Source organism: Nothobranchius furzeri, chromosome 2, assembly GCF_043380555.1.
Source record: "Nothobranchius furzeri strain GRZ-AD chromosome 2, NfurGRZ-RIMD1, whole genome shotgun sequence".
In the NCBI taxonomy this organism is placed as follows: domain Eukaryota; kingdom Metazoa; phylum Chordata; class Actinopteri; order Cyprinodontiformes; family Nothobranchiidae; genus Nothobranchius; species Nothobranchius furzeri.
The window spans coordinates 75,461,760-75,533,646 of record NC_091742.1 but is presented as its reverse complement, the minus strand read 5'-3'; the positions used below and the strand labels follow the sequence as shown (position 1 = coordinate 75,533,646).

Genomic DNA, 71,887 nt, shown 5'->3' with positions numbered 1-71,887 from the left:
GCCACATTGAAGACAGGAACAAGCACTTTTCAGCCAGTTTCATAATCAGGGAACATTTCTAAGTGACAAGTCTCTCTGAGAGACAGGGTTTGGAAAACACTCGCTTCAGTGGGAGGAATCTTCCCACATGCGCTCTGGTTCTGCGACGTGCTCCAAGCCAATCTCCACAACTTCAGCTCGCTGTGCACATATGCACTGACAGCGAGCTGCGCTGAGCAGTGTCCAGCTCAGATGTTCAGATGGGAATCTTTTCTTGGGTGATTTAGCTACATCTGCGATGTGCGTAGAATAAAATGTCAGTTCGTCTGCATGCGTCGAGGTAATTCTTTCTATTCTTTCTCCGTCAAAATAAACGGTCAAATACGGGAACTATCCGGTCAACACAACACAAGCCCTGCTTTTGACTGTTTTGGTTTTTTTGTGAAAATTATTGGAAAGAGATAAAATTTAACTTGATTACCACCAGAGCCAGTGCGCCGTCATCTCCGTGACGGTAAATGAGGGGAAAACAAATTGATCGGATTCTGCACGTCTTTTAACACATTGGTCAGGATTGACGCACTTTGTTTTCATTTAATTGGTTAAAAAAAAGTCGGGCTCGGGCTCGGGTTGGGCCAGAGAATCCTGAAAACCTTTTCGGACCGGGTCGGGCTGGGGCTTCACCTCCTCGGGCCGGGCTGGACACTGGCTCAGATTTTAGGCCCGTGCAGGGCTCTAGTCCAAAGCGACTTACAAGTGATAATCAGCATGTTGCCCTTGAGGCTAACAACAACAATAACAACAACAACTTGACATCATGGAGAGGAGGGAACAAGGAGTGGACAGCAGAGAGGGGGGACGGGTGATAGTTTAGAAGATGCTCTCTGAAGAGCAGGGTCTTCAGGAGTTTCTTGAAAATTGAAAAGGAAGCCCCTGTTCTGGTAGTGCTTGGTAGGTCATTCCACATTTGTGGAATGACAGAGGAGAGAGACGAATGTCAAAGTAAAACAGGAAACAAAGAGCTGAGCTCCTGGCAGGGTGTGACAGAACCCCCCTTTCAACGTCCGGCCCCAGACGGACCAGGGAGAGCAGCACGGCAGGCGTAGAAGTCCCGAATAAGAGAGGAATGCAAGACATCACGGGCCGCCACCCACTGGCGCTCCTCAGGGCCATAACCCTCCCAGTCCACCAAAAACTGGCGCCCATGGCCGCGCCGCCGGACATCCAACAGGCGATGCATGGTGTAGACAGGCTGTCCACCAATGAACCGGGGGGAGGGGGAGGCGGGCCAGCAGGAACCAAGGGACTCACAGGAGCAGGCTTGAGCTACTGACATGAAAAGTAGGGTGACAACGCATGGACCTGGGGAGTCGGAGCCTCACACATGATTAATAACCTTGGACACAGGAAAAGGGCCAACAAACCTAGGGGCAAGCTTACGTGAGTCTAGACGCAGGGGAAGGTCCCGCGTCGACAGCCAGACCCTCTGACCCTCCCTGTAGACCAGCGCAGGAGAACGTCGAGAGTCCGCCGCGTCCTTATATTGTCTCGACTTCACAAGCAGGGTGCAACGAGCTGTGGCCCAGGTGGTGCGGCATCGGTGAATAAGAGCCAGGGCTGAGGGCACTCAGATGTCCCGCTCCTGAGAAGTAAGTAAGTAAGTAAAGTTTATTTATATAGCGCCTTTCACAGATATAAATCACAAAGCGCTGTACAACATGAGTAAGATCAGGGCAAATTCCTCAAACCAATAAAAACATCATAACAACAATAGCAGTGACAACAATAGTAACCAAAATCAGGAGTAAAAAACAAAGTCAAGGTGTGAACAAGAGCAAAGCCATCTTTTAGAATATTTAGCGGGGGAAAGCCTGGATGAAAAGGTGAGTTTTAAGATGTTAGAAGGGAACAGGGGAGGCTGGTAGCCGTGGACACAGCGAAAAGGGGAAAATCCTATGAAGGAACTGGGAAGTGTTTTGTGAGCGTACTCCACCCAGATCAGTTGGGAGCTCCAAGTGGCAGGCCGACCTGCAGTCAGGATGCATAAGCCCGCCTCCAATACCTGGTTAATCCGCTCCGACTGCCCACTGGACTGGGGGTGGTATCCGGATGACAAGCTCACGGTGGCACCCAGCAGGGAGCAGAAAGCCTTCCAGAAAAGTGAGACAAATTGCGGACCTCGGTCGGACACTAGGGGTTGTACGAACTAGTCGACTAGTCGACTTCACGGCTCTGTAGTGACTTTTTATGCCTGTCATCAACTAGTCGCTGTCACGTGATAATGACTGACAAGATGTTCCTGATTCAGTCATTCCCCCTCATGTGCAACTTCAAAGCTTTCAGCCCATCTCTCTGCCCTATCTAGAAAAAACTGTTGCTGCCATGAAACCGTCTGGCTCCCCAGAAGATGTTATCCCACCTCGTCTCCTGAAAGAGGTTTTTCCTTTCATTAGCCATAATGTGCTAGACATCTTAAATAGTAGCTTGACATTGGCTGAAGTTCCTTCTGCCTTTAAACACGCCGTTCTTCAGCCAATCTTGAAAAAACCTGGTCTCGACCCCACTGATTACTCTAATCTCCGACCAATTTCCAAATTACCGTTTTTATCTAAGGTCCTTGAGAAAATAGTGTATGAACAGATGCTGACACATCTAAATGACAATCAGGTAATGGACATTTTTCAGTCTGGTTTCAGAAAACAGCACAGCACTGAAACTGCTCATGTTCGGGTGTTTAATGACATTTTTCTCGCTTTAGATTCAGGTTTCCATGTGGTTCTGCTACTTTTGGATCTATCAGCAGCATTTGACACGATCGATCATAACATCTTGATCACCAGACTTCAGACTTGGGCTGGCATTTCTGGTTCAGCCCTAGATTGGTTCAGGTCATACTTTTATAACAGGTCAGCTAGAGTCATGTTGGATGGCTGTTCATCCGAGTCACAACCACTCCGTTGGGGTGTCCCACAAGGTTCAATACTCGGCCCGTTACTATTTAACCTCTATATACTGCCCTTAGGAGCCATTTTCAGAAGGCACGCTGTCTCATACCATCTTTACGCTGATGACTGTCAGATCTACTTTTCATTCAAGCCAACTCAATCAATGCAAGTTCCGTCTGATTGTATCGATAATGTTAAGCTTTGGCTTGCTGATAACTTCCTCCATCTGAATGACTCCAAAACAGAAGTAATCGTTTTTAATCCTCACAGCATCCCGGCTACTCATCAACCTGACCTCAACTATCTCTCACCTAATGTCTCCACTGTAATTTCCAACCTTGGAGTTAAAATAGACCAGGCTCTGAAGATGGATGCTCAGGTCAATAACACAGTTAAATCATGTTTTTACCACCTCAGGCGTATCTCTAAACTTAAGCACATCCTGAGTGTCCGTCTTCTCAAATCAGTAGTCCACACTTTCATCACTTCACGGCTGGATTACTCCAACTCCTGCTTATACGGCATCAGTAAAGCAGCTCAATCTAGACTTCAGCTAGTCCAGAATTCAGCAGCTAGGTTCCTGACTGGAGTTGACAGAAGACAGCACATTACACCAATTCTAAAATCTCTCCACTGGTTGCCCGTTCATCTCAGGATCAATTTCAAAATCATGCTGCTCACTTATAAATCCCTGAACAGTCAAGCTCCTCCATATCTGTGTCAACTCGTCCATTACTACAATCCGCCTCGTGCTCTCAGGTCTGAGGATAAGCTCCTCCTAGCTCTTCCAAACGCACGTCTGAAAAGCCGTGGAGAAAGGGCTTTCTCTGTCTGTGCTCCCAAGCTGTGGAATGCATTACCACTACTAGTGAGGCAAGCACCAACAATTAGCATTTTTAAATCTCGCATGAAAACTCACTACTTCAACCTTGCATATAATACATAATCATGGACCACTTTCGACATCTGCATTCTTTCTACAATAGAATGCACTATAATTAACATCTGTATTACTGTGGTTCTTTCATATGTTTTTATCTGTTGTTTCACATTCCTTTGTGTTTTTAATGTTTTACGACTGTTAGTTCTAGTATTTTCTTGTTTTCATTTTTTCTTATAAACTATGCTTTAAATGTCATTCTGAACGTGTTAATTAACTGTAATCTTTTAATGTACAGCGCCTTGTCTGGTTGTAATGCCATGTTGAATGCGCTTTATAAATAAAATGGTATGGTATGGGTATGGTAAGATGCAGTCCTCGGAAAAGACAGCAGGTGATGAGCCCCTGCGCGTCTGGATCGAGGCGGAGGCGACGCGCTGTGCGGTACTGACACCGGCGGTAAAACGGACATTTAACCAAACTGTGACCTTTTCCCTTTTGCAATTTAACCTGAAGGGTGAGACAAAGAACGGTTCGAAGGATCTTTCATGGCGGTTAAAATGAAGAGTCGGAGTACCCGGCCCGGAGGGTTACCGGGGTCCCACCCTGGAGCCAGGCCTGGGGTTGGGGCCCGTGAGCGAGCGCCTGGTGGCCGGGCTTTCGCCCATGGGGCCCGGCCGGGCCCAGCCCGAACCGGATACATGGGCTCGTCCAACTGTGGACCCACCACCCGCAGGAGGAACATGAAGGGTCCGGTGCAATGCGAATCGGGTGGCAGACCAAGGCGGGAGCCTTGGTGGTCCAATCCCCGGACAAGAAAACTAGTTTTTGGGACATGGAACGTCACCTCGCTGGCGGGGAAGGAGCCGGAGCTTGTGGCAGAGGTTGAGCGGTACCGGCTAGATATAGTCGGACTCACCTCGACACATTGCATTGGCTCTGGAACCCGAGACCTGGAGAGGGGTTGGACACTCTACTTTGCTGGAGTTGCTCCGGGTGAGAGGCGGAGGGCTGGGGTTGGCTTTTTGTTAGCTCCGAGACTCTCTGCCTGTGTGTTGGGGTTTACCCCGGGGGACAAGAGGGTAGCTTCCTTGCGCCTTCGGGTCGGGGAACGGGTCCTGACTGTTGTTTGTGCTTATGGGCCAAATATCAGTTCAGAGTACCCACCCTTTTTGGAGTCCCTGGGACGAGTGCTAGATAGTGCTCCATCAGGGGACTCCATTGTCCTGCTGGGGGACTTCAATGCTCACGTGGGCAATGACAGCTTGACCTGGAGGGGTGTGATTGGGAGGAACGGCCCACCTAATCTGAACTCGAGCGGTGTTTTGTTATTGGACTTCTGTGCAAGCCGCAGTTTGGCCATAACGAACACCATGTTCGAACATAAGGATGCCCACCGGTACACTTGGTACCAGGGCAGCCTAGGTCACAGGTCGATGATAGATTTTGTAGTCGTATCATCTGACCTGCGGCCGTATGTTTTGGACACCCGAGTGAAGAGAGGGGCGGAGCTGTCAACTGATCACCACCTGGTGGTGAGTTGGATCAGATGGCAAGGGAACATGCCGCGTAGACCTGGCAGACCCAAACGCATAGTGAGGGTCTGCTGGGAACGCCTGGCAGAAGAACCTGTCAAGACGGTCTTCAACTCCCACCTCCGGCAGAGCTTTGACCACGTCCCGAGAGCAGTGGGGGACATTGAGTCCGAGTGGGCCTTGTTCCACTCTGCGATTGTCGAGGCGGCTGTTGCTAGCTGTGGCCGTAAGGTGGCCGGTGCCAGTCGTGGTGGCAACCCCCGTACCCGCTGGTGGACACCAGAGGTTCGGGGAGCCGTCAGGCTGAAGAAGGAGGCCTACAGGGCGTGGCTGGTCTGTGGGTCTCCGGAGGTAGCAGACAGGTACCGGATAGCCAAGCGGGGTGCAGCAGTGGCAGTTGCCGAGGCAAAATCTCGGGCGTGGGAGGAGTTTGGTGAGGCCATGGAGAAAGACTATCGATCGGCTCCAAAGAGGTTCTGGCAAACTGTCCGGCGCCTCAGGAGAGGAAGGCAGCAACTCGCTCACACTGTTTACAGTGGGGATGGGGAGCTGCTGACGTCAACTGAGGCTATAGTCGGACGGTGGAAGGAATACTTTGAGGAGCTCCTCAATCCCACCAATGCGCATTCTGAGGAGGAACCAGAGCTGGGAGGCCTGGGGATGGACTGTCCGATCTCGGGGGCAGAAGTTGCTGAGGTAGTCAAACAACTACACAGCGGCGGAGCCCCGGGGGCGGATGAGGTTCGTCCTGGGTATCTCAAGGCTATGGATGTTGTAGGGCTGTCATGGTTGACACGTCTCTACAACATTGCGTGGTCATCGGGGGCAGTTCCTAGGGAGTGGCAGACCGGGGTGGTGGTCCCCATCTTTAAGAAGGGTGACCTGAGGGTGTGTTCCAACTATAGGGGGATCACACTCCTCAGCCTCCCTGGAAAGGTCTACGCCAAGGTACTGGAGAGGAGGGTCCGATCGATAGTTGAATCTCAGATAGAGGAGGAGCAATGTGGTTTTCGTCCTGGCCGTGGAACTGTGGACCAGCTCTATACCCTTGCAAGGGTGATGGAGGGGGCATGGGAGTTTGCCCAACCAATCCACATGTGTTTTGTGGATTTGGAGAAGGCTTATGACCGTGTCCCCAGGGGCACCCTGTGGGGGACGCTCCAGGAGTATGGGGTGGGTGGCTTTCTGTTAAGGGCCATTCAGTCCCTTTACCAGAGGAGCGTGAGTTTGGTCCGCATAGCCGGTAGTAAGTCGGACCTGTTCCCAGTGAGGGTTGGACTCCGCCAGGGCTGCCCTTTGTCACCGGTTCTGTTCATCACTTTTATGGACAGAATTTCTAGACGCAGCCGTGGTGTGGAGTGTGTCGAGTTTGGTGGCAGGAGAATCTCGTCTCTGCTTTTTGCGGATGATGTGGTCCTCCTAGCTTCATCCAGCTCTGACCTTCAGCTCTTGCTGGGTAGGTTCGCGGCCGAATGTGAAGCGGCTGGGATGAGGATCAGCACCTCCAAATCTGAGACCATGGTTCTCGACCGGAAAAGGGTGGCTTGCCACCTCCGGGTCGGGGGAGAGGTCCTACCTCAAGTGGAGGAGTTTAAGTATCTCGGGGTCTTGTTCACGAGTGAGGGTAGGAGGGATCGGGAGATCGACAGGCGGATTGGTTCGGCGTCTGCAGTGATGCGGACGCTGAGCCGATCTGTCGTGGGGAAGAGGGAGCTGAGCCAGAAAGCCAGGCTCTCGATTTACCGGTCGATCTACGTCCCAATCCTCACCTATGGTCATGAGCTTTGGGTAATGACCGAAAGAACGAGATCGCGGATACAAGCGGCCGAAATGAGTTTCCTCCGTAGGGTGGCCGGGCTCAGCCTTAGAGATAGGGTGAGGAGCTCGGACATTCGGGAGGGACTCGGAGTAGAACCGCTGCTCCTCCAGATCGAAAGGAGCCAGTTGAGGTGGTTTGGGCATCTGGTCAGGATGCCTCCTGGACGCCTCCCCGGGGAGGTGTTTCGGGCATGTCCTGCCGGCAGAAGGCCCCCGGGTCGACCCAGGACACGCTGGAGAGGTTACATCTCCAATCTGGTCCGGGAACGCCTTGGGGTCCTGCCGGAGGAGCTGGTGGACAAGGCCGGGGAGAGGACGGCCTGGAGCTCCCTAGTTGGGATGCTGCCCCCGCGACCCGGACCCGGATAAGCGGAGGAAGACGAGACGAGACGAGACAATTTAACCTTCCCCTCACCCCATCCTAATCTTAACCAGTTTGCGCATGCAAAGCTCTGATCGTTGACGCGCTCCAGACATTGCGTCCTGAGCAGCGCCAAATCAGGTGTCACCACCTCAAAAACAAATTAAACACGCGATCATTCATGTCGGCTCATTTCCTTTCATGTTTTCTGTCTGTTATTTGTGCCTGATGCATTTCGCTGCTGCGGAGCGAGGCTTTTCACCTGTTGTCCTCCGGTGACGCACCCCCAAGATTCCACTATCTCCACTCCGCTCCGCTCCGGCATGAACTCCGCAGCAAAAACGGTCCCGTTGTAGTCGGCCGGCGAGCAGCGGCACTCCGCTGTTTTTGCGGTCGGTAGATCTTTTAGAACTGCAGTTCAAAGGTAACTCATGAGGTGAATATATATGAACACAGGTAACAGTTTCTCTTTAGGATTGAGAGGAGATGCAGGAAGATAATAAACAGACAGGACAGAAAAATAGTCAAATAAAAACAAGTTAGTTTTTGTACCTGCTGGTTGCAACAAACAGACACCACTGAAGGTAATCAGAAGTGAGGAACAGAAAATGAAATAATTATTTTAATGTTTAGAGCAGCAGGAACTCCGAGAGGCTGCAGGCGCATCAGTGAGTTTGCGGCTGCTGCGCAGGGGGAGGGGGGAGAGGACAGAAGTAGGATGCAGAAACTACCGTTGTTAAAAGAGATGTGTTTACTTAGAAAATGTGGGCGCAATTTTAATTGTCAAAAACTCCAGCGAACCTACCGACCGACACCACCCCCCCCGCCGCCGCGTCCGGCGTACGACGTCATCAACGACTAGTCGAAGTCGACTCGACTTTCATTACTTGACTGTCGACTTTAAAAAAAATAAAGTCGTGCAGGCCCTATCGGACACTATGTCGGTGGGGAACCCATGTATCCTGAACACCGGCAAGAGCATGACCTTGGCTGTCTCCTTGGCAGAGGGCAGTTTGGGTAATGGGATGAAGTGAGCCACCTTGGAGAATCTGTCCACCACTATGAGTACTACAGTGTTACCTCTGGACACTGGTAACCCGGTAACGAAGTCCAATGAGATGTGGGACCAGGGACAATGCGGGACAGGGAGTGGATGAAGCAGACCGGCAGCAGACTTGGAAGACGACTTGTATCTGGAGCAAACTGAGCAAGCAGCCACGTATTCACTGACCTTCTTCTCCATAGCAGGCCACCAGAAATGTTGCTTAACCAGGAAGAGAGTTCATCGTACCCTGGGATGGCAAGCAAAACCAGAGACATGAGCCCAGTGGATAACGTCTGAGCGGTGGTCAGGGGGAACAAAAAGCAGCCCTGAAGGACAACTGGCTGGGATTTGGGTCCCGGTGATGGCCTGTCTCACCCTCTTCTCTACTCCCCAGGTTATGGCCCCAACGAAAAGGAGGGAGGGAGGACACTAGCAGAGGGTTCCAGAGCCGATGAGGCAGGTTCCTCCAAGCGGGAGAGGGCGCCTGGCTTCTGCTTCTTGGTCCCTGGGCGATAGGAAACAGTAAAGTTAAAAAGTGCAAAGAACAAAGCCCATCTGGCTTGGCGTGGGTTGAGCCTCTTGGCACTCCTAAGGTATGCGAGGTTCTTGGGGTCTGTCCAAACCAAAAAAAGGCTGCTGGGAGCCCTAAAGCCAATGTCGCCACTCCTCCATTGCCATCTTGATGGCGAGTAGCTCTCGATCTCCCACGTCGTAATTCCTCTCTGCAGGTGACAGCTTGTGGGACAGGTAGGCACAGGGATGGATGCGGCCTTCCTTGGCTGACTGCCGCAAGACAACTGCGCCAACCCCTGTGGCCGAAGCATCCACCTCCACCACGAACTGAAGAGTGGGATCTGGCAAGGTGAGGATAGGTGCAGAAACAAAGCAGTCTTTCAACCTACGAAAGGCTGCATCTGCTCGAGGAGACCAGACAAACCTGGAAGCTGGTGAGGTCAGGGAATACAGAGGGGCTGCAATGGTGCTGAAGCCACGGATGAACTTCCTGTAAAAGTTGGCGAAGCCAAGGAACCGCTGAACCTCCCTCCTGGAGGTGGGTACTGACCAATCTTTAACAGCTGCCACCTTAGTGGGGTCCATCTGGGTTCTGCCCTGCCCCACCACAAGACCAAGGAAAGAAACAGAAGAGACATGAAACTCACACTTTTCAGCCTTAAGAGCTGGTTGTGGAGGAGACGGTGGAGTACATGGCAAACATGCACTCTATGAGTCTGCTCATCAAGAGAAAACACAAGGATGTCATCCAAGTAAACAAATACAAACACATTCAGCATGCCACAAAGCACATCATTAATTAGGGCCTGAAACACAGAAAGTGCATTAGCAAGACCAAAAGGCATGACTAAATATTCATAATGTCCAGTAGGTGTATTGAAAACAGTCTTCCACTCATCCCTCTCCCGTATCCTTACCAGAAGGTAAGCATTTCTCAGATCAAGTTTAGTGAAAATCTTGGCACCCTGTGTAACATCTCAAATGCAGTAGACATCAACGGGAGGGGGTACCTGTTCTTGACGGTGACGTCGTTGAGTCCTCGATAGTCTATGCAAGGGCGCAGGGTCTTGTCTTTCTTTGTAACAAAGAACCCCGAGAGGTTGATGGACGGATGAGGCCAGCCTTAAGGGCAGAGTCCACATAGTCTTTCATGACCTGGTGTTCGGGGCTGGAGAGAGAATAGAGATGACCCCTGGGTGGTGTCGACCCTGGTAGCAGGCCCATGGAACAATCATAAGATCGATGTGGAAGCAATGAAGTGGCCCTGGACTTGCTAAAAACTTCCTTGAGGTCGTGGTAACAGGCTGGGACAGAAGACAAGCAAGGATAATCCATGTCCAAAATAGCAGCCGTGGCTGACTGACCTGATGTGTTCTCCAAACAGTGACAAGTCCAGGAGCTAATGGAGCCTGTAGCCCAGTCGATGACCGGACCATGTTTCTCCAGCCATGGGAACCCCAATATCACCGGGTGTAGAGGGAAGGAGGAGACCAGGAAAACGATGGTCTCAGTGTGCTGGTCTGGGAAGGTAAGCAGCATCGGAGGAGTCTGTAACGATACCGAGCACAAGAGGCGACCATCCACAGCAGTAGACTGAAGGGGCTTCAAGAGTCTGTAACTGAAGTTTCAGTCGTGCTGCAAGGGATGTATCCATCAAGTTGGCATCAGCACCAGAATCGACTAAAACTGTTTGTCTGAACTGGTAATGGTAACCACAGGATTCACTCGTTTTACTGACGAAAAAGTGGTTCGTCTCACCATGGTCTTCTGGGTCTGGAGTGTTCTCCTGTTGACAGGACAGTTCCCCACAAGGTGACCAGCCTGGCCACAGTACATGCACAGGCCCAGCCTCCACCGTCGCTGTCGTTCCTCTGGCGAGAGACGGGTTCGGCCGAATTCCATGGGTTCGTCTGTGTTGGGGGATGACGTGGGACAGTGTGTTGGCATGAAGGTCGAGACAGGCAGCTGATGGCCAAAACCGACAATCCCAGGTTCAGTACTCCAACCCACCGGCCGATTGATGGAGCCGCCCCACTCTCTCCTCCTGTCATAGAGTCTCTTGCCTAACTTAATGACAAGAGCATTGAGGTCATCTAGATCTGTAGGGAGATCAAGTGGAGCCAAACAGTCCTTGAAATCATTATTTAGTCCTTCCAAAAAGGCGTCACATAGGGCTGGCTGGTTCCAGTCACTACCCGCCGAAAGAGTCTGGATCTCGAAGGCATAATCAGTGGCCCTTCTCCTTCCCTGCTGCAATCTGTGAAGAGCCCGGGCGGTCTCACGACCGGGTCGAGCATGATGAAATATCTGCTTTAAGCTGTGTGTGAAAAGGACCAAAGAGTCACATGCACGGGTCTGGCATCCCCACTCACTCGTTGCCCAAGCCTCCGCTCTCCCCGACAAGTGTGAGATGATAAAAGTAATCTTCGCTTTGTCAGTGCGGTTGGAATTAGGTAAGAGTTCAAAGTGAATCGAGTACCGAGTCAAAAAAGCCAAGCAGTCACCAGAATCTCCAGAGAAGTTATCTGGTCGAGCGAGCTGCACCTGTGGAGCCAATGAAGACGAAGGAAGTGGCTGAGCAGGCGTGCCCCCAAGATTCAGCTGGGCAGCAGACATGTCAGCAGCAGGGGCAGAGTCCGCTTTAACAGGATGGTCATCTCTGGGCGGAGGCTCCGAGTTGCGCCGCAGATCCTGTATCTGGCTGACGAGAATTCCCAGTTGTTCACCTACGGATGTCATCAACTGTTCCTGTCCAGCTGACATCTGTTGGATCCGCTGGTCGAGGTCAGCAAGATGCTCCTCCTGCTGGTGCAGCCTCCTGCCTTGAGCACCCAAAGCGCTAAGTACTGGTTCCGAGCCTGCTGGGTCCGTGTTGGCTAGTTCGTACTGTCAGGTATCGGGAACTGGACCCAAAAGCAAGGCTGGAGAATGAGGAGGTAATAGGCAAATGTCCTTTATTAAGGCAGAGGTCAAAAAGGCAGGTAAATATTCCAACAAGCAAATCCAAGTTAGCTGGCAAAAATAGCAGAAACGGATGCACCAAAACTAAGTCAAAAATACTGAGAGCAAACAATAATCACGGCTGGAACGAAGAGGTATGAGGAAAACAACGAACTGGCAACTGAAAAGGAGAACAGAGAGAGGTTAAATACACGTGAACACAGCTGGGATGAATCTGGTTAATGAAGGACAGGAAGTGACACAAAGGAGAGAGAAGAATGTCAAAGTAAAACAGGAAACAAAGAGCTGGGCTCCTGGCAGGGTGTGACAGAAAATATGAATTAGAACCAGAAAGATTGGTGCTAAGACTGAGGAAACCAGGGCAGAGCATTTGCTAGATGGACCAGTTTGTACAACTAAGGCTGGGCAAACCATCAAGCTGAAGGAAGAGATCTTTAGCTTCAGCTTAGCCGCCTGCTCCTGGTGCAGTTGGTGTTCCAGGCAGAACTTGTTGGAGGAATAAGATATCTACTGGTATTCTGAATTGGGAATACCTTGGACCCACTCAGTGTTGGAGAAAGATGAACTGGATCAACCTCAGGGGACTTTAACTAAATGAAACTGGATGAATGGAGCGCTTTATAGGACTGCCAGCTCTCACAAATTGAGTGTGAGACACACACATATGAGCCTTTTCACGCAACACCTCCATTATCTCATGCTGAGGAACAGCCACCCTCCCACTTTCACGCATGGAAAGTTCAAATTTATTTCTTCTATTCTTATTTTTTACACAGTGTAGTAAAAGTTGTTATCAACTGATTTGTTTGCTGATGGTTTTGGCTCCACTGTGGCCTTCATTAGAGCATCCACAGGTGTGTTGATCCAAATGTTATATCAGTGTCCCTGCATCCAAACCACACGCCCAAAATGTTGACACAAAAGCACTGAAGTGGATATAAACTCTGTGTTTTCTTTGGATTTTAGAATGAAAATGCAGACATCACCCTTCTGTATGAATGTTTCAGGTAAATACCTGGGTGTTGTAACAAACTGGCCTTTAAGGTGATGCAACAAACACAACCAGCGTTCATTTCTATCACATCGTTTTCTATTTTAAGATGGACAAAAATCTCGTGTGTGTGTGTGTGTGTGTGTGTGTGTGTGTGTGTGTGTGTGTGTGTGTGTGTGTGTGTGTGTGTGTGTGTGAGTGTGTGTGTGTGTGTGTGTGTGTGTAAACTTGTTTTCTACATCTTATTCTATTTTTATTGCAGGTCAGACTTTAACCTGTTTATGTCTTAAACTCGAATTACAATCATTCTTTGTGTGTGTGTGTGCTGCCTTAACATGAGGATCACCCCACTGTGGGATTAATAATCTGTTCATAAATGTCCCTTATATAAAACTTTAAAGCCTAATTAATAACACACCTTAAGTGGATTTATTCAATGAGAATCGAACAATAAGTAATGACATTTAACAAACATCTTATTGTAGTGTTCAAATTCAAGTCTTTACAGTATTTCAGTATTTTTATAATTAGCCTAGTTAAAATGTAACTAATTGAGGACCCAAACGATGCTTGAGAACAGAGGATGGCAGTTCTGGTCCTAGAGGATTGCTATCCAGCATGTTTTAGTTATTTCCCTGCTTTAACACACCTGATTTTGGTCAGCAGGTTATTGACAGGCTTTTACACAGCTTGATGACATACTGAACAAGTTATACAACCATTGAATAAGGTGAGATGGAACAGGCAAGCAACTAAAACATGCAGGATAGCAGCTCTTGAAGATGAGTGTTGCCCACCCCTGATGTAAAAGTTGTAGAACATGATGGTTATGTTTTCTACAGAACACAATGGGGTTCTCAGTAGAGCAGAGTGTTAAATAAAAGTCTTTTTTGGGTCTGCTGTAGCACAGAAAGGTTCAGGAGATCCTTCCAGCCAGTAGCCATCACCGTCTGGGACATGATTTCCTGTGCATCAATTATTAGTTCATTTTAGAAAATAACCCCTGCTACAACTCTTGTATCTAGTGGGATTAAACATCTATTCATGACACCATCATACTAGCAACATTAGGAACTTGACAAGAGTTACTTTTGCAAAAAACTATTTGCATCACTAAAGCCTTTAAAGTAGAAATAAGAACAATGATGATGATGATGATGATGATGAAAGACTTGAAAACAGATGCCTCTGGTTTCATGACCTCAGCTTGCAGCCTCATCACTCCTTCATCCTCCAGGATGATCATCATCATCTGAAAAACAGAGAAAAGACCCGATCAGACCTCATGGTGCTCTAAAGATTGCACTGGTTTGTTTTCTATGATCCAAATAATAAAGTTTTGATCACAATCACCTAATAAGTTTATCCTACTTTCAAACCAGACAGCTCTATTTCCACATGAGAGGTAATTTAGAATATTGTCTCTGGTGGCCCCTCATAACCTTACCTCTGGGAGCGTTGCATGGAGTCCAGAGGTCCCCTCTCCTCTTTCCTCATCCTTACGGCTCAGACAACGGTCACTTCTTTATTTGCCCCAGTGGCTCTCAGATGTGATCAAATAGGTAAAAATAACTCAATAAAACCATTTTTATAGTGTGTGTGTGTGTGTGTGTGTGTGTGTGTGTGTGTGTGTGTGTGTGTGTGTGTGTGTGTGTGTGTGTGTGTGTGTGATGACTGATGAAGTTTATAACATTAAAACATTGCAGAGGTACTTGTTGCAGAAAATATAAACAAATTAATAATATAGAGCGGCAATAATTAGAGTAATCAGCTAACATATACAAGTCAGCGTAGGAACTGATCACAGCAGGTCAGTTCAGGTGCAAACACAACACAAGGTCATGTGACTGAAACAAAGCGACTGGAGTGGGCAGTCCTAGGATTGTCCTTCATGAGTCCAACAGCAAAAGGAAAAAAACTTTTCGTGGTGAGAGATTGTGGTCTGAATGGACCGGAGCCTCCTGCCAGATGGGAGCAAGTCGAAAAGACTGGGAAAACAAATAGGTTGGAAATGCCCTTTAGTATTTGAAAACCTGAAATTAAAGCCTTTTATTTTAGCTTTGTCTGAATTTCCACAACAGGATCACACTAACAGTGCTAGTAATATGTTTAGATCAATTTATACTTGTTTTCACCTAACTTTCCACTAATATCAACATCCCATTGAAAGAAAATCCAGATTTTTTGATAATTTCTCTTTTTTTCTTCTTAATTTTAAAAACTAACAAAAACAAAATGGTGGTTTTGCAAAACTGACAACCAATCAATTACAGTGCATCTTTAGGGGGGAGGAAAACAAAAAGAACTGACTTTAATCTCTGTCAAATGTTAGATTTAAACTTAATGTTCTGACTTCTTTTCTCAGAAGTCAGAATAAATAATCAAGGCTTTAATTAAAGCCTTTCAGCTGTTCTTTAATGTTGTTCTTCAAAAAGGTTTGATTTGTACAAAACAAGACAAACACCTTGTCTGTGTTCGAATCTTACTTGGGTTCCTTTAGCACCAACCTGTCTGATTATGAGGAACCTGCAAGCTTTGTGACAAAAAGAAATGGCTGAACCATCAGAGTCACTCTGAACAGCTTTAGCCCTTCAGTCTTTATTGTAACAGCATTTCTCCAACGTGTCTCCAATTAGTCCTGGATCACTCTGTCGTTTCCTTTTGTTTTGGAGGTTCGTGAGCAGCGCTGTCTGTTGACCTCTGACATTGCTGTGGACAAATAACCTTGTTAGACTTTCCCAATGCTTCACAAGTTAAATCCTACTCTTTAAGTTTGTTCCCTGTTGCTGCAGGGAAGAAACTTATTATTATTAGTAGTAGTATCACCCTCTGTGGGCCTGCAGCAGAGTGCTTGTATTGACGGATGATGGTGTTGTGTCTGTCTCTCAAACTCAGTCAACTCCTTCTGCACTCAGCTTTCAGCTCTAAACCGTTTAACTCCAGCGTTTAATCATCACACAAACAACAAATAGAATAATCCATTATTCAAACGACAGTCTGGTTCTAAACAAACAATGGCAACTTTATTAACAACCAGATACAATTACTTGTGAATGGTTTATTAATTGAAGTAGATAGTTAAAAGTTACAATGCCACTGAAGAGTTTCCAGTACTTACACTGTGTTACGTCCCCGACATGTGATGTTAAAAGTGTGAAGGATGGGGAGAACATAAGAACTGGCGGCGGAGTTTAAAATGGGTTTATTTGTACAAAAAAGGTATTAAAACACCAGCAAAACTGATTTCTCTATAAGGTTAACAGTACAAAGCAAATTATCAACTATAAAACACCTGGTAAAAACTTATGTTAAAAGTTTTACCGCAACGAAGGTGTTTTAAAATCCTGAAGTTGATAAAAGTCTAAAAACATTCTGACTAAAAACACCTGGTAAAAACTTATCTTAAAAGTTTTACCAACACGAAAGGTGTTAAAACTGAAGTCAGGAAAATAGCCACAAATGAAGTTAACCTTAAAAACCAAACATACAAAAGATCCCACTGGATCATCCTCAGTTTCTCATTAAGAATTAAAAACAACCAAAGTTCAAAAACTCAAACAAATCCAAACGAACAGGGGTTAAAACTACACTAAACCAGGAGGACAGCAGAACCCCTGCACTGCTGCCTCCCAGACTGCTGAAGGCACAGCCCTTTTATGCAGGTGTTTGCTCATTAGGTTGATTCCTCTCAGCTGTGCTCCTCAGCAGCCTGGGAGAGAGGAGGAAGAGGAGCGGTGTCAGGCTGATTCACTACAGATGTGTGAATTTGGTTGCTTCTCTCCACTGGTCAGGCTGGCATCCGTAACACACTGAGCCCTATCATGTATGGTATAAACAAGACAAACACTGATCGTACATCTGGTCTTCCTCATTCATAAGATTATCTATGTGCTAAACAGTAAGACCAGATGAGAATATTACACTACTGGACCTCGTTGGTTACTAAAATATTTCAAATTTAGTATGGATGTTATGCTTACTATAGTTGTCATTGACTTTATAATTTCTGTACATACACACTCTGACTCATGCCTTTATCTTGGCTTCCATCAGTCCTAGTCTCCCTCTTGGTGGTGCTGTGCCTTCAGATTTTTGGGCATTTGCAACATGGTGTACACCGTGTCAGCTTGTGTTAGAGACTGGTCCTGATTCTGGGTGGCAGACTCAGAAGTTGTTTGTTCATCCTTGTTTACTGATGTGTCCTTGCTCCTTTCAAATTTAACACGAGAGACGGGCGCTTGTGGGATGCTGTAGATGGTATCAGCCCTCTGACCCTCTCTGAAGTCCTGCCCCTCTCCTGGGACGATGCTTCCACCAAGCCCAGGGGTATCCACGTTCTCGTATGAGGGGTCTGCTTCACTCCCTGAAGAAGACGTAGAGGTTCTGGGCCCGGATCGTGGTTGCCTCTCTAGTTGTCCATTCTCTATCAACAAAGCCGATGATGTTCCCTAGAAACGGTGTTACACTGTTATATTAGGAAATGTGAAACGATTGTTCATCCTGATATGAAAACATTATTATTTGAATTACCTGATTGGAGTTGCATGATTTTGAGCAGAGGATGTAGGTAAATGCGATACAAAAACCAAAGAATATCACACACAAGATGATGATGATGATATTAGTATTACTGAGTGTTGAAACTTCGTTAGCTTCACTGTCAGAAATCCTGAAACCTGAAACATAAAACAGTTTTACTAGAAAGTAGTTTTATTCGTTCTTTAATAGATATAGAAGTCATCTGCTTCATTCTGATACTCACACTTTGTTGCGATGCTCACTGAGTGGCTTTTAGTGCTGACATGGTTGTTGCCAATGCAGACAGCAGTTGAGTTATCAGAAAAGAGGGTGATGTTGAGCTTGCTGAAGGACATCTGAGAGGTCTCACAGCCGTTTTCATCACAGAGAGACCACAGCCAGTGGTCCTGGATGGAGCAGTTTGCTCTGATTCGGCAGGAAGCTGCAGACAGGTTGGAGCGATGCTCTGGTGTCAGAGTGATCACTGGTTTAGGAACCATCTCTACAACACCAAACAGGCAAACCAGTTAAATACCAAATCCTGCAAGTGTGACTTTGTGAATGAAGTTTAGACAAAAGCTTAAAAAGAGGATGGAAACGAAAGTCTGACATACCTTCAACAATGACTTGGTGAACCACTGCTATTTTTTTGAAATTAGACACAATTGAGCTCCTATAAATGCCGCTGTCAGCGTTAGTCAGATTTTTTATACACAAGGTCAAGTTGGCAGGGTTAAAATCCATTTTCCTTTCATGAACGGGATCAAGGTCTTTTCCAACTGTTAGAATGTTACCAGCAAATGTCCACTCAGCATTTTGATATGGAGGGGTGTTGTTGACATGTAGGCACACTGAACTGTGTTTCAGTTGATAATATTGCACTGTGGGTTCCTCGGCCAGGACTCCTAAAAGACAGGAGTCACTTTTAAGACTTGATCTACAGTCCTATAAACATGGAGTCAGTGTGCATACGAAATGAAGAGTTAAAACAGCATTTTTGAAGATATAAAAATGGATCTGTTTCTTTCATCTTTGAAACAGGAACAAAATTCCAGAGGAAATTTTTTTTTATCCTACAAAAGGGTAAATGCACAGTTTTACTTACTTAAGAAAAGCTTCTAAATCAATCTACTTCCTGTTTTGTGTGGTCTAAGTCTCCGGTCTTGGATTGAGTAACAGTATTTGTCCGAAATCCAAGCAGACCTCATAGTCATTCTCATGCAAGAGAGTTTTGCTCTTACCTGTAAATATCCAGATACTCAGGACAAAAAGCATTTTTAGGGCTCCAGCGGTTATTATCTGAGTGAATGTAGAGCAGGAAACACACTGCATGTGAGAACGTGCACTCATCCGTTAACGCAGCAAACCAAAGATAGATCTTTTAAGAAGCCAGGAAGTCACACGACACCCCCAAAAAGACAAAAAAAAAGAGGCTCTAATTGATTTATCCTCCAAACATCCCTTTAAAACCTGTTTCTGTCGAACCTGTTGACGCAGGGCTGAGAGAATCGGTTGGTTCATTTAAAAATGATTTGGAACAATTTAAATTCTCAAAACCAAAAAACATCAAATGAGATTTTTTCATTTGAGAACAACAAAGAAAATGTCAAAATCACTGGAACATGGTTAACCTCCAGTTTACCAGAGAGCCTATAGTTTGGCCTCTGCTCTAAACCTTTCAGTCACACACACACACACACACACACACACACACACACACACACACACACACACACACACACACACACACACATATACAAACACACACACACACACACACACACATATATACAAACACACATTTTAACAGCAGCATTTAATCATAACACAGTCATTAGGTAAAACCATGCTGATGTCAAAATCTGGTTTTGTTTTTAAATATTTTTTGAGTTCTGCTTTTGTGATAACAAGCTCATCCAACTGTACCGTTTCATTAACAGTATTTTTGCCCTGTGAACGTGTGTTTCCAGTGCTCAGGCTAATGCACGACAATCTGCTCTCAAAAAGGGAAGTGGAGGTATTTCTACATCAAACTCGAGAAGAAACCATCACATCCTGGCAGGCTGATTGTCTTGCTGTTGCTAACTCAAAACAACTCTAATTTAATCTATTTAGAGGTTTGGCCAAGAGCAAAAGACCAAGATATTTTAAACGTCTTAGTTTAGCAAGTCTTAAATCAAGCATCAAATGTGAACATCATGTTAAGTCAAACAATCTGTAAGTCGACAGTTAGTCTACATTTGAAAACAAAATCATGATTACATAACAGACACGGTGACATGATTAAAAATCAGAGACATGAACTTGTAAATATAGCTTTTATTAAAATAGGCACTTTAAGTCACATTGCTGGTTAAGAGGTGAGATTTCAGCGTTTAGAGACTGAGCTGGAAATAGTACGGTAGCAACTGAAATATGTTTCACCGTTTGTTTGTAACCATCTGCAGGGTTTACCAGAGTAAAGATGCTTTACCTCAAATGATTCTCAAGGGAACATAACCTAAATTTGAATTGTTGCATCCATGTGGACTCAAAGCTGTCGAGGAACAACGTACGAGCTTCAAACTACGGTTTTTATTTTTGTGTCTTAGAAACCGAAACAGCTATGTAGTTGTTTTTACTGTTACTGCATCTGTTTTCTCTGTACTGGTCCTGTTTTTGATCAGGAGCTAAAATGCTTCTAGACATTTATACTTTTCCAGTGAAAGTGGATAACAACCAGTCACATAACTTATTAGGAGGGTGGTTGTGAGACTTTTGAGCTGCTAAAATCGCACAATACAAGAGTTTGCAGTGTACCTTCACTGAGAAACTGTACCATACTTGATCTTCTTGAAACACGATTGATCACTTTGGATTCAATATGCATGCTGCACACGAACATTTTCTTCAACCCTTATTGCCTGCATCAGCCGCAAACAAGAGAAAAGACAGGAAAAATTAGTATTCATGACCCCGCCCACCTTGGCCTGTAACCACAGAAGGCTGTAGTGTTGTCATGGCCAGGAGAGAGCAGGACATGCCTCAGCTAGTTGAAGTTGACCGTTAGCAACGCCACAACATGGCGGATCAGTTTCAGGCATGTGTTATTTGTGGAGATAACACATCAACGCTGCTTTTCTTACAACGGTGAACAAAGAACACCTGAATAAGAAGTGGTCGGAATTTGTCTGTGGAAGTGGAAGAGTCGTGTTGCCGTTAGCCAATCAGAGGCAAGATGTTTGCTTAACATGAATAATAATCAGTATTCTCCTCAACAGACTTCTACATCCTGAAACAAGAGCACACAAGCTTTTGTCTACAAAAAAAGACCAACAAGGTTTATTAATACTGGAGACCACAGCTGTGTTATTAAAAAAAAGTCAATAAGACCTTGAAATAAAAATGGATAAAGTCAATATGTCTAGAAGAAGAAGACAGTATCTGTTCTGTCTCAAGAGGACCACTTCCCGGGACATTTCAGTGACCAACCAAGTATTTGCCTCATGGTGTTTACAGTCCGGTAGTGGCTAGGCAGGACTTATGGTGACGCATGCTGATTTGTTGTAACTCAGTAGGAAATTAGACATGGCCAAACAACCAGCATTGGTAAAAGAAGGAAAATGAAATAAGCAGCTTCGACTCTATTTTAGATCAGCCTCCCCACTCCAAAATATCTAGCAGAAATTCCTCCACAACGCTGCACTGTACCCTGTTTTGTTGTCTCCACCAGAGCATCGGGAAAACATCTGGTCATTGAATGTTGCTTTTTACATCTCACAGCCACTTTCCTCATCCTTGGAATAGATTAACTTGTGCTCATGACTTAGCAAAGTCCTGAAAGGGCTTACGTGCACCCACCCCCCTTTGGATCTGTTCTTGAAACTCTTTTTCAATTCATTTTGTTTAAAAACTGTTTAATCACATCTGTGTGTTTTTGAGTTAAATCAATAGTTAGTCCCGCCTCACACATCCGTTGGATGCATGATGAGTATTTGTACTGTTTTATGCGACTGTTACACGCTGTTAAATGATACATTCTGCTCAACATAACAGCAGTTAAAAGGCAGAAGTGCTTTACAGAAATAACATTGTGCACCGACAGCAGTACACCTCAAATTAAAAAATAAACTAAAGATATTTACAGACACTGTACATGTTAAACTGTACATGAAACTGGGAGCAGACCTCCAAACATCGGCTGGTGTAAACACAATCAACAAATCTGTCCCATCATCACACAACTGAGTCAGCTAATACAGCGTACTGAACTTGGAGGTTAGTTCTGTTTTTCTTTTACAGTAAATGTCACTGTTCCTTCAAGTTAAAGTGCTTTTAGTAACATTACTGACCACATCTAGTCCCACAGATATTTACATCTGATGTAATATGTTCAGGTCACCCTTGTTAAAAATGACTAAAATTTAATACATTCCTTTGAAACTGTACAACAAAAATATAACACGTTCCAGTGTTTCCACCACCTGTTCCAGGTATCTTATTAAATGTCCAGTGTGTAGCACGCAGAGGCTCTATGAAAACACTTTATGGAGAAGTGGTTAGTGCTGTTGCGTCAGAGCAGGAAAGCCCTGGATTCAAATCTAACTGGAGCCTTTATGAAGACTTTGTATATTGTCCATGAGCAAGAGTGGGTCACATGTGCATTTTCTACATTAGTAAAAAATACCTTGTTACAAAAGATTTCATGTGGTTCACTAGCCTGGCCTGCCAGACTCCTCATCTGTTTAATTCTGCACAGAGAAAGAGTCTGGGAACTCTCCTATTCAAATTAACCCACCCCCTGAGAATTCTTACCGAGCCAATCAGCACTGAGTAGCGTACGTCACACACCACAACACCGAGTTTGTCATAAACATGGCGACTGAAGCGGAGTTCGCTGCGGCTCTTTCCTCTGGTCTAAATGACTTGAATGTCTTTAAACCCACAACAAGTCGAAGCGCTAAAAGCCTTTCTTCTAAAATAAAAGATGTTTGTGCCGTTGCCAGACGCCATTTTTGACTACAGCTAAAAAAAACTACAGCGTCGCGCTGTACAGTCGGCATTTCCCTCTTTTTTCTGATTAATTATTTTTGAGCTGCCTAGTCCCGCCCCTCAAGTGCCTCTCTGTCTGTGAGTAACCAGACTCTTTCTCTGCGCAGAATTAAACAGAGGACGAGTCTGGGAGGCCAGGCTAGTGGTTCCCTCCTGGTCCTGTATGCTTCTGCGGGAGCACAGAAAAGGCAAGGAAAAAGTTTTGTGCAAATTCTCATTACACAGGGATCAGAGAGGGTGGCAGACTGCTTTGTCCACCACAATCATGGGCGTAGTTTTGGGAGGGGACAGGGGGACCCCCCCCCCCACACACACACACACACACACACACACACACACACACACACACTTTTTGCAAAGTTAATTTTTGAACCCCTGCATTTTTTCCTATCCGAAAACAATATTACGCTATATTAAAGAAACACTAGCACTAGGACCATTCAGAAAAGAACTGCTTGTGTTGAAGCCTGTTTCCCATTAGAGCCGTCCATCAGCTCATCTATTGGCTCTGCTGACGCTTGCTAACGTGTGATTGGCCGTTCCTGCGATCCGTGTACTTGACAGTTCTGTATTCCTGACATTACATAAAAAAGACTTAGAGCAGTAAAGTCCTGGGTTCAAATCTACCCCACCACCCCCTTTACGGTTGTGTTTCCCCCTTTTCTAGTCAAAACTACATCCATGACCCATAAGCCACCAGGCTTATCTTCTAGGGAAATGTCATCAAAGACAAGATTGCAGACAGAAATTAACTGATAAGACATGCTGTTGTTGTTGTTGTTGTTGTTAGTTTTACAGTGTATTTTAGTAAGTAACGGCATCCCCATAAAAACGATACACTTGGTATAAGATGTTAGGGAATTTTGGTTGTATTATTCCTCTGTTGTCACAATGCTTCTTGGCTATGAACCTTAAGTTCCTTGTTTGTGCTTTTGCTTGTGGCCCCAAGAGACCCTTTCAGTGCCATTGTTGTGAAATACTAACCAACAACACCAAACTGCTTCACCTTCAGCATCTCCCCTTTAAGGAAAAGGACCCTAACCCTAACCATCCTACAGTAAAATGTCGCCATATTGGTGAATAACATGAGGAGGAGCCTAGCTGTTGTGGCTGCTTATGCATCAACCACTGAGGTTACTGAGGCCCCAAACATTTTAAATGAATGGCTTAAAATATGCCTGTTGGTTTGTTTGTTTGCTGTTTTTCAGGGGTGCTACCCACACACCTGCCGTGGATGAAGAATCTTTCTATGTTGAACATCGATGTAAAGGTGAACCTATCAGGATTTCCAGCTGCAAAGATATATGCTATGAGGAAATGTTGCATCACAGAAATATTCAACCACCTGTTTCAGAGCCTTGAAGTCTTGCTGTAGATGAGTTTACATCCTGCTCTGTTTGAAGCTGGCGGCAGGCATATGTAGTACATTTTGATACATTTGTAGTTCTCTTTCATGGTGTGCCGCTAGTGTAGCCGGATGTTAAAGGTCATCGGTTTTGCTCCACATTGAATCTTTGTGAGTAGGAGAAACGTTTCATCCGTTTTTAGCAGCTTTTGTTTTCCTCTTCCTGTTTCTCTGCTGTGATCCAGTTTCACATCATCACCTAAAACCTTTTGGTGTCAGGGCCATCACACATTACTAATTCGTACACTCAGTGGGCTGTTATCTCTTATGCGTCCCCTTTCTCTCCCCCTCTTGTCCCCCCTGTAGATCTCTTCCAGTCGCAGCTTCTCCTGGTTCTTCTCATTCTCTTTGCCGCTGCGGTATTGAACCTGTGATTTGTCGTTTGGGGAGAGGTCCTGCATCATGAGGGGGGGAGACTTGGTTTTTGCCACTTTGTCAAAAAAGGCAAAATCAGCCACATATTTTCCTGAGGGGGACAGGGAGACGACAGGGGGGAACTCGTATCCCCAGAGGATCTCATCGGGAAGGTAGGATGTTCGAACCTGGCATGTTGCAGAAGTTGGTTCAACCGTGGCGCTCATGATCACCAACAGCTCAAAATCTGCCAGTTCAGGGTCTGTCCAGCCGCCACCTGGAGGACAAGCAATGTAGTTAACTTTTTATGACACAATCAGGTCTAAATAGCTTTTTGAAACACCTCATGTTTGCACACAGAGCACCCCATTAACTGACCAACTTACACAACACGGCACAAACCAGTAACACATCATCACTCACCAGAACCACTTTATTCAAACAATTAAAAACTTTATTTTCATTGAAAATGGGAACTGTATTTGTCTGGCGTTACCCACACAGTCAGTCCCCAAAGGGAACATCATGCAGCAGACATGTGCACTGAAGCAAGCCCACACCTGCATCAACAGAGCTCACTCAGAATGCTCCGACTCTGTCATCTGTCCAAACAACACTTACCCTCACTCAGACCAAATATCACTCCTACCAAAGGAAAAACATCAGCTTTCACAACCCTATTGTAGACACGGTGGCACCAGCATGTTTAAGGGATTCTTGTACCTGGGTTTGTTGTGGGTGGTGTGTCTCAAAAGCATGTCATTACTAGAGTGTGACCTCCGTGTTAGTCCAATGACTAGATTATGATTCAGGTCAGTTTATGATTGTCTTTCGACAGCAGCAATTGGAGAATGAATGGCGTTAGGCAGACAAGCCGATACAAATAACCAAATCAGCTCTGAGGGTGAATAGTTCATGGGCTGAGTGAACTTCTGGCATGTGATAAACAACTTTGATGTCTTCTTGCTGTGTTGAAATTCTAATTTCATTTTTTAGTTCTTTTTAAAACACAGAAAGAATCAGAGGATCTTTCATGGATGAACTATCAAGGAGTCGGTGTACCCGGAGTACCTGGCCCGGAGGGTTACCGGGGTCCCACCCTGGAGCCAGGCCTGGGGTTGGGGCCCGTGAGCGAGCCCCTGGTGGCCGGGCTTTCGTCCATGGGGCTCGGCCACGCCCAGCCCAAACCGGATACATGGGCTCATCCAACTGTGGACCCACCACCCGCAGGAGGAACATGAAGGGTCCGGTGCAGTGTGGATCAGGTGGCAGACCGAAGCGGGAGCCTTGGCGGTCCGATCCCCGGACAAGGAAACTGGTTTTTGGGACATGGAATGTCACCTCACTGGCGGGGAAGGAGCAGGAGCTTGTGGCAGAGGTTGAGCTTTACCGGCTAGATATAGTCGGACTCACCTCAACACATAGCATTGGCTCTGGAACCCAAGTCCTTGAGAGGGGTTGGACACTCTCCTTTGCTGGAGTTGATCCGGGTGAGAGGCGGAGGGCTGGGGTTGGCTTTTTGTTAGCCCCAAGACTCTCTGCCTGTGTGTTGGGGTTTACCCCGGGGAATGAGAGGGTAGCTTCCCTGCGCCTTCGGGTCGGGGAACGGGTCCTGACTGTTGTTTGTGCTTATGGGCCAAATATCAGTTCAGAGTACCCACCCTTTTTGGAGTCCCTGGGACGAGTGCTAGATAGTGCTCCATCATGGGACTCCATTGTCCTGCTGGGGGACTTCAATGCTCACGTGGGCAATGACAGCATGACCTGGAGGGGTGGGATTGGGAGAAACGGCCCGCCTGATCTGAACTCGAGTGGTATTTTGTTATTGGACTTCTGTGCAAGCTGCAGTTTGGCCATAACGAACACCATGTTCGAACATAAGGATGCCCATCGGTACACTTGGTACCAGGGCAGCCTAGGTCGCAGGTCGATGATAGACTTTGTAGTTGTATCATCTGACCTACGGCCGTATGTTTTGGACACCCGAGTGAAGAGAGGAGCGGAGCTGTGAACTGATCACCACCTGGTGGTGAGTTGGATCAGATGTCAGGGGAAGATGACGCCTAGACCTGGCTGACCCAAACGCTTAGTGAGGGTCTGCTGGGAATGCCTGGCAGAAGAACCTGTCAAGACAGTCTTCAACTCCCACCTCCGGCAGAGCTTTGACCGCGTCCTGAGAGCAGTGGGGGACATTGACTCCGAGTGGGCCTTGTTCTACTCTGCGATTGTTGAGGCAGCTGTTGCTAGCTGTGTTCGCAAGGTGGCCGGTGCCAGTCGTGTTGGCAACCCCCGTACCCGCTGGTGGACACCAGAGGTTCAGGGAGCTGTCAGGCTGAAGAAGGAGGCCTACAAGGCGTGGCTGGTCTGTGGGTCTCCGGAGGCATCAGACAGGTACCGGATAGCCGAGCGGGGTGCAGCAGTGGCAGTTGCCGAGGCAAAATCTCGGGCGTGGGAGGAGTTTGGTGGGGCCATAGAGAAAGACTATCGATCGGCTCCAAAGAGGTTCTGGCAAACTGTCCGGCGCCTCAGGAGAGGGAGGCAGCAACTCGCTCACACTGTGTACATTGGGGATGGGGAGCTACTGACGTCAACTGGGGCCATAGTCGGACGGTGGAAGGAATACTTTGAGGAGCTCCTCAATCCCACCCCTGCGCATTCCGAGGAGGAACCAGAGCCGGGAGACCTGGGGATGGACTGTCCAATCTCGGGGGCAGAAGTTGCTGAGGTAGTCAAACAACTACACAGCGGCGGAGCCCCGGGGGCGGATGAGGTTCGTCCTGGGTATCTCAAGGCTATGGATGTTGTAGGGCTGTCGTGGTTGACACGTCTCTGCAACATTGAGTAGTCATCGGGGGCAGTTCCTGTGGAGTGGCAGACCGGGGTGGTGGTCCCCATCTTTAAGAAGGGTGACCTGAGGGTGTGTTCCAACTATAGGGGGATCACACTCCTCAGCCTCCCTGGAAAGGTCTACTCCAAAGTACTGGAGAGGAGGGTCCGATCGATAGTTGAATCTCAGATTGAGGAGGAGCAATGTGGTTTTTGTCCTTGTCGTGGAACTGTGGACCAGCTCTATACCCTTGCAAGGGTGATGGAGGGGAAATGGGAGTTTGCCCAACCAATCCACACGTGTTTTGTGGATTTGGAGAAGGCTTATGACCGTGTCCCCAGGGGCACCCTGTGGGGGACGCTCCAGGAGTATGGGGTGGGTGGCTTTCTGGTAAGGGCCATCCAGTCCCTTAGAGGAGCGTGAGTTTGGTCCGCATAGCCGGTAGTAAGTCGGACCTGTTCCCGGTGAGGGTTGAACTCCGCCAGGGCTGCCCTTTGTCACCGGTTCTGTTCATTACCTTTATGGACAGAATTTCTAGGCGCAGCCGTGGTGTGGAGTGTGTCGAGTTTGGTGGCAGGAAAATCTCGTCTCTGCTTTTTGTGGATGATGTGGTCCTTCTAGCTTCATCCAGGTCTGACCTTCAGCTCTTGCTGGGTAGGTTCGCAGCCGAGTGTGAAGCGGCTGGGATGAGGATCAGCACCTCCAAATCTGAGACCATGGTTCTCGACCGGAAAAGGGTGGCTTGCCAACTCCGTGTCGGGGGAGAAGTCCTACCTCAAGTGGAGGAGTTTAAGTATCTCGGGGTCTTGTTCACGAGTGAGGGTAGGAGGGATCGGGAGATCGACAGGCGGATTGGTTTGGCGTCTGCAGTGATGCGGACGCTGAGCCGATCTGTCGTGGAGAAGAGGGAGCTGAGCCAGAAAGCCAGGCTCTCGATTTACCGGTCGATCTACGTCCCAATCCTCATCTATGGTCATGAGCTTTGGGTAATGACCAAAAGAACGAAATCGCAGATACAAGCGGCCGAAATGAGTTTCCTCCGTAGGGTGGCCAGGCTCAGCCTTAGAGATAGGGTGAGGAGCTCGGACATTCGGGAGGGACTTGGAGTAGAACCGCTGCTCCTCCGGATCGAAAGGAGTCAGTTGAGGTGGTTTGGGCATCTGGTCAGGATGCCTCCTGGACGCCTCCCTGGGGAGGTGTTTTGGGCATATCCTGCCAGCAGGAGACCCCCGGGTCGACCCAGGACACGTTGGAGAGGTTACATCTCCAATCTGGTCCTTGGGGTCCTGCCGGAGGAGCTGGTGGAGGTGGCCGGGGAGAGAAAGGTCTGGAGCTCCCTAGTTGGGATGCTGCCCCCGCGACCCGGACCCGGATAAGCAGAGGAAGACGACGACGACAAGAAAGAATCTCTTCAGCCTGACGAAATTTGCAGCCACAAACGAAACATTGCAGGTAAATAAAACCTCTCTGCGTTTAAAAAAAAACTAAAAGATGGAATGTGATAAACAATCTGTCATAAAGGTTTTTCCAGCTTTTCAAAGTCTTCAACTGCAGCTCTACATGTCAAAATTGAAGCCATTGATTATAGGGGGGGGCACATTTTTCAGGACAAGTGTATAAATCGTCAAGTTACCAGTCCTCACAGGACACAATATTGGAATTTATTTCATTTAAAGAATGCCCCAAAACGTTATGATTTTTTTTTGTGCTTATTAAACTAGGTCCAAAACATGCACATACTTTTGGCAGCAGTAGCTCAGGAGGTACAGCGGGTTGTCCAGCAATCAGAGGGTTGTAGGTTTGATCTCGGCTGATAAGAGAATGCTGCTGTTGTGTCCTTGGGCAAGACACTTAACCCACCTTGCCTGCTGGTGGTGGTCAGAGGGACCGGTGGCACCCCAGGGCAGCTGTGGCTACAGAGTAGCTCATCACCATCAGTGTGTGAATGGATTAATGATACACTGTAGTGTAAAGAGCTTAGGAGTCCTGACTGTGAAAGGTGCTACACAAGTGCGGGTCATTAATCATTTATCAAACTCTGAGCATAAAATAGTTTTTCATCTAAATTAAATACCTACTGGAGAGCAAGGTTACTCTGGCACAGAAGCAAAAAAAAAACTGCTGTCTGGTGCTAACAAAGAAGCGTGCAGCCATTTTCCTGTCAGACTGCGAGGGGGTTCAGCAAATGAGTTAATGCGTGATCTCTAGCTGAGCAGTCATGCAGGAGAGGACTCATCAGAGATGGCCAACCGTGCCGTCGAATGACAGTCTTTCACTGTCTCACTACTGTTTACTGTTTTTGACTTTATTCAAATTTAATCAGCTCCACGGGGGCCCCTGGTGGCCCTAAGCAACTGTCTCCCCTGCCTATTAGCAATGACCACAACCCTGGGGACAAGTTCGCCTCAGACTATATTAAGATGGCCGACATGTTTCCATCTAGTTCAGCAGTTTAAAAGCAAGCCTCCTCTGCCATCTTGTATTATGGAGATAAAATCTGCTTGTGAGTCTGGAAGTGCCTCCCTCCCACTGACTCACCTCACACAACCCCAACACCAACTCTTTTTTTGTTTTTCCTTTTGCTAACCACACTAACCTGTCACTTTGAACTAACAGGTGCAGGTTTACAGCTATGACTATAAGTTTCACTACTGCTGAGCCCATCTCTCAGTTGAAAAAAAAATATATATATACATACATATATATATATATATATATATATATATATATATATCACACAGTGGCTTTATACTCCGCTAATCTGGGTTGTGCGTTAAGGCTGCAGACTTTCTGCTTCACTTTGCATTCCTGCAACACCACATCAGTGCAGCTTAAATGTTGCTTGCTTTTATTTAACTCCTTCAACCCATCGTCCACCTAGGCTCAGTGTGTAAATGCATTTGTTGCTCCTTGGCATCCACCACAGACATATATATATATATATATATATATATATATATATATATATATATATATATATATATATATATATATGTATATGTATATGTATAATTTTTGTACCAGTTTGTACTTGTGCGTAGAAATGTTCCTAAACATATGAACAGCTGTGACCTTGCATACAAACAGACAAAAGAACCAATCAGCAAATGGAACAGGTGGGGCTAGATGAGAAAAGAAATCAGAGTTTGGAGCTAGCTGTGGTTTGAACAAGCAGCTGGTAAAGCAAAAGTTAAACAATATCTAATAGAAGAAAATCTTTCAATCTGACAATCTGAAAAGTGTTTGGCGAGTTTCCCCTGCTGTTAAAAATGTTACGATGGTAGCAGCGAGCGCTGGCTGCAGCGGGTGAAGGCACTGGGATGGTTGATGAAGCCAAACTGAGCTCATAAACCTGTGAATATGGTTGTTTTTCTTTTCAGGGTGCTGCTACGGCCAAAATTATTTAAAATATGTGGACTTGAAAGCGCTACTTCTTGTTTTTTTGAATCCGTCTGATTTTTTTCTGACAGCACAAACCCTTGCTGAGTTACGGTGATTCCAAGTAAATGCTTAAAATTTGTCAGCAATCAGTGTTAGAGCAGTGTTTTAGTGACAAGACAGCATCCAGGCAGCCTGCCTTAGTAAAGTGTTGCAGGGAAAACTAACAAACACATTCAAAACAATTAATACCTTTAGTTTTCATCATTGCATTATTAGTAGTAGTTAGTAACTTTGAAGTTTTGATGGTATGATGTAATTTGCTGTCATGTTTGCAAATGTAACTGTACATAGTGAATGCTGTTCTGAAGCTTGACTTGAAGAGAATTGTGAATCAATCAATCAAGGCTTTATTTATAAAGTGCCTCCCACAACCCTCTACGGGAGCCCAAGGCGCATGAAAAACTAGAACGCAGCACAATGAATAGAAATAATCCAGAAACATGATGAAATAATTAAAACATGGATTAGGAATGATGACTGGCCCAGCCCAGCAAAAACATGATAAACCACAGAATTAAAACAAGAATAAAAACAGAAAAGGCAACACAACTGAGGGCCAATCTCAAATATGATCAGGAAACGCTAAACCAAAAAAAAAACTGTTTTATCATTTATCAATCAAATTGGAATTGCAGTTTCTGCCAGAAATACCAAAATTCTATCTTTTCCTAAAATAGTTTCCCCCGATGGAAATACTAGGGGAAAATAGCTGGGTGGACATGTTTGTGCATTTGCCGGGTTAGCAGTTGTGGTGGTCATGGCAATGCTTCAACAGTGCGATACCCTCAAAAGGGACGAGCAGAATTTCAAATATTTTTGTATTAAAGCACAATCGCCTATCTGGAGGTGGTCGTGAGATGTTAATCGCTTCTTGTTCAATTTCAAATAAAACTCATCTTGCTGTGAATATGAGTAAATTTGGTTATTTTTGACCATGGAGGTCTGAGTTGGTGCAAGGGGACCTAAGCAGGCTTGGTGTCAGCACCTCAGACTGTACAGTATTGTGCTCTAATGAGGGGTGTCTCTCACACACATTCCAGATAGACTAGTGCCAGTGACAAACAAGACCGACTGTTGACAACTAGACACAGCCAAGAACAAAGCACATGACTGTAAATACCAACACACCTACACGCACATGCATGGTGTACCTACACACTTTAGTACAAACACTAAAACAGTTACTTCAATAAAAGTACGCTGTAAATCTCAATTTTAAAGAAAACTTCAACGGTTGAATTTAGCCACTTGGTTTTTCCAAGCTGTGACCTACCTTTTGCTGTCCAGGCACTGAGGGGGCTGTTCTCATCTATGATGTGGTAGTAGGTCAGAGGGATGATGAGGAAGGGGCTGTCGCTGGATGTGTCCACCTGGAAAGGTACGTTTCGCTGGTCCAATCGCACCGTTTCTCCCTCCTTTGTCAGGGACGTCTGAAGCAACTTCCCCGTCACCTGGGAGCCAAGATGTAGTCAGTAAATGAAGCCAAGAGGTTGGAGAAGGCACCCTGTAACCAGAGGGCCCCAGGTTTAATACCTGCAAAGGCCAACATCTTCATGAAAGCTGGTGTGCCCTTGAACAAGGCGCTGATATTCTGTTTGATGGTCTTTCACAAAGCACCAGAGGAGCACCAGAATACTTTCTGATAGTAGGTGTTGCTACTTAAACTAATATAACTACTACAGAAACTACTCATGTTGACAAAGAGCTTTACCTGGCATCCTAATAGCAAACTTTTGCGCATGTTGGCAACTCGGATCATGAGGCAGGGCTTGCCCTCATGGTTTGAAACGACAGCATGTTGACTGAACTTGACTGTCTCACCTCTCTTCTTGGGACGAGCAACCTGTTAAAGCATAGCAAAAATGTGAGTAAAAGACTGTTCCCAGTGCCACAACCAACTGAGTGTAAGAGTCGTGAATGTATGAAGCTAGGCAATAAAACCTGAGATTGGAATTATTTTAGGAGTATAAAAACACTCCAAAAACCTTTATATGAAGTCCCGTTAGTCATCATCACACACTGGTGACATTACATCTCTGCCATGTTCTGTGTCCTGTTGTCCCCTTCCAGGTTTAAGGTCCCCTCCCCTGGCCGTGTTATTTAGATTCCCCTGGTCGTTTGGTTCCTGTCTCTGCAGTTTCCCCAGTTGTCATTTATTTAGATTAGGCATTTCTTTGCTCCCCAGCCCTCCAGTGTCTTCAGTTCAGCTGTTTTCAGGTTATTTAGTTCACTCATTTCAGTTCTCTTAGACCAATCCCCCCGAGCTCTCCAGTTTGTCACTCTGTGGTTTTTGTTCAGTTTTATTTAGTTTAGCTATCTTCCAGTTATGCTTTGAATTGTTTATTGTCATTAAGCCTTCTAGTTTAATCTGTTAGGTTTTTCATTTAGATTCAGTTTAGTTAGTGGTCTCTTGTTTTCTATTTTGCCCATTTAGCTTATTAGTCTCACCTGCTGCTCACTAGCAATGACTCCCTACACACCTGCTCCCTGTTTCCCTATCACTCCTCTATGTATGCGTAGAAAATCCCTGGGGTGTTTCTCAATGTCAAAGCACCTGTCATCGCAAGGCGATGTCTTGCGAGGCCAGGCGCCCTGCTTACGAAAACACTGTCTTTCCTTGGTCAAAGAAAGTGGTTAAATGGAACAGACTTGCATCACGTGACCGCGGCTTCCACGGCGGTCACGTAACATCATGTGACACGGGAGATAACATTAAATTTTATACATATAAGTTTCAATATAAATATAAAACGAGCCTTTTACTTTTTAAAATGTTTATATGTTTGGTAAATTAAATATGTAGGCGAGTTATTACCTGCTAGCCACCGAAGCTGCAACTACTAAGCAACTAACCAACCATAGATAACTTCTCTGGATCTTAAACAACCTTTTAAATTAGTTGAGTTACTTTTAAACTTGAAATTTGTCCCCAAAGGAGCTGCAGGCTTCTGATCACCATCCTTTTGAAAATGCTGTGGTGTGTTCTGGGACATTTTTGACCAAGGCTAGGCTACAAAACACCTCCTGTGTATCCTTGCTCAGCTAGCTAAACAGCTAACAAACGGAGAACACACTCCTTGGCAGAACGTGAACATTGGAACACGCCTTGGCGGTTCTTCTCTCCAAGGCAACCGAGGCAGGGCCAAGACATCAAGGCGAGGTTCCTTGGCTTTGAGAAACACCCCTGGTCTTGTCTGTCTGTTGGTTCATTGTTCTTCTCAGCATTATTTGTTGCCTCCTGTGCCTCCTGTTTTTAGTTTTTATTATTGCCTCTCGTGAGATCTCAAACCTGATTTGGCTCCTATGTTTTCCCTGAGCCTTTTGGACTTCCCTCATCGCTCCTAAATAAAAGGATCTGGGTAAACTGCATTTGGGTACTAATCTCTATCCAACATGACAATCTCTGCATTTGACCCATCCCCGTGGGGAGCTGTGAGCTGCAGCCGTGGCTGTGCTCGAGAACTATTTGATGGTTTAACCACCCAGTCCAACTTCTCACAGCTGAGTGTCAAGCAGGGAGGTACTGGGTCCCATTTTTTAAGTCTTTGGTATGACCCAACCAGTTTGAACTCCGATCTCCCAGTCCCAGTAGAATTTTCAAAAGTTGCTACAACCACACAAAATTGTTTAGAAAAGTTACCTTTGCAAGAAAAGTGCCAGTGATGAAGATCTCCATCACCATGGTGAGGACCAGTTGGACGATAAGGAGGACTATAGCTACAGGACACTCCTCCGTGATGCACCGGAAACCATAACCAATTGTGGTTTGGGACTCCAACGAGTAGAGGAAGGCTCCTGTGAGGGTCTTCACCTCCATCACACAAGGTGTGTGATTAGAGGGAGGGTCAAACTCTGGACAATGGATCAGAAATTCAGGAAATCTTTTAAGGAACTCTTAAGAAAATCTTCTGTGGGGTTTACTCATTCAGTCAAATCACATCATAGCTGGGCTTTTTTCTACTTTATAGATCGAAACATTATAAATACCATTTTATGACGACTGATTGGTGTGAAATGGATATCATTCATTACAAGTTTCACAAGATCTATGATTTATTATGTAGGACGTGTTTGTAGGAAAGCCTTCTAAATGAAGAAAGACATGTTGTATACAAATAGGACATTTAAAGCTGTGGTTCTCATGGACGTAATGTTCACTTTAGAAGTGGGGGGGGGGCACTGGGAGGGGGAGGGGGGTATCTTTACAGTATGCTCTAATGGGAAACAGGCTTCAACACAAACGGTTGTTTTCCGCTTGGTCCTAGAGCTCAACCAGTGTCAATTTAATATAGCGTAATATTGTTTTTGGATGGTAAAAAGAGCAGGGGTCAAAACTTGACTTTGGAAAAAAAAGGGGGGGGGACATGCCCTCCCTGACCCCCCCCCCCCCCCCCCCCCCCCCCCCAAATTATGTCCATGGTGGTTCTTCTCAAAATTATTTAATCATGTAATGATCAAGTGAGTGCAAACACTGAAATCCTTAAACTAATCTCCAGATTGTTTTTACAAAATGGATTTTGGATAACCAAAAAATGGTTTTAATCAAAATTGAAGTGCAAGAACAATCACAAAGTATAACCAAAGAATGTGTCTGTAGAGGAAAAAAGCATCTTTAAGTAAATCAAACCTTACTCACCTCTAGAGCATGGTGGGGTGAGTGTCATGGTTTGGTACTGTGTTCCATAGTGCTATTACACTAGAAGTACTTTACTGCTGACACATGTCATGTGGTTCTAAATTATTAGTCTGTTTTTCACTGTCTAGAATGGACCAATGAGCAAAACATTAGGAACCCTGATTTTCACCACCCTCCTTTCTTACCAATCAGGTCCCCGTGCGCCAGGGCCACAAGGTACCAAAGTACTCCAAACAGGAACCAGGTCCCAGCAAAGGTTGCAGAGAAGAGGAAGAACTTGTAGCGCCACTGCATGTCCAGGAAGGTTGTCCAAAGATCACGTAGGTACAATGCTCCTCTGCCGCTGACGTGCTGGATTCTGACATTGCTCCGTCCATCTTTAGAGAGGACTCTTCGTCTTTTACGCAAAGCATTAGTTCCTCCAGCCCCTGGTCCTCCTTCACCAACACCAGATCCTCCAGTACCACCTACAGAGCCCAGCAGGGGCTTGGCGATGTCTGTCTGTGTCTGGGAATGGCAAACCTTCTGAGGGGAGGAGCCTTCAGGAGAAGCGGGAGTGGCTGAAGTCATGGCTGGCGCTGCATGAGGTCGGAACCAAACAAAGAAACAGGAGAACGTTAAGAAAGGTGTAGAAAATGGGCTTAACAGGGAGAAGGGTTAAGGAATGATGAGCAGGGAAGAAAAGACCATGAATAGCAGGTTTTGTGATGAACAACAAAAGGCACATGAACGAGAACAATGTCTGAGTGGAACATGAGGGACAGAAAGGAACAATCAGTGGATTAAAGTAACATTTTATGTGTAACACTGGTGTGACTATCCACGCTGGTTCCTTTGGATCTCTACCAGAGACACACAGTTCAGCCAATATAAAAGCTACGGTTCTACAGACTTAAGGCACTGTAGCACTGGATCATTGACTTATTTATGAAAACAATGTGGGCTGAATCAAGATTTGTAAGTACTTCAGATAAAGACGACCCCAACCATGGATGGGAAACCAAACATTTGTTTTGTGTCTTTTTATTTTAGTAACAGAAATAATTACAGCTTTTAAATTCATTCTGAGTAATTCATTTTGGTAAATAAAATGTTAATGAACATTATTGCTTCAATTAAATTAGCATTTTAGCACTTTTGATGTAAAAGTTTCATCAAAAGATCAACATCGGGTTGGAGAAACCGAGAATAGTTCTGACAGCACTAATAAGCTAACGGCTAACCTGAGTGGGTCCAGGATCAAAGTGGACTGCTGCTATTGGACAAAAACAATGTAGATCATGACATTTTAATTTTTACAACTTTTTTGAAATTAATCTAATTATTGCAAAAAAAAAAAGAAAAAAGAAGGCTGGAGCACTCAAAGTGACAAAAGATTTGTTAGGTGCAAGCACAAAAAGAGACTAACGTTTCGACGTGTTACTCTGACAGAGACACCTGCGGGTGTCTTTTTTTGTGCTTGCACCTATTAAATCTTTTGTCACTTTGAGTGCTCCAGCCTTCTTTTTGCCGTTTTGAAAATTGTTCTTTGCTGTGGAGCACCAACTGTTGACTGGATTAAGCGCAGACGATCATGGAAGTGAATCATCTAATTATTGCTTCAATTTTTTGTTGTTGTTTTGTTTTGTTTTTGTAATTACATCACAGCGCTCTATCGGCTTTGTGGGCCAATCATAGTGCTCTATTGGTCTGGTGGGCAGGGTGATGCGACAGAGCGGAACAAGATGGTGACAGCTCGTTTAAACATTTTTACATCAAATTTGGACTATTAGGACTTGGGCTTTATTAGAATCAGGAGCAGATAGATGTATTTAAATCCTTGATTTAGAAAAAAAAAGATGTATTTCGCTCTCTTCAACAGCGGACTGCCTCGTTTACAGACATCTGTTACGTTAAGTATGTCACGTTGTTTGTAGTCTAGTAGCAACCGTAGAATCCGCCCCAGAGCCGTCAATGGAGCATTGCCAGACTGAATAATGTATTTATTTAGTCTGGCTTGCCAGGCTAGGTTTCCTTTATTTTTCATAATGATTTTCATGTGACAAAAAACACAACCCTTTGATCTAAGAGCAGGTTAAATAAATCAGGTGTATTCAGCTGCTGTTACACTTTCTTCATCTTGCTCTTCTTTTCTTTTTCTCTCCTCTCCCAAATAGCTCTTTGGTCTTCATTCTCTCTGCTTTCCAGAGCAAATAAAACAATCCCTAAAACAGCACAACCCAAACAAAAGGCCTAAACTGGGACGATCTGATACACTCTGTCCCTTCCTGTCCTTCCTGACCCTTGTCTCGCCTCCCTCCACGCTACAGCTCACACCGACTGGATGAATAGAGAGCTGTGTTGAGCTCTGTGCTGTGAATACTAAGATGTGAGAGGTGTGGTCAGGATCAGGAGCATGTGATTGGACTCGGCCCTCTCCAGCTGACCTCTGAACCCGACAGTGCTCCTACCCACACTTACAGAAAACATACACTTGTGTATGAACATATACAGCAGTCGAACGGTCGTACAATAGTGTTTATTGTTCAGAGGAATGTTTGGTTTTCAAAGACAAAACCTTTTAACACAAAATGTGTTAGAAACAGAAACACTTCTTTGTACGCTTCATGATTCCGGATAAAACTAGTGAAAATATAAAATTCTCTTATTCCGCTTTTTACAATGTCTTATATTTTTGTCTCAAATGATGACTCCCAAAGATTCTAGTAACTGACTCAGAAATGTGATGAATCAACAACTCAAGATGTCTTTCATTGTTTATTTTATCATGTGATAAAATAATACTTGGTCCAGAACTCTGCAGCGAGGCTCCTAACTGGAGAAAACAGAGGAGCACACATCACTCCTATCCTAATGTCAGGCACTGGTTACCCATTTAATTTAGAATGTCTTTCTTTGTTTATTTTATCATGTTTTAATTTCTCTCCTAAAGCACGCTAATTACAATCACTTCCCAATGCTCTCTGGGTTAAAGATGGTTCAATGGTGCAACATTTAAAAAAACAAGAGGCTGAACAACTATGTGGGTTATTACAACATATAGTCTATAATCTTCATCTTTTTTCTTATTTAACACAGCGAAGTAATTAGATGTTTTTTTTTTATCTTCAGCTGACAGAACTTCCGCCTTTGTCAGAGCCGCCGGCTCTGGGGAGGCTCTGACGAAGACATTAAAAATGTGTCATATACAGTATGTTGATGCTCATCTGTGAAGCAGACGGGTTCTGACTGTGGTCTGTGCCTATGCACCAAACTACAGTTCAGACTACCCAGAGGGGGTGCTGGAGAGCGTTCCTTCCAGTGACTCCCTAATTCTCCTGGGGGACTTTTAACGCTCACGTGGGCAGTGACAGTGAGACCCGGAGAGGTGTGGTTGGGAGGAACGGCCCCCCGATCTGAATTTGAGTGGTGTTTTGTTATTGGACTTATGTGCCAGTCATGGATTGTCCATAATGAACACCATGTTCAGACATGAAGGTGTCCATATGTGCTCTTGGCACCAGGATCGACTTTGTTGTTGTTTCATCTGAACTGCGGCCGCATGTCTTGGACACTCGGGTGAAGAGAGGGACCGAGCTGTCTACTGACCACTACCTGGTGGTGAGTTGGCTCAGATGGTGGGGGAGGATGTCGGTCAGATCAGGCAGGCCCAAACGTATCGCGAGGGTCTCTGGGAACATCTGGCAGAGTCTCCTGTCAGAAGGAGCTTCAATTCCCACCTCTGACAGAACTTCCAAAATGTTCCGGGGGAGGCGGGGAACACTGAGTCTGAATGGACCCTGTTCCATGCCTCTATTGTTGAGGTGGCTGACCATCGCTATGGTCGCAGGATCGTCGGTGCCTGTCGTGGTGGTAACCCCCGAACCCGCTGGTGGACACCAGCAGTTAGGGATGCTGTCAAGCTGAAGAAAGAGTCCTATCAGATCTTTTTGGCCTGTGGGACTCCAGAGGCAGCTGACGGGTCCCGGCAGTCCAAGCGGAACGCGGCTCGGGTGGTCGCCAAGGCAAAAACCCGGGCATGGGAGGAGTTTGGTGAGACCATGGAGCAAGACTTCCGTACGGCTTCGAGGAGATTCTGGTCCACTATCCAGCGCCTCAGGGGGGAAAGCAGTGCGCTACTAACACTATCTATAGTGGGGACGGTGTGCTGCTGACCTCTACTCAGGACGTTGTGGATCGGTGGGCAGAATACTTCGAAGACCTCCTCAATCCCACTGACACGTCTTCCAGTGAGGAAGCAGAGTCTGGGGACTTTGAGTTTAATCTCTGGTGCTGAGGTCACTGAGGTGGTTAAAAAGCTCCTCTGTGGCAAGGCTCCAGGGGTAGATGAGATCCGCCCAGAGTTCCTTAAGGCTCTGGATGTTGTGGGGCTGTGTTGCAATATCGCATGGACATCATGGGCAGTCCCACTGGACTGACAGACCGGGGTGGTGGTTCCCTTATTTAAAAAGGGCGACCACAGGATGTGCTCCAACTACAGGGGGATCACACTCCTGAGCCTTCCTGGTAAGGTCTATTCAGGGGTTCTGGAGAGGAGGGTCCGTTGGATTGCTGAACCTCAGATTCAGGAGGAGCAATGTGGTTTTCGTCCTGGCCGTGGAACTAATTAAAAATGAAATACTGGAATCATATATGTGCAAATCAGTTATATAAAAAATAAATAGATAAATAAAGCTATAGAAGATGTGTGTAGGTGTATTCATGTGTGTATGTATAAATATGTTTGTATGTTTGTTTATGTGTCTATGTAGTGGATACGTGTGTATATCTATATGAATTTGTATATATGAAGTATGTGCGACCATATGGGCATGTGATGCACTTTAATGTATATATATGTATGAATAGGTATATGTGCAAAAATCCTTTTGCTTTTAGAATTATTATTACTATTAATTTTTTTCTTTTTTCTTTACAAATTGAACTCCAGTCAAGCAATTACTTTGTATAGGCTAATTATTTATAATTATTGTTATTTCAGTGTAAAAATGTCATTTTAGTTAAAAAGGGGCAGATAACAACTTAACTTTTCTTCTTTCTGTTCCCTTTTCATTTTCTTGGCTTGAGATACCTCATTTTATTGTTAGTATTGTTTTTTTTTCTATTTCAATAATAAATGAAATAAAAGATTTAAAAAAAAACACTGGACCAGGTCTATACCCTTAGGAAGATCCTGGAGGGTGCGTGGGAATTTGCCCAACCAGTCTACATGTGTTTTGTGGATTTGGAGAAGGCGTTTGACCGTGTCCCTCGGGGGGCCCTGTGGGGGGTACTCCGGGAGTATGGGGTACCAGGCACTCTGATATGGGCTGTTAGGTCCCTGTATGACCGGTGTCAGAGCTTGGTCCGCATTGCCAGCAGTAAGTCGGGCTCGTTCCCAGTGAGAGTTGGACTCCGCCAAGGCTGCCCTTTGTCACTGATTCTGTTCATAACCTTCATGGACAGGATTTCTAGGTGCAGCCAAGGTGTGGAGGGCATCCGTTTTGGTGGCCTGAGGATCAGGTCTCTGCTTTTTGCAGATGATGTGGTCCTGTTGGAGATTGGTGCTGCATCTGCAGTGATGCGGGGGTTGTACCGGTCTGTTGTGGTGAAGAGAGAGCTGAGTCGGAAGGCGAAGCTCTGAATTTACCGGTTGTTCTACGTTCCTACCCTCACCTATGGTCATGAGCTTTGGGTAGTGACCGAAAGAACGAGATTGCGGATACAAGCGGCCGAAATGAGTTTTCTCTGAAGAGTGGCTGGGCTCTCCCTTAGAGATAGGGTGAGAAGCTCGGCCATCCGGGAGGGGCTCGGAGTAGACCCGCTGCTCCTCCACATCGAAAGGAGCCAGTTGAGGTGGCTCGGGCATCTGGTCAGGATGCCTCCTGGACGCCTCCTTGGCAAGGCCGGATTAACCATATGGGCAACTGAGCAATTGCCCAGGGGCCGACGAACTCTAAAGGGCCCAGGGCAGCAAGGGCACGAGCAAAATACTGTATCTGTAATCTCCCACTTTATATTAAACTAGGGTGATCATACGTCCTCTTTTCCCCGGACATGTCCACTTTTCACTCTCTGTCCGGCATCCGGGGGGTTCTTGTATTGATGATAATGTCCGGTTTTTCATCCAGGAGCAGGGATCAAATTATGGAGGAGCTGGAAATCCTATGCATCCAGGGGATCCGGAAAAAACGTTTTCTACCTATTTTACATCATTCATGGACTATTTTGAGCAGAAAGCGGCAGAGCGATGATCGTTGGTGTTCAGCGCTCCCGGCTGCTGCGCCCAGCTCATGGTCCATTCTCAAAGTGGCACAACCAAAAAACTATAATTTACACACGATTGTTCATGTCCGCACATGTTCTCTACTTTCTGTCTTATTTGTGCCAGAAGCGCTCTGCTACTGCGGAGCTCATCACGCGCTGGGAGTGAGAATGTGTTGCATCAGCTGTGCTGCGGTGATTTCACCTCACTGACGCAGCATTGAAACGCACTCTCCGCTTTGCGGTCAGGAGATCCCTTTGATCTGCTCAAAAGGAACTGATGAGGTGAAAAAGTAAGAATCCAGGCAGCAGTTTTTCTGGAGAGTTTAGAGGAGATGCAGGAAGATGAGAGACAGACAGGACAGTAAATAGTTAAATAAAAACAAGAAAACAAAACAAAGTGTTGAAAAGTAAAATGTAGGTAGATTTATCTCCACTACACGTTTTTACCTGTATAAAACAATAATTTATACACATGTCATATTTATACATCTGATACAATTCAGATCACCTTCAAAACTCAGTCACACACCCAGGGCCGTTTCAAGGCATTTTGGGGGCCAAGGCAAAACAGTCCTCCTGTCACAGTGTCCCGATGGATCATGCGCCCTGGCTACTTGGCCAAGGGGATGTCCCTTTGGCTGACTGGTTAGTGCGCGTGACTCTCCCCCGGGAGTCTGGGGATCGAATCCTCCCCGGGCCCTCGTTTCTCCACCTTGCCACACTCATTATAAGAAGGGCTAAAGCCACCTCCACCTTCTGAGGAGACTGAGGTCCTTCTGAGTCAATTTCCATCTGCTAAAATCCTTTTATCACTCTGTTGTTGGTTCTGTTATTCACTCTGCTGTGGTCTGTTGGGGTGCAGGCAGCTCTGACCAAGACAGGAAGAGACTGAACAAGCTAGTAACCAAAGCTAGCTTGGTTCTGGGTTGCCAACTAATTTCAGTTGAGGAGATGCGTGAAAGGAAGATCCTGGGGAAGATGACTTCCATCTTCTCCCACCCACTGCATTATACCTTGAAGGTTATAGACAGAACACTATTGTAGGTCATTCATCCCCTCTGCAGTAACAGTTTATAATGTTTGTGTACCTTATGCTGGATAGTTCTGGAAACCCAAGTTTTCTTTTTAGTCATTGTTTATAGTGGTTGAAGGTTACAATAACAGCGTATTGCCTTTGTGTATTTACCTGTAATGTTGTTGTTGGGTTGTTTATTTTCTTCCTTTTCTCTAAGTGTATGTGCTGCTGTGAATTTCTTCACTGTGGGATCAATAAAGGCTATTCTATTATATTGTAACATAGAAACGTACACTTTAAGCAAGAAAATGTTGAATTAACCTAACCAACTTATGTCAACTGGTTAGACTAAACATAGTTGCTTAAATAAACAGAGTAATATACATTTAACATAAAGTCATATAACAATGTATATTACTATGTACATTTAAGTAAGTGGGTTTGGTAGAACCAGCTGACATAAGTTGGTTAGCTTAATTCAAGTGTTTAATTTCTTTATATTGTATTTGTCAGTCAGTCTTAGGGGCGACGGTGCCACAGGAGTTAAGTGCTCGCCCCGTAATCGGAAGGTTGCTGGTTCGAGTCCCGCTCAGTCTGTCGCTGTCGTTGTGTCCTTGGGCAAGACACTTAACCCACGTTGCCTGCTGGTGGTGGTCGGAGCGACTGGTGGCGCCAGTGCTCGGCAGCCTCGCCTCTGTCAGTGCGCCCCAGGGCAGCTGTGGCTACATTGTAGCTCATCCCCACCAGTGTGTGAATGGGTGAATGACTGATTGTGTTGTAAAGCGCCTTGGGGGGTCATAGGACTCTAGAAGGCGCTATATCAAATACAGGCCATTTACCATTTATAGCACAAGAGGAGGTGATCAATGAAAAGAAACAAAGATGCTGCCAAATCCAATTAGTAAAATGTATTTATAACTACAATGTGTGCTATGAATCAGGAGCTTGTTTATAATCTCTATGGAGGAGTAGAAAAAGTCAACAATGAGACTCAACGTAACATTTTTGATACCTTTTTCCTCCTGATGGTTTCACTGTCGGTGCCCGGCTGACTGACATGAGGTTTTAACCTAAGAGGATGACTGAACTCAAGGTTGTGATGTCTTCCTCCCTGCCTGTCGCTGCAGCCCTCATCTTCCCTCGGTCCCGTGTGCACAAGAATCCTTTGTTTTCAACCAGATGAAAGGGACAAAAGCCACCATTGAAAAATACGACTGGCTGGGCGAGTAAGTGAAAGAGAGCAAGTCAGACGGAGACAAGAGACCAGAACTGAGCGTTGTGTGTGTGTGTGTGTGTGTGTGTGTGTGTGTGTGTGTGTGTGTGTGTGTGTGTGTGTGTGTGTGTGTGTGTGTGTGTGTGTGTGTGTGTGTGTGTGTGTGTGTGTGTGTGTGTGAGAACAGAGCATCAGGTGACAAAAACAGAGACAGAGGAAGAAGAGGTGAGATGGATGGTGAAGATTTTAAAGGGGGAAGTATGTTGAGTGAAGGTGAGTTGACAAAAGCTTACTATTAGTATTCCAAAGGAGAAAGTAATCCCTTCCTCTCTGACTCCCTGTCTGCTGCTGGTGGAGCCCAAACTGAACGTGGGGTGACTGCTGCACCACAGCAGCCTCTGTAGCCGGGCTGAAAGGACAGTCTAAACACGAACACAGGCTGTGCCAACTTGGCATCTGCTCCACCAGCTCAAGACAACAGGAACACAAACTTACTGCTGCCAAACGCAGACGCACAAATGAGCTCTGTTGGATCTACGTTTCTTCATTAAGCAAAGGATTAAAGAATCTTCTTATTGGTGGAAAATGTCTTCTTTAGCAGCGCTTTGGGTGTCAAAACACCACCATTGCACCAATGCTCACACATCTGCAGACTGGAGAAAGGACTCAAAAGGATTCCACAGATGCTGGTTGTAAAAAGAACTGTTTATCAGTGACAGCATCTGGGTTTCCTGCTTCATGTTTTATAGACGGCAAATACGGTTTGGGATGCTTTCAAAGCTGGTTTCCACAAAAATCCTGATTCACGAATAATATAGTCAGATTTTATTTTCTTTCATTATTATTACTACTACTACTACTACTATTATAATTAGAATGGGAAAGTAGCAGTGATTTATAGGCTAAACAACCGGTAATAACTATTAAATGTTTAATAGTTGTTTTCAGCTTCCAGCTTTCTTGGTCCAGGTCAAGAGGGCAGCAAGTAGTTCCAGACCCTCATCTTCCGTTCAGCTCCTTTGGTGAGATCCAGAGGAATTCCTGGGCCAGCCAAGAGATCCCTTCAGAGTGTCCTGGGGTCTCCTCCCAGAAGGACACGCTGCACATGATGGGGCATCAGGTTCCAGCAGGATGGCAATGCTGGACCTCCTCACTGAAGTATACGACAATCCCCCGTTATGTATTTGTAAGCAACAAAACCTCTACAAAAATACAATTTATTTGTTTATTTATTTATTTATTTATTTATTTATTTATTTATTTATTTATTTAATATATTTATTATAAGAAAATGAAGACCCCACAAGTCAAAGTACGTCAGGTTGCTCCTTTTGATGAGGAGGAGCAGCAGCTCTGCTCCGAGTACCTCCTCCTTCTCCAAGATCTTTCCCTGAAGCTCGGCCAGCCAAGTAGGTGAAATTGTTTTGGTTGCCACTGATCCTAATGTTGTCCTTTGGTCCACACACAAAGCCAATTAAAATATGGATGAGCTGGTAAAATGAGATCCTGAGATATTTACTTCCCTTTAAGTATACAACCCCTCGGCTGACCCAGACAACTGACCCTTTTTGACCTCTGGTTTTGAGGGGCTGACTCTCATCCTATACTGTATGTATATATTACTTGATTGCGTGTCCGTGCACATGCACTATACGAAGTGGCGTGGCATTGTAAAAGGTGTGATCAGTTGCCTAAGTCCCTTTTCATCAGGGCTGTGCTGCCTTTAATTTTCTTGTTACACACACACACACGCACACACACACACACACATGCACACACAGCCTAGCCTAAGCAGAGTGTGGCTCGGGTGGTCGCGGAAGCAAAAACCCAGGCGTGGGAGGAGTTTGGTGAGACCACGGAGCTGGACGTTCGTTCAGCTTTGAGGATTATCTGGTCCACCATCCGGCGCCTCAGGAGGGGAAAGCAGTGCAATACCAACACTGTGTAGTGAGGGCAGTGTGCTGCTGACCTCCTCTCAGGATGTTGTGGATCAGTGGGCGGAGTACTTCAAATACCTCCTCATTCCCATCGGCACATCTTCCAGTGAGGAAGCAGAGTCTGGGGACTTTGGGTTGGACGCACCAATCTCTGGGGCTGAGGTCACTGAGTTTGTCAAAAAAAAACTCAGTGGAAAAGCTCTGGAGATCCACCCAGAGTTCCTTAAGGTTCTGGATGTCGTAGGGCTGTGTTGGCTGATGCCGCTCTACAATATCGGGGGCAGTTCCACTGGATTTGTACACTGGGGTGGTGGTCCCTCTATTTAAAAAGGGGGACCACAGAGTGTGTTCTAAAGGGATCACACTTCTGATCTATTAAGGCGCTCTGGAGAGAAGGGTCCCTCAGATTGTCGAACCTCAAATTCAGAAGGAACAATGCGTTTTTCGTCCAAGCTGTGAAACACCGGACCAGCTCTGTACCCTTAGGGGGATCCTGGCGTTAGATCGATAGGTGGATCGGTGCTGCATCTGTAGTGAAACGGGCGTTGTACCGATCTGTCGTGGTGAAGAGAGAGCTGAGCCGGATGACAAAGCTCTCGATTTACCAGGTCAATCTACGTTCCTACCCTCACCTATGGTCAACAGCTTTGGGTAGTGACCGAAAGAACGAGATCACGGATACAAGTGGCTAAAATTAGTTTTCTCCACAGGGTGTCTGAGCTCTCTCTTAAGATACGGTGAGAAGCTCGGTCATCTGTGAGGGGCTCGGAGTAGACCCGCTGCTCCTCCATTTCGAGAGGAGCCAGTTGAGGTGGCTCGGGCATCTGATTAGGATGCCTTCCTGGTGAGGTTTTCCAGGCACGGCCAACTGGAAAGATACCCAAGGGAAGACCCAGGACACACTGGAGGGACTATGTCTTCTCCCTGGCCAGGGAACACCTTGGGATTCCCACACAGGAGCTCGTCCAAGTAGCTGGGGGGAGAGATGTCCGGACCTCTCGACCTAGGCTGCTGACCCCGTGACCTAACTCTGGATGAGCGGCTGAAAATGGATGGATGAACAATAGCAAGCAAGGAGAAAGACAGCTGCATGTTTCCAAAAAGGTCTGTTTATCTTTTGTTCTGTTTACATCAGCTACAGGGTTTTAACAGGGAATGACGAACATTTACCAGCATGTGACTTTTATTTTGAAAGTTTTCGGATTGTCTGGTTTAATCTGAACTGCAAAGTTTGACGTGTTCTTGAAGCGCAGCGTGTAAAAAAAATAGACTCAAAACGTGACGTTGGGGGCGTGTCCACACCGTCACATTTTGCTGCCGGTGGAAAGGAACTCTTCCACTACAACGGCGGCTAACTGCCGCGTCGTTCGTTTTGCTGCTGTTTCGTGACACAAGAAGGGGTAAGTAATACAAACCTCATGTCAGTCATACAAAAGGCAAAAAATGAGAATTTTTTTTTCCTAGTGTGAAAGTTAAAGGGTTCAAATGAATTTCAAAACTGAGAACTCAAAATTCTTGTTTTTTTGTAACTAACTTTCTTTTATTATTGTTTTAAAATATTAGTGCTAGCTTGTAATAAAGCCTCCTAATTGGGGGCCTTTAAAGTTTCGTGTCCCAAGTATCAATTGTTTACATTCCCCAAACACAGCTACAGCTACAATCAAAACAGTTTAGATTGTAAACAAAGATATTTTTACATTTGAATACATTAAGATAAAATGCAGAAGAGCAGCCCTGTGTGAAAGTGCTGGCAGGGTGGAGGTTGTGAGTTCAAATTCCATTTAGGAAATTTAGTCTATAGCTTTATTTATTCCAGGGGTCCTCAACTACATTTGTTCAAGGGTTTTGTTCCAGCAGACACCAGTGAAGGCCAGACGCTCTTCTAAAACAAAGTTCAAATATCATGGTATCTTAATTTACAATGAATTGTATGCATGAAAGGTTCATTAACAAAACATTTACTGTCAAAAACTCTAATATTGTAATAGTGTAAGGTGGGGTAGGTCCACATAAGCTTCTTTGCTTCAGCCTACTCCATTTGAGGATTGTTGTTGAAATGTAGTGAAATTTGAAAGAATACAACAAATGTAACTGCTCAATGAATGTGCTAAATAAATAAAAAATAAAAACATTTGTTACAATTTAAAATGGCCTTGATTCCCATTTAAACTGTTTGATTGTGGTTCTGGTTGTGTTTGGAGAATGTAAACAGTTGTAGATGTTTGGGGCATTAAACTGTAAAGGCCCCCACTCGGGGGTGTTAGGGTTAAACAGGTGAAGAGCATCAGTGAGGTCGCTCTGGTTCTCCTCGTTGATGTTCCAAGAGACAAATGAGAACGTAAAGGTTCCAGATCTGTTATTAGTGCCATTTAAGAACAAGAAAGCTAATTAGTTTTAAATTGTTTTTTTATGTTTTTTCTTCTGATGTTTTTTGTTATGTTTTATCCAAAGAAATAAATGTGACATTAACTTGAACTCAGCGACCAAAAGGACCTCTCAGGCGCTAAACTCAAACCAGCCCAGGGTTTCATCAGTCAGATGTCCTTATTATGTCATAAAGTCATAAAAGTCCTCCTAAAATTAGTTCAAGAACATCTGTGAAGTGTTTTCTCAAATCAAATGTATGTAGATCTTGTACTTTTGTACATTTTTCTCTGACAAATAAATTTATTTTAATTTAAGAAACAAGAAGTGAATGTAGACAGCAGACATTTATCGCAACGTGCCTGCAGACTGCTCCCGTCTCTAAATATAAATCCACTTCTAACACTTCCTTAAACCAGTCCACTTCATGCCTAACAAGTCTGCAGAGTTACAAACACTGGGCTGAACCTATGAAACTCAATCACCCACGAGAGCCCAGAGCCATCCAGTGTGCAGGAGCCAAAGCTTTCCCCCCCCCAAACTGTAAATCAGACTTGCTCTACTGCCGCAGAAACTGAATGTTTCCGGTAGGAGTGAAAAGAGCGTCACACCTGCTTCGTTTGTCTTTAATTGGTTTTAAATCGTAGTTGTAATTCTGGCCTGAGAGCCATTCCACCTCTTGTGTAATCCACCTCTTTGTTTTGAGTAGAAACTGTAGTCAGAGAGCTAAGAGAAATGTTAAAAGCTGCTTCCACTGGGTCATGAGGGTCACCGTGGTAACCATACATCTGTGTCACACACTCTACAACAGGATTGTTTGTGCGACCAGCAAATAAAAAATGCAGAAAGGAAATCCTGAATCATATGTAGAAAAGTTTAATCTACAGTGCTTTTCTTTCTTTCTTTCTTTCTTTCTTTCTTTCTTCCTTCCTTCCTTCCTTTTGTTTCTAGTTTCAATTCTACAGGTTTTCTTTCACAACAACTATTTTGACTTTTAGAGCTTGAGAAAGCACAAGTTAGTTAGTGAGGGCTGCATTCCATTTAGCACAAACTCTTCTTGTCTGCAGTTTTGCAGAACAACCAGCACGAACAGCTGCATGTTTGGAACGCAGCCCTCCTTAAAACAACTGTGATTTGTCTTTTTCTAATTAAGCTTCCTCCTCAGCCCTCACACAGTACTGCCTCAGCGGCATTTACCACCATCATGGTATAGCTACTAATTCTAACTGAGCTGCACGTTTCAAATCAAAACATCACAACAGAAATGGAAGAGTAATGCACTTTACTTTCCTACAGCTCAGTGGCCTAGTGGTAGAGAGTCCGTCCTGAGACTGGGAGATCAGGATTCGATTCCTGGTCGGGTCAGACCAAAGACTTTGAAAAAATGGGACCCAATACCTCCCTGCTTGACACTCAGCATTAAGGGGTTGGATTGGGGGGGTTAAACCACCAAATAGTTCCCGAGCGCGGCTGTGTCTGCAGCTCACCGCTCCCCCAGCGGATGGGTCAAATGCGGAGAACAAATTTCGCACACACATCAGTGTGTGTGACAACTAATGGGACTTTAACTTTATTGACACTGCAAGAAATAAAATATTGAATTTACTTAAACTAGCTATGTTTACCAAAATACATTGTTATGTGTTTACATTTAAATAACTGATGGAACTGGTTGGCATAAAATCAACCTTTCTGTTTTTACAGTGTAGGCAGGTAAACTAGATGCTTTTCAGGATTCTAATCATTTTGCAATCCCAACACAACAGGTGCACTTCAAGTGTTTGCAGAATCTTCCTTCTTTTATCAGACTAAAACTAACAAAATAAGTTATTACATCACCTTGTTTATATTTACCAGATTCCCAGATAATGACTAATTTGGATTAAAGCAAGACAAATTATACATGATTAATATGTGCACATTAACAGGTTTGGTTGTCTTTCTTACCTTCTCTATTGACTTGTTACGGATGTTTACTTTGCCCACAGCTTGGACACCTTAAAGACCGTCTCAGTCCAGCAGACGGGTGTTCAGACGGACTAAAGCGTGGTGAGAAGAAGGACACAGAGCAAAACTTCAGGCTCTTGAACGAGTGGCGCTTGTTGACGGCTCACACATGTTTAGCATCGCCTTTCATCAAGTCATGGTCAGCGAAACCTGTCCGAGGGGAGACCTGGAAGTGGAGGATTACCCAGCGGTGGGTCAGTCAGTGCCTCCCAGCACGCTGGCACAGGCAGCACTGGTTCCGGCTCACTCTTACTGGATCATTATGTAATCGGATGAGCACAGTTTGCACTTTTTTCTCCTCCTTGTGCAACTGAAGCGGAGTGAAAGAGCGCCCTGTGCGTCCACTCGCAGGGACGTTTAAAAAAGCCCACTCCTCTGAGGCCTCCTCCCGCCTCACCCCCTCCTGCATCAACCCAAAAGTATTCAGATGGCCGCTGTTTCTCAACATTTTTAATTCATTAATGCAACTCTCCTCCCATGTTTCTCCTCCCACCCCCCCATCAGTGTGTGTTCTCTGACTGTACAGTATAAAAGGCCCTTTGTTGCAACAGAAAAAACTCCTCCGCTGTTTCAGCCTTTGTCAACTTTCTCATGTAAATGTTTGATGGCTAGATGACACCAGCCTGGAAGTTGGGGTGCTGGAATGAGGAGATTTACAAATCAAAGAATAAAACAGAAAGACTGGGCTCTATTCTTGTGCATCCGGCCATTTGTAGTTTCGTGTTTGCCGGGAGGCGAGTGGTGAATGGATAATCGGTGCATCTCTGTGAGGTGCTGCCACGTCCGCCTTCCTGCACAGAGGCGGCAACTTGGTGGAGTAAGGGCGAGGACAAATGATCCTGCTGTCCGTGAAACAGGATGAATTCATTCACCAAAGCCATCGCTCTGACACGGCGCCTGTGATCAAGTCATGTCGACGGTGTTGCATTTGTTTCACAACTTTTCCTAAAGGTGTTGCCATGTTGTGTTCCTGGAACCAGAGTGTGTTCACTCGTTTTAGCCTCCTCAGACCCTTGGTCCACACATGAGGACACTGGATCCCTGCACTGATATTTTATTCTCTTCAGCTTTAATGTTCTCTTTTTATTTCTTTTTTTTTATTTTTATTTTTTTAGGAAATTTTTCAGTATATGTATTTAATTTTATTTCACATCACAGCGAATGCAAATCCGGTTCTCAGGAGGTTAAGGGTTTACTGGAACCCACCACTAGGGGGAGCACTCCTACCGCTCTGGCTTCAGTAGCATTTTGATATTAACTTTTGCATTTCTGTGTGTGCATGCATCTAAAAGTGCATATTCACACATGGTGATATACACACGTTAGGGTTTATTACACGTCTTACATGTTCATCTTGTTTAGATTCTGTCTTCCCATCTCAGTATGTTTACTTCTGAAAACTATAGTATTTTATTCTGTTCAACTTAGACAATTGTTGATTGAAATAAATATTATTTTCCTATTATTAATTATTTAATGTAATAAAACCAATGTACATTTTTCAGTAAGTGTTAATAAATGCTGTTTTTCTATGCTTCCCAGACTAATATTATCCCAAACACCTCTAGAGCAAACTTTAATAGAACATCAAACAAAAGTCTCGGGGCGATTAGCGCTTCAATTTCATTTGTTAAGAAATTGCAAAAATAGTAACATCCATCCATTCGTTTTCATCCGCTTATCCGGAGTCGGGTCGCGGGGGCAGTAGCCTAAGGCGAGAGGCCCAGACTTCCCTCTCCCCAGCCACTTGGGCCAGCTCCTCCAGGGGAATCCCAAGGTGTTCCCTGGCCAGGTGAGAGACATAGTCCCTCCACCATGTCCTGGGTCTACCTTAAGATCTCCTCCCGGTTGGAAGTGCTCGGAAAAGATTGCAGGGAGGCGTCCAGGAGGCATCCTGACCAGATGCCCGAGCCACCTCAACTGGCTCATCTCGATGTGGAGGAGCAGCGGGTCTACTCCGAGTCCCTCCCGGATGACCGAGCTTCTCACCCTATCTCTACCCTGCGGAGAAAACTCATTTCGGCCGCTTGTATCCGCGATCTCGTTCTTTCGGTCACTACCCAAAGCTCATGACCATAGGTGAGGATAGGAACGTAGATCGGCCGGTAAATCGAGAGCTTCGCCTTCCGGCTCAGCTCTCTCTTCACCACGACAGACCGGTCTCACTACAGACGCAGCACCAGTCCACCTATCAATCTCATCTTTCCTGCACTTGTGAACAAGACCCCGAGACGTTAAACTCCTCCACATGAGGCAGGGGAATCATATTAGGTATAACTATTTTTCAGGCCATTATGATCATCCCTGTGACTCTAGTTGGTTGTTTTCAAGCAAGAAAGAGCCTGAAAGTCAAATTCATATTTCATGTCTTCAAAATAAAAAGATTCAAAAAAATTAAATGAAATTTATAGTTCCAGCTGTAACTTATATTTTATTCTTTTATATTAATAACTTACATTAACCTTTGGGTAAATTCTGAGCAACAAAACAGAGGAAACTTGTAGGTAGATTAGCTTTCTTTGCATTATTTCTTGTGAAAAATCACATAAAATGTCATTTAGATCTGGTTTCTTTTTGTAATAAAAGAGACATTTTTGACTTGTCATGCAGGTAAATCATTAAAATTAGAAATCAATAGAAATTTGTACAATGTAAGTTCTTGAGAACATTTAAATAAAACAGTTAACAGCAAGTAAAACATGAAGTAAACATCAGAAGTAGAAATGACATGGTGTTCATGTGGAATAACCGCTGTTACTGCATATGTGAATACAAAATAACGTCAAACGTCCAGGTTGTCAGTCACATTGGAATGATATTCATAAATATAAATGAAGGAGCTGCGTTGTGTTTACCAGGAACAGTGTTAGGATGAAAGAATGTCGCCTTCCTCTGCCTCTCTGGTTTCAGAGCTGAGTTTAGGAGAACTCTGTCTCACAGGAAGGAGGAGCAGGAGGGAGAAGACAAAGAAAAGGAGGGAAGGAAGACAGGAGAAGCTAAAGACAAAGGTGGTAAAGGAACAGGAGTGATGATGAAAGAGGAGGCTGGGAGGAAGGAGGGAGAAAAGTGTTCACATGGAGGAATCAGAAGGCTTCCTTCTTTCTTGCCTCGTGCATCCACCCCTTTCTTTGTAGTCTTGCATCAGAGTTTCCCCCGCAGGATGCTCAGGTTGCCTTCTGCTTCGTTTGAGCCTGAGAAGACCTCTTAGACTAACCAGGTCTTACAATGTGCAAGCACAGACCCAGAAAGCATGAAGCAGAAACAGCTAATTAAAGCTCACAGGCAGATGTTTTACTGCTCCTTTATTTGTTCTTGAGAATCAGTCAACAGCTGTCTCCTATGGAACATTAAAGCTCCCGGTCACTCTTGCATCTAGAAGCGTCTACCTGCTGCTGTCTGTCTCCCTTTCATTTCTGCGTGTTTGTTTCGTTTCCTGTTGGACCTCTGAAGGTCTGCCCTGGGCACACTGACAGAGGCGAGGCTGCCACACAGGCGCCACCGGTCCCTCCGATCACCACCAGAGGGCAATGGGGGTGAAGAACCTGCAACCTTCTGATTACTGGACAACCTGCTCTGCCTCCTGAGCTACTGCTGTCCCTCTGTGATTGTAATCAATATTTGTTTGCAACTGCTAAACTAGCAATCTGGAAAACTAGGAAGAACCAGACGTTGGGATGGAGCTGGACTGATGTGGAGCAGAGTCTGAAGGATCTGGTTGGCGCTCACCTGAAACAGGAACATGCTTCTTATATACTCACCTGTAACCTTGACATGTTCAAAGCTCTGTGGGGGATCAGGCAGGGTCTTTGTTTGGTAGATGAACATGGTTCCGTCAGGATCAACTTTTAAATGTGTGTGGTTTCAACAGGTTTTGTTGTTGTTTCTTGCTGCAGTCTTAATGTAAGAATTAGTATCCATGAGTCAGAAGGGTTGATGTCTGACCCGAGTTTCTGACTTGGGAAAGAAAAAATAATTTAAAAAGTCAATCTCTCTTTGTGTGTGTGTGTGTGTGTGTGTGTGTGTGTGTGTGTGTGTGTGTGTGTGTGTGTGTGTGTGTGTGTGTGTGTGTGTGTGTGTGTGTGTGTGTGTGTGTGTGTGTGTGTGTGTGTGTATTAGTGATGCACCGATGTGAAATTTTTGGGCTGATGCTAATATCCGATATTAAGATCACTGTTATGGCCGATAACCGATATGCTGACATTAATGCTTCTAAAATCAGCAGATTTTGTATAGAATGAAAGTTATTAAAGCTGAATTTACGTTATTATGTACCAGAGATGTGACTTGGGGCATCATCAAGTCATCTCCATGTCATGTTTTTGTTCTGCTCAGCAATTTAACCAGGTGATTTCAATCAGCACAGTGAATTAACCTGGTTCAGTTGATGAGCAGAACAAAAACATGACTTGTTGTTGCCACAATGCCACACCTCAGTTATGTACACACACCACACACATTTACGGTTCTGAGATGACTGCATTCACTGTCACATGACTAAACAATTACACATCACCCCCCTCACCCTCTGAAACAGGGAAACAAATGGAGACGAGATGGAAAAAATATTGGTTGTTAATATCGGCCCGGTTTTATTTATCGAACCGATACCGATATGTATGATGCCAATATGTTGTCCATCCCTATAGTGTATCTCTCTCTTTCTGAGTGTGTGTGTCTCTCCCTCTGTGTGTGTGTGTGTGTGTGTGTGTGTGTGTGTGTGTGTGTGTGTGTGTGTGTCCCTCTCTCTCATGCTTCAGTTAGATCTAGACACTAAGTGGTGCTCTATGGCCTGTATGGTAAATGGCCTGTATTTAATATAGAGCCTATGGTCCTGGAACCCCCCAAAGCGCTTTACAACACAATCAATCATTCACACGCTGGTGGTGATGAGCTACATTGCACAACAACAGAGGCGAGTCTGCCGTACACTGGCGCCACTGGTCCCTCCAAACACCACCAGCAGTCAAAGTGGGTTAAGTGTGTTGCACAAGGACACAACGACAGCAACAGACTGAGCGGGACTCGAACCTGCAACCTTCTGATTACGAGGTGAGCACTTAACTCCTGTGCCACCGTCCATCGCCCTACCTGGGCCTGGTTCTACCACCAGAGTGATGACCTGTGGGTTAGAGTTAAAACTTCTTCATAACCTAACAGCAGCTGAAAACAAGAGTGAGTCTGTTTTTAAGATCAGGCTGTGCTCTGGAGTTCTGGAGAACCCAAAAATAAACAGCTGTAAGGTGACAACTTCTGTGAAGGTGCAAGTGTCATAGATTTTTTGAAAACCACTAAGATTTATTTATTTTAACTATAGTTCTTCAGGTAAGAACTGTTTCTGCAGGAGTCTTTGTGTGACCACTAATAGGTCTGTCACTGAAGGAACCGTGGATCACACAAAAACACATTTTCACAAGAACATAACAGATGTTTGCGGGCGTAATGACATTAACCATTCATCCTGTTTGTGTGGCTAGCAGATGTTTTTATTAAGATAAATATCTCTAGAGCCTAATACAAAACATAAAGAGATAAAAGCATAGTTATTATGTTGATATTATAATAATAATAATAATGCTGTCGTGTTTTCTGAACAAAACTAATAGAATTGGCTAATTATTAAAGTTTCTGACTCATTGTCTCCCCCTGGTGGTTTTCATCACAACACACTCCTAGTCAAAGGGTCTGACAGTGGCGGCTGGTGAAAAATATTTTTGGTGGGGCTGTGCTTTTTTTTTTTAAACAAACTTGTGCTTTCTGAGCTTTGTGCACAACTTCACTATTTCCTGAATTAAGCACAGCTCTTTTATTTCCTGTCTTACATCATTGGACAAACTGATTAATCCAGGTGTGTCTGACTATTGGCACGCTGCCTTGCGGACCAAGGTTGAAAAATACTGCATTACTGTAAATTGCACATAAAATAACATGACCATAAATGGTAAATAGGCAATGCAAGAGGCAAGTAACAAAAACATTTTGTTTAATTTCAACATTTGAGTGAACACGAAAAATTATGAGCAGGTCACTGTTACAGTAATGGTAGTAAACACCACTTAGACAAAATGCCAGAAATTTACACTGTTAAATATTTCTGGAGTGTTGTGCCAAGGTCAACTTTATACAAAGATCAAGTGGATGCATTTGTGTGTGTGTGTGATACCTCATTTGTACAGAAATTTTGCCCTTCTGTCCTTCTTAGGGGTGCTCCGATTGATCGGCCACAGATAATTATCGGCCGATTTTCCTGCAAAAGTGTGTGATCTGTGATCGCCGATCACTGCCTTTCATTTCCGATCTGGCACTGGCACTTACTCTTCCCGGCCGGTAATTCACCCTTCCGCTTCTCCCCACTTAGTGCGCATGCGCGTGGAGGCAAACCCGCAAAGAAAAACATGTCTGCCGTGTGGAACTTCTTTACGGTGTGCGGTGAAGAGGCAGCTGGAGAGACTGAACAGGAACAAGGCTGCAGGTCCAGATGGTGTCAGCCCCAGAGTACTGAAGGCTTGTGCAGAGCAGCTCTGTGGGATTCTGCAGCACCTCTTCAACCTCAGCCTGGCCCAGGAGAAGGTTCCAGTCCTGTGGAAGACATCCTGCCTTGTTCCAATTCCAAAGAAAACTCGCCCATCAGTCAATGATGGCTACAGACCGGTTGCCCTGACGTCCTACATCATGAAGGTCCTGGAGAGACTCCTGTTGGTCCACCTGAATAAGCAAACTAGAACATATCAGGACCCGCTGCAGTTTGCTTATCGCCATGGAGTTGGAGTTGAAGATGCCATCATCCAGCTGCTTCAACCAACCCACTGTCACCTGGACAAAGCAGGCAGCACTGTGAGGGTCATGTTCTTTGATTTCTCCAGTGCATTTAACACAATTCAGCCTGATGTACTTTGCCAGAAACTCCAGAAGACACAGGTGGGGGCCTCAACTATCGCCTGGATTAAAGACTACCTGACAAACAGACCACAGTTTGTGAGGCTGAAGAACTGCACATCAAACCAGGCGATCAGTAACATTGGAGCACCACAGGGGACTGTACTCTCACCATTCCTTTTCACCCTGTACACACCTCAGACTTCCAGTACAAATCAGAGACCTGTCATCTACAGAAATACTCATATGACTCCACAGGTGTCGGGTGTATCAGAGATGGACAGGAAGCCGAGTACAGAGAGCTGGTGGAGCGCTTTGTGGCATGGTGTGGAAACAATCATCTGACCTTGAACGTTAACAAAACAAAGGAGATTATTTTAGACTTCAGAAGAAACAGGGTGGAGTCAAACACCGTTTCCATCATGGAGAAGAAGTGGAGGTGGTTGAGGAATACAGATACCTTGGAGTTCACCTGGACAACAGACTGGACTGGAGAAAGAACAGCGAAGCCGTTTACAAGAAGGGACACAGCAGACTGCACTTCTTGAGGACGCTTAGGTCCTTCATTGTCTGTAGCAAGATGCCGCAGATCTTCTACAAGTCTGTTGTTGAGAGTGTAATCTCTTCAGCCATCGTCTGTTGGGGTAGCAGCATCAGAAGCAGGGACCCGAAAAGGCTCAACAGCCTAATAAAGAAGGCTGGTTCTGTTCTGGGGACGACTGTGGAACCACTGGAGGAGATCATGCAAAGAAGGATTCTCCAGAGAATCAAGAAAATGATGGACAACCCTGAGCATTCTCTTCACAAGACTGTCCGACAACGGAAGAGTGTCTTCAGTCAGAGGCTTCTTCAGTTTCGCTGCAACACTGACCGCTACTGGAGATCCTTCCTGCCAACAGCCATTGTAATATACAATAACTCTTTGATGACTTGATTATTATTATTATCCTGAGCTACTACAGCAATCAATTTCCCTCTGGGATTAATAAAGTATTTTTGAATTGAATTTGAATTGAATTGAATTGAGAGTGATATTAAGTTTGCGTCTTGCAACACTTGCAACGAAAACATACCCCGTGGAGGAAGCACTTCAAAAAAATTCAACACAACGAATTTGATCCGACATTTAAAGACTAAACACTTGGCGCAGCATGGTGAGTTTTTGAGGCTCACCGCAGACAATGAAAAGAAGCCAGCTAATGCTAAAGCAGCCACAGTCAGACGGCAGCTAACACAGCCGACGCTTGGAAACACTCGCCCATATGAGCGTGACAGTCAAAAGGCTAAGCAAATTACCCGAAAAATCATCGAGTTTATTGGACTAGACGACCAGCCTTTTTCAGTTGTGGAAGACGCCGGATTCCGCCGACTACTAACCCACTTGGAACCTCGCTACATGCTACCGGGACGTAATTATTTCGCCGACGTAGCCCTTCCAGAGCTCCACCAGACAGTGTATTCTTTCATCGAGGGACTCCTTAAAGAAAGCGTCTCATCCTCTGTGAGTTTCACAAGTGACATTTGGAGCTCAGATGTCAGTCCTGTGTCAATGCTGAGCTTAACAGCTCACTGGATAGATGCAGACTTTCAACTTCAAAGAGCCTGTTCTGCATGCCCAGGAGTTTTCCGGTTCCCATACTGCGCTAGCTTTAGCAGCTGCATTTGAACAAATGTTTCAAACATGGCATATTCCAAAAGATAGGGTACATGTGATACTAAGAGACAATGCTAGCACGAGGTGGAACAGCATATTATATGCTCCACAGCCTCTTGGAGCAAAAACGAGCTTTGGGCGTTTATGCTGCTGACTTTGAGCTACCTGCTACCTTTACATCTTCCCAGTGGGACCTGATTGAAAGCACAACACTACTCCTGGAACCCTTTGAAGAGCTGACTAAAGAAATATGCTCATCAACTGCATCTGCTGCTGATGTCATACCCTCTGTGCTGGTTTTAAAGCGCCTACTTGCCAAAGATGCTGCAGCAGATCATGGTGTGAAGACAACTAAGGCCACATTGCTGGAAGCTATCTCCAAAAGATTTGCTGATTAGGGCTGCAACAACGAATCGATGAATTCGATGAAAATCGATTACTAAAAGCGTTGGCAACGAATTGCGTCATCGATTCGTTGTGTCGCACAACTCTTCCAAAAGCGCCCCCCCCCCCCCCCCCCCCTTCCCGCCCACCGTTGCGCGCAGACCAGAGCAAGTCAGATCAGCGCGAGGGAGAGCCGCAGATCAGCGCGAGGGAGAGCCGCAGATCAGCGCGAGGGAGAGCCGGTACAGGCAGATCAGCACGAGGGAGAGCCTGCAGACTTGTGCTGCTGCGAACCGGTTCCGCATTGTTGCACAGCGATCCAGGCAGCTGCTTCCAGCGCACGGTCCATTCTCAAAGTGGCGCAACCAAAAAACTATAATTAGCACACGATCGTTCTTGTCTGCACATCTTCTCTATTTTCTGTCTTATTTGTGCCTGAAGCGCTCTGCTGCGGAGCTCATCACCTGTGCTGTGGTGATTTCACCTCACGCAGCATCGAAAACGCGCTCTCCGCTTTGCGGTCAGGAGATCTCTTTGATCTGCTCAAAAGTAACTGATGAGGTGAAAAAGTAAGAATCCAGGCAACAGATTTTCTGGAGAATTATGAGGAGATGCAGGAAGATGAGAGACAGACAGGACAGGAAAATAGTTAAATAAAAACAAGAAAACAAAGTAAAATGTAGGTAGATTTATCTCCACTACACGTTTTTACCAGTAAAAAACAATAAGTTATACACATGTCATAGTTATACATCTGATACAATTCAGATCACCTTCAAAACTCAGTCACACACCCAGGGCCGTTTCAAGACATTTTGGGGGCCAAGGCAAAATGTCCCCCCCCCCCCCCCCCCCATAACTGGGCTCCCCAGAAGCCTCTGTGTAATTCATGCCCTCTCCAGGAGTATTAGTTATACAGTGTTTGTAAAAGCCCCTCAGACATTACTGACATGTTCTAATATATCAGATGAAAAACTAAATTATCAGACATGCTGTCTCATCAGCTTCTTTTCTAAACTTGCAAAAAGTAACAAAACCATTTGAAAGCCACTATTTGTGGATTATCTGAAAGTTTCCATGGAGTGTGTGACAACTTATTTTATCATTGATCCTATCGTCTAATCTCACAGCTGAAACAAGCATCCTTAATAATCTGTGCACAGGAAGCTTACCGATGCTGTAGTAAAACAAAAGGTATAATAATTTATTATTAATAAAACCTTGTTGCAGCACTAAAGCATAAAAATGAGATTTTGCATTAAATATGCAAAATATTTACATATGAATTGTTTTAGAGCCCTTTTATTGGCAGAATCTGATATTAATTTAGTTCTTACAAAAAATGGGTCCCAACATGGTTTGTGTGGTGTTGCCATAGTGTGACGTCATAGGCACAGATCCCCTGTCCTCTTGTTTGGAAATGGAAATATGATCACCCTACATTAAACAAACTGTCCACCCGGGCTTTTGCGCTGCACAGAGACGCTTCGCTGCCTACGACTTTGAACGTCAGTTGAGAGTCAGTTTCATGCAGACTGACCAATGAAGAGAGGGCCTCAAGTTAAGACCCTCTCCTCATTGGTCAGTCCACACGAGGTGGGTCAAAGGTTACTCTGGGCGGGTTACGTGTTGTCAGGCATTCAAGTATTGAGTATATTTACTGCATATTACAGTAAAATATTCTGTATGTGACCACATTATGGTGATCCTTGGGTCGTGATGATGGAGCCCTTGAATATTGTTGCTCAGGGTACAACAAAGTGTTAATCTGGCCCTGGTTCCGCCGTCACATTCCCGCAGAAACTGGTTGATCACACCGGGGCCAGACTACTAGCATGCGGTTTTACAACCACAATGTCCTCGGAAGCAAAAACGCTTTTAAAAGGGAGGGAGGAGTCCTAACTGTTGCTGCAGGCGTGTTGTGTGAGAGTGCAGTTATATACTGGTTAATATATTTTTGGGTTCAGTTGCTTTCATGTGGCCTAATGTGAGTCTATTTGGGATCATTGGAATGATCAGCAGCATTTCTTGATGTGACTTTATGGCAGTTGCCCAGGGCATCATCGCAAGGAGAATGGCATTCATTTACTTTTGTTTTATTTGGTATTTTTTCAGTCATTTTTGGAAATAGTGATCAATTTTGATTAATTCACAGCTTATGTTTAATTACATTTAAAATAAATGTCAACAGATGAGATCAAACAAAACAGATGAGAATTGCCCTTAAGCTGTTTAACTTGGACCAAGCATTTTAGGTCACAGATAGATGTAGCTTAGGGTCTCTGTCTATACACCTTATAAGACAATTTAGGTGATGGCATGTTGTTTTTCTGCTATTGAACTGTTTTCTAATAATGTTGTGTTAAATAAAGTGAAGGAAGGAGAGAAATAACGTTTCCCTAGCAGTTTTTAAAAATTTCCCCATGTAATCCGATTAATCGATTAATCGTGTCGAGACCCCATCCGATTAATCGATTATCCAAATAATCGTTTGTTGCAGCCCTATTGCTGATATCGAAAAGGAACCTCTCTACAGTTTGGCCACCATCATAGACCCAAGGTGAGAAAATTATAAAATAAATAATGCTGAAATGTAAGCATTTACTTATCCATAGTTAATTATTTTGTTTTCAAGTTGCCAGAAACTAGAAGTTTAATAAGAAATGGATGTGATGTCCCCCCACCCCTATTCTAGGTACAAAGACAAATTCTACTCTGAAGACGCAGTCAAGATCGAGACACACAGACAGCTTCTTCGTCTGATCACAAAGGCCTCTCAGAGGGACCCAAACCAAGAAGCTGAAGCCAGCAACACAGGACCACCAGCAGAGAAAGTGCCACGACCAGGATCCTTTTCTTCCATGTTCGGTGAAATCCTGGCAGAAGAAACCCCACGGTAGGCTCACACTGACACTCCAGCAGGACCAGCACCATCAGAGATGATTGTCTATCTCTCAGAGCCACCCATCCCTCGGAGTGCATCACCTTTGGCATTCTGGAAAACTAATAAGGAGAGATTTCCAGACCTTGCTAACGTAGCTCGAGCCTACCTGTCTGCACCCTGCACAAGTGTAGAGAGTGAGCGATTATTCAGTGCTGCATCCAACATTGTAGATGAACACAGGAATAGACTCATCACTGAAAAAGCAGAGATGCTCCTCTTTATTAAAAAGAATCTTCCCATGATGCTTCTCAACAAGTCAAACACGTCATAAATATTTAGCATACACAAATGCTGTTTAACACGTTTCCCTGTTTAAAGCAGTTGCACTTCAAGTTGTGCCAGTTTTCTGTTTCAGGGTCTTTAGGACCATATGTATGTTGTTCGAGTGACAAATGGGCTATTTTATTTACCTTGTGAAACAGTCATATTTATTGTATACTTTATAAGAAAGTGACAAATGTGCTATTTTTTTTACCGGTACCTTGAGAAACAGTCATATTTATTTTATACGTTATAAGTGACAAATGTGCCATTTTATTTCCCTTTAGAAACAGAGTCATGCTTATTTTATACATTATAAGAATGGTAAGCACTTTCATTTTTGGTATAACAATAAACAGAGTTTGATAATTCATGGCCTCAGGTATTTTTGATTTTGTAAGTTATAGTTAATAGAATACATGCTCCATTTGAATCTGAATGTATCCTTGGTTACTTAATTTGATTTAGGTGGTGATGTGAGATATTGACTTTTTTTGCACTATTTGTAGCCTAAAGAGAGCCTTAATGTTTTCAATTTCTTATAAATTGTTTACTGATATTACATAATTTGACATGGAGTAAAACCATGTTTTTTCTGAATTAATATGTAACACATGCATTAGAACTCACCATAGCTAAATGAACAATTTACAGCCAATCTATGTAATTGGTATCGGTAATCGGCTGATCGGCCATGATCGGCCTCTTGGCTGATCGGTATCGGTGATCGGCAGATTAAAACCTGATCGGAGCATCCCTAGTCCTTCTGAGTGGCAAAGCTCTCGATGAGCTTTTTATTGAAGTCAGGAATGTTTGTGACAAGCTTTTTTTCCATGGAGAGCATGGCAAGAGCATTCAGCCCATCCTGTGTCACGGTGTTCCTCAGGAAAGTCTTAATCCTCTTTAAAGTAGATAAATAAAAAAACAACAGATACGTACATAAGAAACACTTTCATAGGAAATAATGTCATCAGTATCCTCTTACAAATGTCATATTTCCCAGTTTTTGGGACAATAAAACATTTCTGATTCTCAATCAGATGTTTTTACATTTGAGGTAAAAACATCTAATTGAGAATCAGAAATGTTTTATTGTCCCAAAAGCTGGGAAATTTGTTTGCTGCAGCAGAAGTGTAACAAGTAAAATGGAATCAGATTGATGTATGTACAAATTTACATGAAATACACATTTACGTGATTAAATATGTATAAGTATGCGTGTTGAAATGAGTTTTTACAGTTATTGCACATTAAACAATGTACATGTTATTAAACAAATGTCCCTGTTTGTGGGACAACCAAGGATTTCTGATTCTGATTGTCTTGTTCACAGAAATGTAATGTACAGCTTACCTCTGCACCCAGGTGCTGTTGTTCCCTGCATGGAAACGTTAGCTCTGCTGCCTAGCATGGCTAGCTTCACCGTGTTGTTGTCCATGTGTGCCCGGGATGATTCGTGTTTCTTCACCTTCTCAGAAAAATGTTTCATGTCTGTAACTCCTGACTCATCCATGCCTTATCTGTCCCAGCCGTTTTGAATAACAAACACGGAAAGCAAAATAACGCATTAGCGTGATTGCATCCAGCTAGCCAAGCCTTCCTGGTGTATCAATTTTGGGAGAAGCCTCGTGTGTACAGTTTACCTCTCTCCTTGTCCTGCTGGCTTATCTTTACGTCGGGCTGATCTGGTCCAAGCTCTTTGACATTAAGTTTTTCCACCATAGATCTCCTCTCGAATGGATACTGGAGAAGAGACCGAACTGAGTGGCTGCTGAGATCCGGTATCCATGCTGGTTGTAGTCACCGGCGGCATCCATGTTACATCTGCGTCACGTCCGACCAAAAACGACTGTGCCGAGTTCTGCCGAACACCAACGAAAGCCTTTGGCGGTAGCTCTATCGCCCATCATGCTTCTGAAACAACGTCGACGCTGATTGGATACATTCCCATTCCTACCCTTTGATTTTCTTGTCAGCAATTGGACGACTGGTCCCGTCCTGTTTGGGCGATTCAAAAACAGCCTACAGCCTCCACCGCTCGGCAGAGACCGGCACACAATGAACTTAGAATATGTGATTATTGTTAATTTATTTATTTTTTTAATAAAAATTAAAAACACTGGGAGGGCGGCGCCCTATCGCCCTCTACTGGCAAGCCACCACTGGGGTCTGGGTACCAGATCTAAAGCATCTTGGTCATGAGTGACTGATTTAGAGATAGACCGAAAGATTAGCTGCCTTCTTTTGGAGGTTTGACAGAAATGTCCTGTGGAACAACTTCCTGAAAAATGACTAAGGATTAAATATCCATCCCGAGAACTCTTGGGGATCCCCTCCAGGTGGATCAGTAGAGGGGTACTGCAATGATTCTTTCTTTGTAAAGTAAAACTCTCCATGAGTGTAGCCCTCATGGAGAGTTTTCCTTTACAAAGAAAGAATCAGGAAACACCAAACAACAGGAACCTCATAGAACCCAATTTTCTTCTTGTTCTTTGGGTGAAAGTCAGCTTAATTGTTCTGCACAACATTTCCCGTTTTAACCTCACAGGCCACACTAGAGGTTATTACAGGAAGTAAACAGGAAGAGCAGTGAGTCAGTGATGGAATACAAAAAATGAAGAAATAAAAAGAAAAGGCAACTCAATAAGGAAACATTTAACCCTTTGTAGATTCTTATCATAAATTTCTATCAAACATCCTGCCCTTAAAGCATCCAGATGGAGCATTAATATTAATAATTAGTAACTTCATAGAAAACATGCAACTTACAGTCCTTTAATTCAAATTCAATTCAGTTTTATTTATATAGCACCAAATCACGACAAGAGTCGTTTCAAGGCACTTCACATAATAAACATTCCAATACAGGTCAGTTCATTAAGCCAATCAGAAAAAAGTTTCCTATATAAGGAACCCAGCAAATTGCATCAAGTCACTGACGAGTGTCAGTGACTTTACAGCAATCCTCATACTACACGTCTTCAGCTCCCTAGTGGAGGATCTACAGAGGACAAAAGCACTAATAGACACATTAATATAAATCAGAAGTTCAGGTTTTATTATTATTATTATTATTATTATTATTATTATTATTATTATTATTATTATTATTATTATTGGGTCAGGGTTTAAATGGTTAATTTTCATTTTAAAACGTGAAATAAAATAAGAAAATTGAACAAATGTTTTGTCCCATGAAAATTGTGACTGTAAAGATCAGATGTGTCCACTAGAGGTCATCAGTTGGGTTTCACACTCCGATGTGAAACACCAAAATCAGAGAGAGGAGTAGGCTCAGAGGTCCTCAGAGGAGTCAGATCTTATATTGAGATAAACATGTTTAGAGGCTAATTTGACAGAAGATTCACAACCATAAGAACATGAAACACAATAAGTATGGGCTGCCATTTGTAAAGTCAAACATTTATAAATTGAGAGCAACATTTTGTGTTAATTGAGTTCATTTTTCAATGAAAATTTTTAACCATGTTATTCATATATTTATAAATATTAAAAATTCCAGATGAATATTTTTTAACAAGTTAAATATTTAATTTTGATTTAAATAATCAACTAAATATTTAGGTCTGACCTAAATATTTAGCTTGTAAAACAAATATTTAATTTAGAGGTAAATTTTACTATCTAAATATTAACATAATATTTAAATAGGAACACATTTTTTAGTTTACAAACTGAATATTAAGCTCCAAATTAAATATCTAGTCTCCAGAGTAAATTTTAAATTTGGAGCAAAATATTTTGCTTGTAAACTAAATATTTAGCTCCAAATAAAATATTTAGTAAGTAAATATAAGTACATTTATTTTACAAACAAATATTTAGTTCTGACATAAATATTTAGTTGTGAACTTGTTTAGTGAAGTTTTGAACTATAATATGCACATAAAAGTATGAATAACATGGTGAAAATATGATTTTGAAAAATGAACTCCCATTTTGTTCTCTTATGATGTACTAAAATAACCCATAATACTGCTTTTAAATTATGACTCTTTGACTTTACAAATGGCACACCATAGATAAGCTTGTCTTCATTCTGAGTTATCTTTAAATCTTAATATGAATTAATTTGTTTTAAGTTAAGAAAATGAATGTTTTTGGTAAGGTTTATTTGATTAAGATTTTTTTATGAGCGAAATGCTTTAGATAAAAAGCCAACATTTTTGGTCCATGAAACTACATTTAGCTGGCGCCTCTCTTTGAACTTAATCACATTTGGCTGAAACACAAAGGACCTTATGACATAACACAACACAGAACTTGTGACTAGAAATTTGATTTCCACTTTCATCATGTGAACAAGTCCAAAACAAAAAGGACAAATTTGAAATGTGATTACACGTGTGTGTGTGTGTGTGTGTGTGTGTGTGTGTGTGTGTGTGTGTGTGTGTGTGTGTGTGTGTGTTGTGTGTGTGTGTGTGTGTGTGTGTGTGTGTGTGTGTGTGTGTGTGTGTGTGTGTGTGTGTTTATTTTTATATAAACTATATAACCTGCATCTGAACAACTGTTGATCACGATGCATGAAAGGGTCAAATCATTTTCTCTCTCACAGATTTCCAGCTAATTATCCTAATGCGCTGCAGCACATCTGTCTGCACACAGCTCATTGTGGAAGTCACGTTCCCTCCTGACAGTGAATTCTGATATTTTGAAACGTCCATGTTTACATTGTTCAATCTTTCCTTTTCATTCAATCATCAGTCCTGGAAATGTGCAAATATTTGTTTCCTGCTGTTCTCCCTACACGTCTTATCTAAGCATCATTTAGAAGGTCGGTGGTTCAGAAAACATGTAAAGATACATAAGAAGGAAGTCATCATGTTGTGTTTACAGATGCAGAGAAGCATGATGTTTATAAAGCATATAAACCAAATGGATATTTGAACATTAGGTTACAAGGTAAAACTACATGAATCAACAAAATAAACTCTACCTGGAAAAAAGAATCTAAGGTGTAGTTTTTTTTTTCATTTTTTGTTCTGAAAATTTCCTGTTAATTAAAGGGGGGGGGGGGGGGGGGGGGCAAAAACCTGAAATAACCAGCAGAGCTCTTTGTGTTCTGTCAGGATCCATGTCGAACATTTACATTAACAAACTGCACACCACACAGTCTTAAAGGTAGTCTACCATATGTACCAATTCCACAGTGAAATAATTCTAAGCTGTCTAATGTCTCAGTCATGTTGGAACGAAAGCTAATGTTGAGCTAACGTTGAGCTAACAATGCTAACGGTGGATTAGAAAAAGGTTGGCTCAAAAAACATCTCAAGCTACATTTTTTAATAACCAACAAGAGTGAAATATATTTATCTACTTACTAACTTACTGTGTATGCCTCGCCTTTGCTTGGCACCTAGAATCTTATGCTGCTGAGTCGTAACTGGCAACAGCTGCTCAGAGAGGGCTTGTTTTTTTGATGCATGGACTGCAGTACCCACATTTGACCATAAGATGTCATTTTTTACTTCATGCATCTTTAATGATTGTTCTCAATGAGTTTCAGCCCACCAGAACCCTCAGAACATATTTTGGAAACCTGAAAGAGTTTAGCTGAACATTGTCACTCTTCTATGACTGATGATGAATAGAAGAGTGACGTCATAGTTTATTCTTAGCATGAATTTATTAAGTTAGACATTTTCATAACTAAAACTTGAATTATAAACACTATTCAACAACATTAACAACCTGTTAAACTTGTTTTCATAACTACAAGGACATCCATAAAGCATTGAGTGTTTTCCAGGGTCCACTCCGTCATCCGGAGGGTCCAACATCCATCCACCACCGTCCCACCCGACAGATTTCCACCTCCCCTGGCTGAGCGTCTGTTTTATACCTTTAGGAGATTCACAGAAGGTTGTGTCTGAGCAGGTGAAACATCTCCCAGCTGATCGGGATCATTGACTCAGAGACGTTACACAGGTCATGTTGTTCGTTTGTTATATAACCTATTGCGTCACCAACACATCTATGTTGTTGTCTATGGTTTTTAAATGAAGATCTGTTACATCTGTTTCCCTCACTCATTTAGGGAGAAAATAAAGACTGATGTGAGCCTGTAACCTAAGAGTCTACACATTTGTCTAATCCTTTCATGTTTCGTCTAGTAAATGTTTTAATGATTTGTTTTGGTCACCTGAGCTAGTCCTGAAATCGAAGAGGCTAATCATTAGTTACAGTCAAACAAATACAGATGGAATCAGTTCTATACACATAGAAGTGCTTCCTGTCAGCCGATAGTGATCATGTAAGACTGTTGCATTCAGACACAATTTGGTAGTTTCATTTTATAAATCTAACATTTATTTATTTATTTATTTATTTATTTATTTATTTATTTATTTATTTATTTATTGTTATTCTAAAACTTATCTCGCTATTTGTTTCACTTTGGAACCTTTAAAATCAAAATGCTACTTCTAGTGTTCTTTATTGGAACCTCCTCTGAACAAAATCCAGGTTTATTAACATATTCAATGAGCCAGCGCATGGATTTTAATGACAGCCTTTGACAGTAATCAAGTTTGTCAACACGGATTAATCCTCTGTCCATCACGGGGGAGGGGGTTGTCCAGGAGGGGGAGGGCCCAACCTTACCTGGATGTCCTATGTTAATATATTCTGGAAGCTGTGCAAATGCAGGGATGGGAGTAGATATTCTGCTGGGGTGGGGCTGTGTTGCTTCCCTTGGACTCAGTGGAGCTCTGCAATTCTGCTGCTTTGGGCCTTGGCAAGATGGGCTGGGGTCTCCATGCCCTGGGTGGCATGTGGCAACGGAGGGGCCTATTAGGGCCATTGGGGGATCTGGCTCCCTGGAGGGCTTAGGCCAACCAGCCATTCCTACCCATCCCCACACATTTTTCTCCTCCTAGTCTCTCACATCATCACACAAACATGCACACAGGACTTTGAGGGGTGGACAAGTCAGGGGGTGTGGGTATGGACCCCATTTCCGCATTCCTGTGGCAGCCTGCCCCCCATCCCCCCCCCCCCCCCCCCCCCAATTTTATTTACACTTTAACATTTCCACCAACGACATTCCACGCAAACACACACTTAAGGCCTTGGGGGTAAGCACTCACAACTGCAATTGGCAAGGGGATCTTTCAGCCTCATCCCAGGTGCGGGTGCCCATTTCCAATTTTAAACCGCACTTAGACACAGAGGGCTGTGGGGGGAAGTGGGATGGTGTGGTTGCATCACCTGGTGTAGGCCAGACACTGCCCGCTCACCACAGCCACGAATGCACCTCATCAACACGCACCAACAGTGTATTGGAATGGGCGGAGGGAGGCTAGGGGTCTTAGCACACCTCTGTTGTCGCTTGGCCTCCCGGGGCTGGAGGCTAGGAAGGAGATCTGGCCATCTGGCTGGGGTCTGGGTGGTGGGTCGCTTTGCTCGGCGTTGGGCGGAGAAGCCTGCTCATCAGCACCCCAGCAGAAAGGGTCGAACTCTGGGAACCGGTAATGGTTGTACCCCATGTGCAGCAGTACCGGGACCAGAGTGAATAGGGTGTGTATGGGGAGCATGAGTGGGTGTCTGGCATACATTTTTGTGAGTCTTAGGTTGTATGTGTATGTGTGAGCATGAGGGAGGGCGTGTGTGACTGTGTTTGTGTATGACTGTATGTGTCAGGTGGGGCTTTTGACTCCTCCCCTCTCCTGGGACTTCTTTTGCTGCTAGACATCTTTGCCTCCCCTCCCTTGCCACATTTGGTGTGGAGTGTGGTGCCTTGGTCTGCCTGAGTGTTCGCGGCTCCTGGGTCAGGGGGTTTTAGATTTTTAGCGTCTGCCTGATTAATCCCAGTGGCTGCCTGATGGGATCTGGGTCCCTGGGCTCTGTTGGGTCCCCGGCGGGGCTGGTTGCCCCTGGGTCCCGGGTCGATGGGTTCCAGGCTTGGCTGGCTTGGGGATGGGAGGCTGCGGGCGGGCCTGTGGGCTTGCCGCTGATATCCCCCAGGACTCTGCCGGCTGCTGGTTGTGGCCCCCCGGGGCAATCCTCTGCACCTCTCGAGGGGGGCAGGGGCTTTTCTGGTCACAATCTCCCTGGGGTCCCTGTGCTCTGGGACAGCTTCTGACTCTCTGAGACTTGGAGCTCCTTCCATCTCCTACACATCTTTGGGGGGCAGATCTGTGGCCCCTCACACTCTCTATTGGACGTTCCTATAGAGAAACCTTACATATACAAGCGCGGGTATGTACACAGGTGCTCACATGGTGCTCTCAGAAGTATGGACTTGGGCACGTTCAACTCATGTCGGCTGTGGCTGGCACTTAATGCACTGTGATTTATTATCATGATTGTTCAGTAAAACAATGTTGATTGTATACTTCCTCATCAGGTTGACGCAGTGACAGCTTGCTCCTTTTATATTGCTGTGTGTTCCTTTTCTTTTTTTTTTCTCTCCTTCTGCAGGTCTAGAGCAGACTCTTGTTCATCATTGATTGTTTGTTTTGTGGGGACCCCCCCGTCTCTTCCTTTCTCTTTCACCTCTGTCTCCGTGTCTGGTAGGAATTATAAGCATTAAAAAAACAATAACAATAAAGTTTTAAGTATCAGGCATGACATTAAAAGCAGAGTAAATCTGCAAGGCTTGTCACCAGCATTCAGACATTAATTTGTTTGCTTAACAGCCAGACAGGACATGGTAAAAAAAAAAAAAAAAATACACAGATTAATCCTAGGTATTATCCCAATTCAAGATGGCTGCCACAGCTGATCAGCATTTGCACGCACAAAACTGGGTATAATTTATAATGTTTAATTATGACTTTTTTCTTAAAGTTTAGTTATTCTAGGGTTTACAAAAAGCATATTTATGAAGTTCTTTGCGCTACATCCCTCACATAAAACAGTCTCAGCAGTTTTATTCTTGATATTTAGAGTACCTTCCATAACGAGCCACTTCAGGGCTCTGTCTCGACCCTTTGCATGTGACGTCACACTGCTCATGGAACTGCCCCTTTGCCATGACGGCTAGCAGAAAGACTGTTTACACACGTTGTTTCTCCTGGGACGCTAGTCCAAACAAGCCCGTTTGTAGCCTTTATCACTTTTATTTAGTTGATTTAAGCTAACGTTCATAAGCTAGTTAAAACTTCACTTTTGTAAATACGTCTCTCCATGAGCCTCACCTAGGTGTGCTATGACTTAAAATAACTGAACAGGGCTTGAACTAATTGAAGCCAGGCTAAATATCACCAATAACAACAATGAAAACAACAACAAAGCAATCTCAGGCACTACTTTTTTGGTTCAGTACTTGTTTCACTAACTGTTTACTATTGTTGCTTTTGCCATCGAATATGGTGTATCCACATGATCTGGTGATGTAGGTGAAAAGGGTCAACAAGCTGAGAAGATCCAATATCTGGGAGGGGCTTGGAGTAGCACAAGATATGGGTCCAGTCTAATTTCCCCATCTGTGATGTCACAAACAGGGACTTTTTGAAAAGGCTTTTTTTTAGGCACATAATTCCTAGAACCAAACACATTTGGAGTGTTTATAGAGCCAGTGGAGACCCTCGAGACAGCACAAAAGAATGCAGAATGTGAGTTTTGCATAATTTTTCCTTTTTAAAATGTTATGTGTCGTAGCTGAGAGTAATTCAGACTACTCTGAGTGCAGATAAGGGGGTTTGTGAGATCAACCATTAATCTGTTTAAAACACTGACAATAAACTGTGGGTAGTACACATTCCCACAAGGAATGATTGGCCTTT

General features: G+C 44.5%; 2 protein-coding genes across 2 annotated transcripts; both read right to left on the bottom strand.

The window, feature by feature from the left end:
- Positions 1–15,405: 15,405 nt before the first annotated feature.
- LOC107377023 (uncharacterized) lies at positions 15,406–19,206 on the bottom strand. The gene is made up of 5 exons (XM_015946392.3): positions 18,788–19,206; positions 18,161–18,451; positions 17,791–18,048; positions 17,559–17,704; positions 15,406–17,476 (listed from the first exon to the last, which is right to left on the bottom strand). The coding sequence occupies exons 1-5, from the start codon at positions 18,894–18,896 to the stop codon at positions 17,084–17,086; spliced, it is 1,197 nt and encodes a 398-aa protein (XP_015801878.1). The 5' UTR covers positions 18,897–19,206; the 3' UTR covers positions 15,406–17,083.
- A 641-nt stretch (positions 19,207–19,847) lies between these two features.
- Positions 19,848–50,490, bottom strand: kcnj10a (potassium inwardly rectifying channel subfamily J member 10a). The gene is made up of 6 exons (XM_015946393.3): positions 49,963–50,490; positions 35,426–35,818; positions 34,245–34,456; positions 32,316–32,447; positions 31,878–32,055; positions 19,848–24,613 (listed from the first exon to the last, which is right to left on the bottom strand). Exons 2-6 carry the CDS (start codon positions 35,808–35,810, stop codon positions 24,207–24,209), a joined length of 1,314 nt encoding a protein of 437 aa, XP_015801879.3. The 5' UTR covers positions 35,811–35,818; positions 49,963–50,490; the 3' UTR covers positions 19,848–24,206.
- Between the last annotated feature and the right edge of the window lie 21,397 nt (positions 50,491–71,887).

Bases quoted from the DNA above. Each gene is read 5' to 3' on its own strand.
- LOC107377023 (XM_015946392.3), bottom strand. From the start codon at position 18,896: ATGAGTGCACGTTCTCACATGCAGTGTGTTTCCTGCTCTACATTCACT. The intron at 18,452-18,787 runs GTAAGAGCAAAA...CCTGTCTTTTAG, and splicing joins GAGTATCTGGATATTTACAG to GAGTCCTGGCCGAGGAACCC. The intron at 18,049-18,160 runs GTATGTCAGACT...TTGGTGTTGTAG, and splicing joins TCACCAAGTCATTGTTGAAG to AGATGGTTCCTAAACCAGTG.
- kcnj10a (XM_015946393.3), bottom strand. From the start codon at position 35,810: ATGACTTCAGCCACTCCCGCTTCTCCTGAAGGCTCCTCCCCTCAGAAG. The intron at 32,448-34,244 runs GTAACTTTTCTA...ATGCTTTAACAG, and splicing joins CTGGCACTTTTCTTGCAAAG to GTTGCTCGTCCCAAGAAGAG. The intron at 24,614-31,877 runs GTAGGTCACAGC...CTTGTCCTCCAG, and splicing joins CAGTGCCTGGACAGCAAAAG to GTGGCGGCTGGACAGACCCT.